Source organism: Alosa pseudoharengus, unplaced genomic scaffold (assembly GCF_046254945.1).
Source record: "Alosa pseudoharengus isolate Yale_2024_CS ecotype anadromous, Long Island Sound unplaced genomic scaffold, YU_APseudo_1.1 YU_APseudo_1.1_scf_19, whole genome shotgun sequence".
Taxonomy (NCBI): Eukaryota; Metazoa; Chordata; class Actinopteri; order Clupeiformes; family Clupeidae; genus Alosa; species Alosa pseudoharengus.
In genome coordinates this window covers 10,114,528-10,173,697 of record NW_027468657.1, presented here as the reverse complement: position 1 = coordinate 10,173,697, position 59,170 = coordinate 10,114,528, and the positions used below count along the sequence as shown (strand labels likewise).

Genomic DNA, 59,170 nt, shown 5'->3' with positions numbered 1-59,170 from the left:
TTCTCTGTTTTTGTATCTAAAAATGCAGTCATCAGAAACAGTCACCGCATGTAGTTGTCCCATGGAAAAGAAGTTGTGGAGCATTGTCTTTTTTCTCCCCATCTGTCAAAGTCTGTCTCTCACAGTTCACTAAACAGCCTACGGTCGGCAAAACAGAAACAGTTGTCATAAATGCCCATAAAGCTTATTAGAAGCTCTACTGACAATCACCAGAGGCCAAATCAACCAAACGAAGCACAGCCAATGTTCTGTCAGCCAAATATTCACATGACTGGGCTTCAGGTCATCTAGATTATTATTGTTACTACTATTGTTATTATTATTATTATTATTAGTAGTAGTAGTAGTAGTAGTAGTAGTAGTAGTAGTAGTAGTAGTAGTAGTATTACAATTATTATTGCCATTATTATCAAATTCATATTGTTCATATTCATTCAATTCATATTTTTTGCTGTTTTCATGTTATTTTTGTTGATCTGATACTCTTACATTGACTTTTGATGAAATATCTACTGGCACACCACCGTTATGTGATTGAGTGCAAACATCTTTAAGTTGACGGGCAACCCAGCCAAAGGCCAGGCTAGCCATGAGCAAAATGATCTCTCTGCAGCATAAATAACAGCCTGTGATGACACAACAGTCATATGTGAACGGATTTAAAATCAATCCACCTTTTCCACAAGAGCCTTCTGCTCACCATGCACATGGCACCCTAATTCGGTTCCATAAAGTCACTGTGATGTGTATGGAGGAGGAGGGCGGAGGGGGTGGGGGTGGGGGAGGCACCCGGGGCAAGTCCTCTGTCATACTTACTTTGGAAATATCACAGACAGCAGTGCTCTTACTCATGGCATTTTACAAGCACTCAATATATGTTGCCTTGGATATTTTACCCAGTCCATTGTCGAGGCCCACTAACCCCTTAACAAATGCTCCAGTTCTGGAGACGATTCGCTCATGCGGGCGGCCCGAGCCAAGCCATCAGTTTATTTCAGGCTTCAAGGATTATTAGAGGAGTGTTCTCTTGCTGAGGCATGGCTGTCTATAGACTGTTACAAATGGCGCTTTTCATTTGGGGGTCAGACGTCCTATCAATCTACGCATTTATAGTGCCATTCGGCAATACCGGGAGCCTTGGCAAGCTCGCAGTTGGCTGTTGAATAAGATAAGCTCAAACTTTTCAACCCACTTGTTTCAAACGTACATACACATGGCCTTCCTGTGTCACACACACAAACACACACACACACATACACCAACATGAACACACACCCTTGCTCTTGAACACATATATACACACACACACCCAGACATAAACAGATATACACACAGTCTTGAAGACACAAACAAATCACTTCCCCTTGACTAGCCCATGAAGCTTACCCAGCAGGGCATTCTATCTCTCCCTGTAATTTTCGCTTCTTGCGCAAATGGCAAATGTGCTTTTGGTATCTCGTTCCACCGTTTTAGCTGCTGAAACACAATACTTATCTGCTGAGTACATGCTTGGCACTGCATGTGCCTCTCCCATGTACAATGCTCAGTAGGTATGGAGCTTCCACAAACAGACATGCTGTAAAGGATGTAAGGGACTAGACTGAGACACTATGCAGTTGGCACAGCAGAGGTTTATTAAAAAATCATGGTTTGTGGACATACAGTAGTTCACTGTAAACGGCATACAATGGTACTAGAGGGATGTTTTTTCGATTACGTTTCCTAGGTGACTTGGTTGTGGCTGCCCACATCTTGAAAGCCAATCCCACAGGGAGGCTTGAACATTTAATTATACAGTGCCCCCCCCCGCCCCCAACATCCTTTTTATATAATGGATTATTTTCTCTGGTGGTGTTTACTTCTCCACAGGGTAATTATTCCAAACATCGTCAAAATTTCACTTAAAAATTTCACAACATGCAATTTTCTGTCTCCTAAAAAAGAATGCAGTCAAACCTCCCTCTCCCTTCTGTCTCCATGACAAATGCAGAGCTTTTGGACAGAGAGAGACAGATAGAGAGAGAGAAAGAGAGAGAGAGAGAGGAAGAGAGAGAGAGAGCAGAATAATGAAAGGTGAAGTGACAGACAGACAGTGAAACAGCCTCCACCAAAAAAAAGCTGCTTTTGTTTTTGTGTTGTGTGTTGTCACTTGTAGGCATATGCCACGGTGAGCACTAAAGACACTGTCAGTTCCTTTCCCACACTATTCCACAGCTCATCCCTTGGCATCTCCCAACGTGGGGGTTAGCAGGTTGTCAGGCATTTTTTTTCCACAACCACTCTCACTTAATTTATGAACTGGCAGGAGATGGTTAAATAAACTATGCAGTCAGGTTCTTCATGCGCGGTGGAATAAATCATTAACCATGTAATTGAATCATTAGCTGAAATGACTGTTATGGTCTTCCAAGAATTTTATTTTATTAATTTAATATCACGTAGGCTGGATGACTAAAGTGTGAATGATGACTGGGAGGTGTATATACGAGGCGCTAATTATTCAACAAATGTACCAAGCGGCATTCTCTACAAGGCATCACACTCTCAAAAAAAACTCTTCTTGTGTGTTCACAGAACCTTTTACATGAGTTTCCATACTGTAATGGGAGAACTTGAGGGTGCTCTTCTAGGGAAACTTCAGCTGTCAACTGACAACTGACATGAAAACCGAGAGATGTCCCTCTCGCCCCATCTCACCCCAGTCCTCCCCTCTCTAAATATGACGTTTAATCTATGTCCAAGGTACACATCTTGGATATGATCGCACAGGGGGCTTCAGACTGTCTAAATATGCACTAGGATGTGCTATTTGCATAGACTAACAGACTCAAACATGCTCTTGAAAAACTCTGACAGTTTTAAATATTTTACTCTTGCGCATGTTCCTAGCTGGTCGGGTGGATCTGCCTTTGATTGCAGGAGGCAGACTACAGTTAAATGTGACTTGTTATCAGGCCAATGTATACATGAGGAAGTATACATACGACACATTTTAGCCCTTACATAACTGAGGTCTTTGGAGTAAAAGTCAAAATAATGCAGTAGTGCATGCTTTTCTGACTGTCATTAAATGAGAGTCCTATCATTGTTGCAGATCTGGGCTGCTAGTAAAGACATGTAATGTTTTCTTTAGACAGAGCATGTTTTGCCCCTACTGTATATGCAGTGTGCGGCTTTTCCACGGCTGAGGGGGCGCATGAGCGGAGATATCAAAGACAGACAGGCACTCAGTGGAGTCCTCCCCCATGCTCAAGAGCTCTCCCCTGCCGCTGAATAAAAATGCTTTTGATCTAAGGCAACTTGAAGCTGCTGTAGTCTCAGATGAGAATGAATATTGCATAGAAACAACCTCGCAAGACATTCCAGTTTTTTAATTCCTCTCTCTTTCTCTCAGCAATGATTTAGCAATCATGCCCTTGATTTGTCATTCACTTCAATTTTGCTCATCAATGAGCTACATGTTTGCTGTATTCTCTTTAAAAAAATGTATTACATTGGGTTTGTCTTGCAAAATTATTGATGACAGTTGTTAGGTTGAATCATTCCTAAATGCATTACTTGTCTTCACCAACTGTTTTCTTTCTTGTTGAATCAAAGCAATGGGAAATCCATCAATTTAGGGGGATTTTCATTTATTTTTAACCCTAATTTCAAACCGAAAGACAAAATTCTCAGAGAGAGCTTTTCTAATCTCTAATTGAGCCTACCATATTATTGCATTCTACAGTAAGATCTTTGTTCGCAAAAAAAACATAGCCGGCCTATTCCCAAGCAGGCGTCATACGCAATTATGCACCTCTGCACAATTTTGCACTGAAGGCCCATGAATTATTTCCTGCAGAAAATGAATCTTGTACCTTACTCCAGGAAAATGACACCGTGCTCTGTATTCCCTAAACTGCTGTTAAAATATATTAGTCTTTAACTGCATGATAATTGCATGCGATTGAGTGTGAAATTAAGGCACCTGAATGGGACACATGCTGTGGTGAGCCCAGAACGCACTACTGATTTCTGAACAAAGCCTTCAACATTAAGCAAATACGGCTTCATTATAGTGTGCACTGCTCATAACACTATTATTGCTATAAAATGCATTTGTTGCTGGTTGTATGCCAAAGGAGCAAAAAACTAAAGCCCGTAAACAGCAATATTTCCATCCCGGAGTCTACACTACCTCAGTCTGGCAAGAAATGACTTTGGCCAAGCTAGTCATATCCCTCGGGTACGCGAGGGAATGAGTTGCATTAATATGGCCGCCAGGCAGAGACGGGGACTCCAGCTGTTTGTTAACTCAAGTGCTATCGCTCGCTCGCCCTCTCTTGAGCCAACACCGCCCCGGGATAAGCTCCATAATCACATGCTCCACGACGCCCTACCAGTGCTGCTGTGTGAGGTGTGGGGGGGGGGGGGGGGGGGCACTGTTAGTTAGCACTGCTCTCTGTCGAGTACTCCAAGCAACACTGATTAACTCACCAGATTACTGCACGCTCCCCTCCCCTCTCCCCTCTCTCAACACACTTCACCACAGTTCCCCATGGCTGCTTTTAGAAAGGTACCAATGGATAAAACACTCGACCACTGCCAATTAATTTAAGGCTCATTTGGGCAGTAGCAAGGTAGTGTCCGGGAATGGAGAGGTACAGCGGTGTATCAGACCATGTAAACCTACATTTACATTTAGAAACGAGTCCGAAGCTTTTAGCCAACCCGCACAAATGAGAATGGGCATTTTAGTTTCGACTGCGATTGGAGACCCCTGGAGAGAGAGGCCCGGGCGGCTGAGCATGATCAATGGTCTCCAAAACCTGCTCTTATCTGCTTGCATAGTTGGATCTGTGCAGCATGTGTTGTTCCTCAATTGGCTAACTAGAGACAAACAGCATGAAGGATGGCTATTAAAGTGTGGAGGGGAGAACGGGGTCAGTTGAGCATAGGGGTAAAATGAGCCACCCCTTTTTTTTCTAGAAAACCGTTAACAAATGTTATCATGTGACAGTATTTTAAGGAAGAGGGGATCATTCTTTACAATATGTGGAAAAGTACAGCACATGGCAAATGTGGTAAAAAATATATGTGTGAAAAATATGATTTTTTGCTCTCCATGTGGATTTCATTTATGTCTAGAGGTGATTTAGAGAAAATATGAATAGATGACTGGGAGCTGTATATATGAGGCGCTAATTATTCAACAAATGTACCAAGCGGCATTCTCTACAAGGCATCACACTCTCAAAATAACTTTTCTTGTGTGTTCACAGATCCTTTTACATGAGTTTCCTTAATGGGAGAACTTTGGGGTGGGGTAAGTTGAGCCAGCTAACTAGTATTGCATCTGTAAGATTTTTAAGTTTGCCTTTATTTTGTGACCTCGTTCTTTATGGTTCCTCAGTGTTACTAAGAGCTAAAGAGACTTGGCAGAAAATTAATCAGACTTAATTAAATGGGCGAATTCAAAGGTAAACAGGTGACAAAAAATGTTATAGTCCTAAACATGTCTTGGCAAATTTTTAATCTATTTGGCAAATTCACAGTTAAATGTTGGTGTTTGTTACTGTTTGTAGAAATGGGGTAAGTTGAGCCACAAGGCCAACTTTTTTAAGAAGATTTGTTGTTTTTAAGAAATCTAAGATTTGTTGATTACAGAAGTAGTAGAACACTTTAAATTTGTTTTCGGTGTGAATGATAAACTTTTCTGCAGCCATTTCCATCTGAAATACTGGTGTCAAACACCAGTGCAGTAAGGGAAAGGACACCTAGTGGTATTGGGAATGCTGCTTTTAGGAGTGACACATTACTGCTAATTGTGCAAAATGGATTCAGGCGATGTTTCTGTGCTAACCTAGACAGCAGCAGTCCATTAGAGTTGCACCACTGGATCAGTAGCGTATGGGTCAATGTAGTATCTAACACAAAGGCATATATCCCCTGGAGCTGCATGTCAAAGGAAAGCAGAGGTCCCCAAAGCCTCTAATCTCAAAAATTGTTTTAATTGCTGTCAATACGTGGCTTTAGGGTGGACCATTTAAAGTTTTAAAGCAGCTTTGAGTGTGATTTGGCTCTGCCGATGCTAGAGGTCGCATGCCCAGCAGCTTTGAGTGTGATTTGGCTCTGGCGATGCTAGAGGTCGCATGCCCAGCAGCTTTGAGTGTGATTTGGCTCTGGCGATGCTAGAGGTCACATTTTCCTTATCTAGACCCACTTTTCTTTTCTCACTGGTCCAAAGTGATGATGGGCGAACTTTGCAGACACCTTCGGATTAGTCCACTGACTTTTTTTTACTCCACTAACTGTTTTTACTGCTCATGTTAAAAGTGCAGTCTATGGCTCTAACTCAATAGCCTGGGTGAACCTAGATGAACCTGTGAACCTGTAGGTCCATCTGGAAAGGATCCTGTTATCGCCCGTTTCTGAATTTCTTGTTTTATGACTTTCAGGGGTGTAACCAACAGTGAAATTAAACTTGAATTGCTGGATTAAACTCTAGCAAATTGTTTCAAAAGTGCAGCACACATATCCTTCTTGTAAATTAAGGTTTTAAATGCAGTTGTTTACTCAATATAAACAGGTTCGTCTGGGTTTACCCGGTCTACTAACGTTTGTTTGAACACACTTATGTGCCCAATCAACATCCATTGACAACAATCGCAATCATCACTTTGCGCCAGAAAAGAAAAAAAACAGAAAGAAGGGATATAATTACACTCAATATCAACACATTTCCGCTGGTATGGGCTACCTTTCATTTTAATCCCTCACGCTGTACTTTGACTGGATGGTCCTCTCCTCCCTTCCTCTTCCACTTCTCCCCTCATTGCTAATGAGATGGTTATTTTATCAGGAGCTGAGCTTTCGAATGTGGTTAAGCCCATAGTGAAGTGATGAGGGAGACACACCCAGCAAGAGTTATTCCACAAATGAGGCTGACGGCGTATAGGTAGTGTGTGTGTGTGTGTGTGGGGTGGGGGGGTGGGGGGTGGGATCAAAGCAATTTGAGGAAAGCACACACATCAAACAGCCCAGCACAATGTGTTACCTAGCAACCTCAGACCAGGTGTCTCCAAGCAAATGGAATAATAGTAAAAAAAAAAAAAATGGAGTACGTTGTGATCCCTCTCTTCTGTACCCCCACCCCTCACCCCCAGTTCAGAGTTTATGACAATCGATGAAGCAGCGGAATGCATAAGGGGGAATGGAGAGATGCCTGTGTTGCAGCCGGGAGGCGCCATTACATTCCAGTTTGCAGAACTCTCAATAGTAAATTGGGCCCATCTTTCAGGCACCGTGGTGCTTCTCTTTCACAGGGTGAGCACTCACACTCTCTATCCCCACTGAGACACGAGTACACACACACACACACACACACACACACACACACACACACACACGCACGCATGCACACACACACACACACATACAGTATTCACACAACCCCTGTAAAGCATCGACCAGAGCATACGCACACACACACACACATACACATACACACCCTCCGGAACACACGCACATACACACTCTAGGCCACCAACTAGAACAACATACACTATACAGAAACACCCCCCCCCCCCCCCCGCCCATTTCTCTCTCTCACACACACACACACAAATACACATACAGGGAGGGATAACTATGTACAGCAGCGGTTCCCAAACTTTTCCCCCCGCGTACCACCGCCTACATTCCGACTCGGCTCGCGTACCCCCACCATCCGACACATAAACACATAAAAACGTAACGCATTCTATAATACCCCCCCGCGTTGACAATATTTGTCCGTTTCCCGGTTTTAGGTGTGTGCATTTGGTCAGTTAAAAAGTTACATCCACATACAATATCTTATAATAGGCCTACAACAACGCCTGACAAGGATGTATTCGTTTGGACAACATACAGTATATACAGCCTAGAAAGGCTAAACTTAGGCTACCTTTAGTTTGTTAAATGTAAAGCCTAGCTTAATGTTACCTTTCTTGCCCATCTGAAATAACTCTTAGCTTTGCTCCTTCCCTCCTTTCTGTTTTTGTTGTTTTCAAAAACCTGTTATATCTGCGAAACTTCCCCCCCACGGACCACGGACCATCCAACGCATTCAAAAGTAACGCATTCTATTAGCTATTCCAGGCGTCATGTTAATAAGCTGCCCTTTTTTTGATGAACACATACAGAGTTTATAAATGATATCCTTTAATTGCATGTTTCCATATCATTATGACCTGATTGAAATTGTGTATTTATTCATGAATTAATCACAAAAGATTTAAAATGTTAATTTTACACCTGTCCGCCATAGCCCTTTTCATCTCGCGTACCCCCTAGAAGCAGCTCGCGTACCACCGGGGGTACGCGTACCACAGTTTGGGAATCCCTGATGTACAGCATGTATAGGGACACCCCCTTACAATCACACACACACACTTACTATCTCCCTCTTTCACTCACACACACAAACACACGCACACACTGACACACACACACACACACACACACACACACACACACACACACACACACACACACACACACACACACACACACACACACACACACACGCACGCACACACACACACACACTCATACACTCACACACACACACACACACTCATACACTCACACACACACACACAGACACACACCACCACCACAAAGCAGACAGAGCTGCGCAGCAGTGGAAGTGTGATATTTGAGACGAGAACTCAACGTCTCCAGTGCCCCATTTGGAGCGAGTCGTGCTGTCAGGATGAGGCCTGGTGATTAGGCCTGATGAGGTTGCTGTCAGGATGAGGCCTGGTGATTAGGCCTGATGAGGTTGCTGTCAGGATGAGGCCTGGTGATTAGGCCTGATGAGGTTGTGGTCAGGATGAGGCCTGGTGATTAGGCCTGGTGAGGTTGCCGAGTGTGGCCATGCGGACGCTGAGGGCTGCCGCCACCGCCGGGGCAACAAGCATCACAGCCACAGCCAGCCCCTCACCACGCCACGGCCCGGGCACAACTGTCATATTAGTCACTATTAACGCAACACTACCCCCCACCCCTACACACACACACACACACACACACACACACACACACACACACACACACACACACACACACACACACACACACACTCACACTCTCACACACACACGCACACACCAAACCCCAGCCCAGCTAACACACTCATACACACACACATGGACAGATGCTGAGGAACCCAGGAGGCATGACAGAGGATGACTTGCAGCAGTTTTGCCTCTATTGGCTGGGTTTGGCTCAGAGTGTGTATGTGTGTGTGTGTACGTTTCTGTCTATATTTCAGCATTTGTGTACAGCAATATTTGTGTCTATCAGTCTCTGTTTATCTATACATGTGGGTCTGCTCAATATATCTGTATGTTGATGTGGCCCCAGTTGTGGCGCAACTGGCTGGGGCACCTGCACCGTACGCCGGCGACCCGGGTTCGATTCCCGCCCCGTGGTCCTTTCTGGACCCCGACTCTCTCCCACTCGCTTCCTGTCCTTCTTCACTGTCCTATCAAATTAAAGCCATAAAAAGCCCAAAAAATATACTTTAAAAAAAAAATATCTGTATGTTGATCTTATTATATATAGCATATATCACAATAGCATGCACATAATTCTATTTTATAAGCACTTACAGGTTTGTAGATGCTAGATGTTGTTTCTACTTTAGCTTTTTCTCTGGGATATCGTAAAAACACCAATTACTGGCCCTTTCATTCGAAAATTCTTTTTCTTTTCAATACTTCAAAATAACATTTGATAAATGAACCTTACATTTTTCAGTAGCCATAAGTGTGTAGATTTTAACAAAATCTGGTTTGGTTCTTACCGGGGCTTTTACTGCCTGAAATATCCGATTTTGTTTAGCACGCTCGGAGGTTAGTGCTGGCCTGGTGTGTTGCCTATTTCCGACCTTTCTTACAGCACATTCTCCTTGCAAATTAAATTTCCACTGGAGCTCCAAGCGGATTTGTACACGCAGCTTTACAACACTGTTTACAGCTCTTCGAGTCACGGTAAAATGTCATTTTTGGTACATAGCTAATTTAGATACACTTATGGTGTGGGTGCTTGCGTTTCTTTAGGAATCCGTCTTCATTTGTATAGAAATTAATATTAAGTGACACATACACGTAAGAGGTTGGAAATACGGGACGGTCGGTAATAGGTGACGTTCCGATATTAGTTTGGCCTAGAGCCCACATCAACAGGGCATAAGCACTTCCTAGCGAAGTCTGCTTGTTGCGCACAAAAGTTGCTTTGTTGGTGATCTTGTGTTTTCTGCTTTAGTTTGTTGTTGTTGTTGGAGTTGTAGTATTCCACTTCATGTGGAGATTAGGCCGCTAACTTATAGCCTTGTTTAGAGCCCCCATCAACGGGGCAAAAGCATTTGCTACTGAAGCCTATAGTACTTGGTGCATATGAAGGCTGCCTTGTTGGTCATTTTGTGTTGGCTGCTTTGGTTTGTTATTATGACCGCCGCGCAGCGAAGCGGCGGTCATATAGGTTTAGTCAGATTTATTTATTTATTTATTTATTTATTTATTTTTTTTCTTTTTCGCATGCCCAAATTTCTGTCAATGATTCCCGGGACACTGAAAGACCGGGGTACACGAAACTTGGTGGGCATGTAACCCCACATGGATAGCATGGAACCATCGTTTTTCGTTTTGATCTGTAGCCCCCCCGCTGGACTGGACCCCCCGAAAGGAGGGTAGGGCAGACACAGTTTTCTGTGAATATCTCGAAAACCGTAGGGTTTAGAAGGACCATTTTTTTTTTGTATGTTGATCTCAAGGGGCCATGTCAACCCATTCCATAACCACTCATTTCATGTATAGCGCCACCTAGTTAAACACAAAAAAGTAAAAATGAGGTGTTGTAATTGAAGGTATCTGTGACCTAACAAAGTCAAAACTGTACAAAATTGGAAGTGTAGGATCATTATGATACCCTCTGTATGCACGCCAAGTTTCGTGGAATTCAGTTCATGGGGGGCCACACAATAAATTCATTTATGTTACTATACACCAACTGGCCTGTAGGTGGCCGGAGACAGTTTTCTGTGAATATCTCGATAACCGTAGGGCCTAGGAGGTCCACCTTTTTTATGTATGTTGGTCTTAAGGGGGCATGTCAACCCATTCCATTACCACTTATTTTATGTATAGCGCCACCTAGTTAAAAATGAAAAAGCAAAAAATTAGGTGTTTTCATCACAATATCTCTGGCTGACAAGGTCAAAACTGCACGAAATTAAAAGTGTAGGATCATTATGACACCCTCTGAATGCATGCCAAGTTTTGTGTACTTTCGTTCATGGGGGGCCTTACAATAAAATAATTTATGTGTACATTTAGTGACGTACACCAACAAGGATTCCCGGGACACTGAAAGGCCGGGGTACACAAAACTTGGTGGCCATGTACCCCCACATGGATAGCATGGAACCGTCATTTTTCGTTTTGATCTGTAGCCCCCCCGCTGGACTGGACCCCCCGAAAGGAGGGTAGGGCAGACACAGTTCTCTGTGAATATCTTGAGAACTGTAGGGCCTAGGATGACCATTTTTTTCTGTATGTTTGCCTCCAGGGGTCATGTTAACCCATTTCATGTGCACACATGTGCACAGATACACACACACACACACACATACATTCACAGTAATCATACATATGACACATACTCACACAGTAGACATATGTACGCTTGCATGCACAGGCACATACGCAGGCACAAACACAAGCACGCACGCACACACACACACACACACACACTCACACACACACACACACACATAACATAAACATAACACAAACAATCAAGAATTTCTCAGAATTATAAACAGGCAAGATGGAGGTGGGGTTGTATAAAATGAATTTTACATGTGAAATCTATGAACTAATCATGTTTTGGTACTTGTTGTCTAGCAGATACCAGTGAGAATTGAGTGTGGATAATGCAATTTAGTGAGACAGTTAGAATCATATAGGCCTTTCAGCGTGATTTCTTTTTGTGGAAAAAATGTGCTGGACTGGGCGGCGGTCATATTTTGTACCACTCTGCGGTACATCTAGTTATTGTTGTTGTAGTATCCCATGTCATGTTGTATAATGCTAAGGCTCGGCTTTTGATTGGCCTACTGTGGGAAATCCTCTACCTATAGCACAAGGAACACTTCTCCTGTGTATATTTTAAAATATGTCATAGGGCATCACAGTATTGTATGCCATACTGTAGTTCAAATGAATGTCTGTGTACGTACAGCATGGGAGCTAAACGGTGTGATTTTGCCCTTATAGCCAGAGGATATGTCTGCTGTTCTCCTCATGTGCCCCCAGCCTTCTCCTCCTTTTCCCCCCTGCCCTCAGATTTAGGTGAATGTGCTTTTGCTGAGCGTCCATAAAATGCAAGGCCTTGTTTGAGACGAGCGCCGTTATTTTCGTCTAAAAGAGGACGAGGGATGGAAAAGCATCCGGAAGAAATGTTTCCTCGCTTCTGTGGGACACTTAAGTCGGGCTGTGGTAAGATTGATGTGACACTGTGTTCCTAGGCTGTCTGTCTTACACTGCAGAAACAGGTGTAAACTAAATGCCTGATGAATGTTTACGCTAATGCTTTTGACTGATCAAACCACCCAGCTCCTCCACCCTTTACCCCACCCATCCACACACAAAGGCAATGTTTCCTCAATAGCAACGCTGACAGAAATGTCGTGAGTCATGAAATAAAGCACGAGAGAGAGGGGAGCAAGGATGATACATAAAATATACTGTATGTTGCTTCTCAAGAAAGTCAAGTGAAAGAAAGGGTGAGAAAAAGAAAAAGAGTCCCACTCTTTCCTCTCACAGTAAACAGACATGAATTATTGCTATCCTCTGACAAAACAAAGGGAACATCGACTCCATAATTAAACATAAGACGTCCATCCACCAGAAAAGAACACAGGGCTGTGTTCTTTTCAGAACATAAAGACAACAAAGGGTAGGGTAGGGTGGGGGGTGGGGGGTGTAACTCTCTTCAAAACGTCTCATGTGCAGTAGAACATCCCCGCCAAGATTAGAAAAAGGGGGAATGAACGGCACAAGAGTTCAATGCTGCCATTATGTTTCTGTTCAGGTGCCCTTGGGAGGAAATAAAACTCCTGACTTTAATTAATTTCAACTAAGTTGTAGCATGCTCTAACACAAGTGGAGAGTGTGGGAGTGGAGAGAGAGAGAGAGAGAGAGAGAGAGAGAGAGGCGAGTGATAAATAAGAGAATATGCATCCAGGCAGGGGCCGGCCGGCGTAACTTAATTAGAGCATGTGGACATGGCTGGCCAGATTAAAAGAAGCGCTGCAGCGCAGCTTTGCCAGCGGGACACTGGAGTCTCATAAATGGTCATTACGACGCAGAGCTGCCAAGCGGACTTGGGGTGAGGCAAAGGAGGAAGAGGAGGAGGAGGAGGAGAGGAAGGAGGCTCATCCATCCGTCATGAGGGCTGATGTGAGGTGAAGCCGTGCAGTGAGGCCTGGGTACACGGCTGCTGCATGCAACTAGGCACGGCCGCGCACTTGTGAACGTGGACAGCGGCTTTTACATCCTGCTGGGAGTGACGAGAGACAACAGGCAATCAGGTGGCCTCCCCTGCCCTCTACACCCCACCCCCCGCAACACACACACACACACACACACACACACACACACACACACCAAAATCTCCCATAAGGGTCTTCATGATGACAGCTGTAATTTGAATACAGGAAGTGAAACCGGGGGTCTCAAAACAATCTGTCATCAGCTCATCTGATCAGGGCTTCTCTCCAATGGCCTGTTGTTACCAGAGATGGAGAGGGAGAGAGAGAGAGAGAGAGAGAGAGAGAGAGAGAGAGAGTGCATGAGAAAGATAGAATGTGTTAGAAAGGAAGGGAGGGGGGAAAACACATGAGAGCAAGAGTGAGTGAGAAACAAGTAGAGAGAGAAAACAAGAGAGAGAGAGAAAGAGAGTGAGAGGGAGAGAAAGAGAGGAAGAGGAGGGAGAGAGAAATCAACTTCAGCTGCCAGATGTCCCTGTGAAACCAATTATTTCCCTATCTGAGGCCACAGCCGAGTCACACAATATGTCACCTTTTATCCAAAGCGAGGACTGAAGGGCTGTGAGGTTGGGCTCGGCTCAGCCCATTCACTCCATCTAAGAATTCAGACATCCTGTGCAAAAACAGAGAAGAAAGTCCGGCCCGCATCTTTATTTGTTGCGGCTCAGAACAAACATAGGCACTGTATATGACACTGTGGCATTTCTTTTCAAGTGTGTCTTTAAAGACCTGGTGAAACTCATCCAACGCTCCAATGCTAGAAAAATCAAGCCTCTTTATTTGAGGAAAGCTCAAAAACAAACCCCCAAAAAAGAAGAAGGAAAAAAAAAAACCTTAGGGCAATTTTAGTGTATAAAGTATAACACTTCAGATAGTGTTTTGAAATCAATATGAAAGCAGCATTTGTGGAGGGGCAGGGGAAAGGTTGCCTTGGCACCGCTCATCCACCAATCATTTCCAAGATAGCGATTTCTTTCTCCCCTTTCCTTTTTCCATTTCCGTTTTTTTTCCTTCTCTTTTTTGTTTAAGTGGATGAGTAAAGAGGCCACTTGTGACTGGGTGCCTGGCGTGCCATGCCATGTCAGTAGTCACGCCTGCATTAGTCAAAATCAGGCGGAACGGGAGACTGAGAGCGACGCGGCCTGGCACGCTACCAGCTGTCTCGTTAGCTTCGCGGCACTCCGGAGAAACAAACACTCGCCCGGGCGCCACTGAAACGCAGCCAGGTTTCATGCCGAAGTGTCACACTGCCGGCCAGGCAGACAGCAGCACACACAGAAAGAGGGAAAGAGAAAGATGGAGAAAAAAAGAAAGACAGAAAGAGAGAGAGAGGCTTGGCAGGAGAGCGTATGGATGCGTATGGATCTGAGTCGAGTCCAAGCAAGAGGTCACACTAGATCTGAAAGCAACTTATTTTTTTTCACGGTGTACAAATTATCATTATTGACTTAGTTTAGTTTTGCTTATGTTTTTATGTTGGCCGACTGCATTAACACCAACTCAAATTTATCTTAATTGTTTTTGACAGATATAAGAATAAAGAATAACTGCTTGTTCCTGGGCTAGTGTCTGACATATCTAAAAAATCAATAGTGTTTCATAAAAACTATACAACAACTATTACACCATCTCGGCCACGCTTTCTCACTCCATTCCTCCACCTGATGCAATCCCCACAGGGTGCCATTACTGTCGGACGCGAGCGGAGTTCTCTCATTGACGGGGAAGACCACATCAGACTCACCACTGATATGCTGTTGGTGGTTTGTCAATCATACATGACCTTTGACGGAATCACACATTCCCAGGGCTTGGAATAGCCTTCACGCTGAAAGCATCTAGCGCTGAGGAGGTGAGAGGAAAAAAATATGTGATGTGAAAAAACATCCACCTACATCCAATCAGGTGCGTGTTCCCATGCCAACGTTCAGGGGCATATGGGTCTCTCCATTCTCTCTTTTATGAGTGGAGCAGATTTGGAGAGCTGTTTACAGGTCTGCAACAGGGAAGTGTTGGCACTGGGTTGCTACAAAACCCTGCAATATTACTCTCCATGTCTACAATGCAAAAGCAGGAAATGATCTCTGCAGCAGTTAATGAACATTTTACTTGAAAGTGAGCATGAGAATAATAACACTACATTCACAAGCTCTCGTTTAAGGACATGATCTTCTCACAAATGATCATTTTCCTTATTGTATTTTATTCATGTAGCACTTTGTTTTAATGGAGCTCAATTTAAGCATTTAAAATAATTTCTGAGACGTTAATATCTCTATTTTCTAGTGCATCTTCTTCCATACTGCCCAGTGCTTGGTTTTGTAAGGTCACTGTGTACACTACTTGCACATTGTAAAAGCATTCACAGAGGACAAACATAAACAGCCCAGTGTGTTGTGAGTGAATGTCATGTAACCAATCCAATTGACATGTCATGTTTGGAAAAGCATTAGCTTTAACAATAGTTTTGGCACCGCAGTGCCTCGGGCATCCTGTCACTCGATGCCGGCGGCAATCTGTCACATCCCAGGCAGCGCCAAAACCCCGAGAACTGATCTGGCCCCCTTATCTGATGCAGATGATCCATAAAAAATGCAACAAGGAGCAGCAATGCTGTAAGTGAGGTGCAGCTAGTTCTCCAATACAGCGTGCCTCTGCTGTCAACAATGTTCTAGACTGTTTTGTTTTTGTGCCTATACCGTGGTTGCTTTTGTTTGGCATGCTCAGCTAGCATGCGGGGGGTGCAATACGTGCCTGCAATGGGTGTGAGTCTTACATTACAAAAGTATTAAATGCATCATAATGAATTTCCTGTCCAACATGGAGTATAGACAGTCCCCCCATTCCTTTATGAAGCTAGGCACGCAATGCTACAGTCTGTTGAAAACCAGTTACATTTTTTGCCGGGATCTCCTGCAATGTATTGTCTATTTATTTGTGTACATTGTGTGGCATTTTGGCATATGTCACACAGGGCACTCTTTAACATCCCACAACACAGCGTATATCACAAAGAAGAAGCTGAAGAAACTACCTGACCCCAAGCGTTACAGCATTTCACTTTCACTCAAGAAAAACCTCCTCTTGAAGCAGAGCTAAATGACATTTGTTATTTTGGCGTTTTATGCCCCCAACGTTGTCTTCAAGGCAGCGTTGCCTGGAAGGCGCTATGGTTAGGCATTGGCTAAAGTTAGGGTTATGGTTAGGGTTAGGTTTAGGATAAGATGCCTTTAAGTTGACGGTGACAGCGCTGCCTGGAAGACAACGTTGGAGGCATAAAACACCATCGAGCATGACACTTCTGCTATCCTATTCATTCCTGTCTTTATCCCTCTGCATCTTAAACCTCAACTGCAAACATCTCCCATCATCTCTGAGGTGACGTTTTGCAAACCAAACACACCACCATAAAAATCGACTTAACACAAAATGGATGTTGTCTTCAAATAAAGGCACACAAGCTTCAACTCTCTTGTTGAACGTTGCAGACCACACTTTTCCTTTAATTGCCAGAGACAGCAAAAGACATGATCCATTATGTGCACTAACCTCTCCACGGGGCCTCCCTCATATTAGCCATCTCCTGCTCCCAGCATGCGTAAGAGAGTGGAGACCATATACACTTGTAGCCTAACTGGGAAGCTACACCTGGCGCGTAACTGAAGCCCTCCATTCGCGACGCATAAAACGTTTTTTTTAGAAGACTGGTCTATTTTTTATTTTATTTTTCCGAACCTACGCGCCCCCATGACGTCTGGTGTAGCTATTTGCATTGATTATAGTGGAAGCTAAGACCTGTTTCACACCGGGTGTGTGGCGTGAGCATGTCAGCTGTGTGGAGGTTTCTTTTTTATTTCAGCTCCCATGTTAACAGGTTAGACGTTGTACACCGCATGCTAGGAATAGGACTCACGGCTATTTTTCACGCCAAGCGTTTCCATTCAAAACAGTGAAGAATCAGTGAAGATGTTTTAATAGGCAGAGGGGCAGCCGCAGTGCAGCGTCAGACACGCTTCTGGTGTGCAGACATCGAAAAACGCCACACAGCCGCCACGTTCGCGCCCTTACAGGAGCCCGAACAGGAGCCCGAACTCTGCATTTCATCAGCTGGATCTGGTCTGTGGTTAAGTGGCACAGCATTGTGTGCGGAAGCGCTTTTCGTTCTGACCCCCCGCCTATGAGCTACTCGCTTTAATCACCTAATATAAGTTCCCAGCTGCTCGTACCTGATGGAGATAATTTAATTGAAGATCGCTATCTCTGATGGATCATCTTTTCATCTATTAACCGTCATTCTGTATGTGTGTGTGTGTGTGTGTGTGTGAGTGTGTGTGCTTGTGTGTGTGTGTGTATGTGTGTTTCCATATGTCTGTGTGTTTGTGTGTGTGTGTGTGTGTCTGTGCACATACGTGTGTGCATCTGTTTCATTTTTCTCCCCTCGTTATCAATCCAAATCACTCAGGCATAATGAATAAACGTCGGCCAGAAAGAAAAAAAAGCGTCTCCTGCAGCAGGCGATTGGCTGGCTGGCTTGCTGGCTGCTGTAGGTCCTTTCCCCGGCCTCTTTAAACAGGAGACACTGCTACCACCACCTACACCACCATCGCCTCCACCAACACCGCCACCGCCAGCACTGCCGTGTATGACAGGGGTACTTTCATTTCCTCCCGTGGAAGAAAAAAATAAAGACACGTGGGTCGACGCTTGATCATCCACAAGGAGGATGTCTTATCTCCCCACCAACCTTATCTCTGTCTCCCAGTGAATCCGCGCCGAGGCTGGCCGATTGTCATGTGACACGCTGCGTGCCGCCAGTCCTAGCCAGGTGATAATGCGTGACAATATTGCCAACCTAATGGAGAAGAAAAAAAACAGAAACAAAACCGGTGAGAGAGGGTATTTCTGTCTCTTTGTCTCTGTGTGTGTGTGTGTTTGTGTGTGTGTGTACATATATAGACACTACTGGAGATTTTTATCTGCAATGCAGAGTTATTACAGACATGACCTTGGCTGAGAGGGAAACTGGGATTATGCTATGCTGTTTAACAAAGGAGAATGATGCTATGCAGAGCATTGAAAGAGAGAGAGAGAGAGAGAGAGAGAGAGAGAGAGAGAGAGAGAGAGAGAGAGAGAGAGAGAGAGAGGAGCAGAGCAGTGCTTGTCCTGAAGAATGCACCTGCTGCATAATTGGTCTGGGCTAAAGAGAAATGGAGGGGAGAGAGAGCTGATGCAACAATGCTGTCGTGAGGCTTCGTCGGCAGGAATGTAAACAAGACCTGACGTTCGTTAGCTGTGGAGAGCAGCTACAGCTGAGCACAGTGCCCGCCGCTGCTTTCAGGATCCAAGGGACCCAACACAAGAGCTGCAGCTGAACTACCAAAATGCAAATCCACCAAACAGAAGTGTATGAGAGCAACATTCTCTCTCTCTCTCTCTCCCCCCCCCCACCCCCCACACACACACACACACACAGATAGACAGACAAACAAACAAAGTCTGAGCTCCTCCACATCAGATCAAAGTCAGGGCTAGCGGTCTGATAATACTGTATGTGGTCTGCCCACTAGCAATTAAGCCAATCAGAACCACTCCCACACGGCTAATAACTTTGGTCTTTGCCTCTCCTGTTCTTTCCGGTTTCGAGACGTTTTATTTTTCAGCATTAAGGTGAGTCACCGTGGTGCTGGTGAGCAATTTGAAAGAGACAACATTGCCATCTGTTGGGAACTCACTATTCAGCAACTGCAGTCTCTCTCTCTCCCTCTCTCATTCTCTCTCTTTCTATCTCTATCTCTACCTCTCTCTCTTTCTCTGCACTGCAATAATAAATCTATAGGCAGCCAGAATCTGTTTGACATTCACTGATATGATAACATCTACTGTAGTCATGATTCCAGCATTTCATTACAAGCGATCATATGCAATGAATGGAAATGTCTACTGAAAGCTTGGAGAAAGTGTGCATGGAATGCTTAAGTACCTGTCTTGGCATTTGAGGGGTTTCTGAGGACGAGCTATGATTTGAGGGGGAAAGAAAAGGAGGGAAATGAGGTTACATTATCTCTTAAGTCTTTGCCGTTAGGAAAGCAGAGTGTGATGTAAGAGAATGCAAAAAATGTCAATACATTCTGTTGGAGATAAAACAGAGTGTAAAAGTTTAAATTCATATGCCTCTGTTCCTTTCTTCCTCCCTTCTCAGAATGCTAGAGGTGACCTGCTGGTGCTGGAGAGTCACAGCGAACTGGTGAGTGTGTGGAATCCGAGTTGCTCCGAGTGATCATATATTCAGGCTCTCCGAGGACGCCGTGACTGGAGACGTGATGTGACAGGCAGGGCCCGTCCACTCCCTGAAGGGGACGCCTGCGCGAGGTACCAAGCAGCCCGCTCCCGATCCGTTTCACACTTCGGCGCGAGGGCGTTTACCCCAGCGTTTTAGCCGCTAATTATAAAACACGCAGCCTTCTCCCAGTGAGCCATGATAAAGGGGATATACTGGATGGGTAACATATGGTCCAATTAATGATTACACGATGCACAAGGTAGGCTTATTTATTTTGTTTGTGTTTATTCATGCTTGTGTAACTTTATTAGTTGAACAACGATTCTGTTTCTAACTAATTAGAAGTTTGAAACGCTGAGAAGCAAAGTAAAGTGGAGTTCTATACGCTTGATGGTGTTTTAAGCCCCCCACCGTCGACTTCAAGGAAACGCTGCGACCGTCGACTTCAAGGCCCCTAACCTTAACTCTTGCCTAACCCTAGTGCCTTCCATGCAGCGCTGCCTGGAAGACGACATTGGGGGCTTAAAATACCAAACACCGTTCTGTACTTTGGCTGTCTTTCAACTCGTTCACCTCCTGTTGTTCAGAAAATACTGATTATACAATATTTTTTCCTTATGATTGGTACAAAATCAAGGGCCAAATTGAAAGAAATGGTTGGTATTCATTCTTTTCTGTTTAGAACAAAAATAGCTCTTAGGAGGTTTCTGGATGTCTTCATAGGTTTTTGGAATGATTGGGCATCACTATTTTCCCTGCTAGAAACAAATGTGTTTCCGCTTATAAAATTGTCACGGGAATGTGAACTTCAACGGTATCAGTGGGTTCTCGGGTTACCTGAAGTGGGTTGTATTACTTTCTCAGCACGGTGCAGTTACGGCGGGGATTAAGATTTGATCCTCATCTGCGCCTGTTTGCTAAACCCGACGGATTAGTAAGCGATAAAAAAAATTATGTCATTTGAGAATCATGGGGTTATTTTCCAGCAGTTGTTACAATTAAATTCACAACTTTTTTTTTTTCTTCCTTCCAACTAAACTGTCGAAATTGGTGGAAGGTGTTTTCATAACTGTTGCCAATCGTGAAGAATCAGGGGAACACAGCCAGAGCGAAACAGATCTGTCATCCATGGCAAACAGAGGAGAAATGTGTTCAGTTCACTGAAAGTTCTGAGAACATCAGGAAGTTTTCACTCCAAAGTGCTACTTTATTTGGCACCATAATGCTCCGCCTTGAGGTAAATGATTCAATAAAAACCTGTTTCGGCAAAAAAAAGTGTGTTAAATTTAATCTTTCCAAAATGAATGCAGCCTACCACTTTTCTGCTCATCATTAATTTATCTAGTGCAAATGTTTTTTTTCTGTTACTGTACAGAAGTTTCTTGAGCCCAACTGGTTCGCAGCGCGCGGACAACACAGGCATTTTAGAATTCCACATCGCACTTTGCTTGCTCTCTCACTCTCTCCTTTGCACACACTCTGCCCTCCCTACATCCCTCTCACACTCTCTCTCCTTCCATTTCTCCCTGTTTCTCTCTGCTTCCATCTCTTACTCTCTCTTTCCATCCCTCCCCATTTCTCTCTCTCTCTCTCTCTCTTTCTCTCTCTCTCTCCTTCCATCCCCTCTCTCACCATTCCTTGCTGTCCCTTACTTTCTTTCTTTCCCTGGGCTGTTTGAACAATGTTCAGCCCAGCGTTTGACAGAGAGAAAGAGCCATCTGACAAAGTGTTTATGTTCCCTAAGAGTCGAGATGAATGGATGGGCCTGCCACTGTGCCAGACTGCCTTTGGAGGGGAGCTGGAGGAGCATCTGCCTTCATATTAGGGATGCTGGCACCAGCCCTGCAGAGAGCGCAGGGAGGGGAAAAAAAGAGAAAAGGTAGTAAAAGGGAGTGAATGCCAGCTCCAAACCCACGCCCTTGTGCTTTAAAAAAAAAAACATGTCACCCTTGAAAATAAAACCACCACCCCCCCACCCCCCCCACACACACACAAAATTAAACCCGTATTTAGAGAATGACACCCACAGGTTACACATGGAAACTGGCGTCATGGAATCCCGTGTGGATGTTGAGTATCTTTTTCTCTACCCCCCTCCCACCACCATCACCACCACCACCACCACCACCACCTTCCCCTGTGTCTTCCCTTACGCCTTTAATCCAGCTGATGAAATGGAGCCTTCCTCTGCAAATCCACTCCAATTAATTTCAGAGAAATCGCGAACACTTAGTTTAAAGCTGGAGATGAAGCTCCGGGTCTGAAAGGAATTAATGAATCTTGGCTCCCTGAGGTACTTTCATGGTGAAAATAACAACTCATATGTCCAGGCTCTTGGCTTTGCTGCTGACTGAAAATGGAGAGGTTTTCTGGGAGGCTGGGGACTTGGGTAGTGTCTCAAGGAAGTGACATCATCCAACCAGTGGTCTCACATTTTGAAATTTATGAGACAACCATGCCATGTATTTCATTCCAAATGAAATGCATTAAGTATCCAAGGGTGGTATATTAATACTTCACTGATAAGCAGTGTACGTGTTATGTGCTAGTGCTAGTATTATGTTACTGTTAGATGCACTTGGATTAAAATGCAGAGCTAGTTCTATGGCTAGTGTTGGAATTGAAGATATTGTTGAGTGGGCCCAAAAGCTTACACTGGCACCAACTGAATGTCTACATCCTTTTTAGCATATGAAAAACACTTTACAATAATTAAGCCTACATGTACTGGAAACATTCTCAGTAACATTACAGTACAACTACACCTCATTTTGAAATGTTGCATTTGTATGCAATACAATACTGCATTTTGACTGATAGATTTACTGTACATGCTTTTTGTATATTTCCTACTGCCTACTGATGAATAACAATATATGATGATTTGCCTGTACAGCAAATGAAAAAACTACTCTGGTTGGTTAGTACGCAGTCGCAGACCTTCTCAATTGGAATTGAGAGTGGGTCTGTACAAAGCTTACTAGCCTGGTTCAGCACACAGTACAAAACTGGAGCAACATTAAAGTGTAATTCTGGCGAAAATTGACCCCAAGGTGGAGACAGTATTTTCCGTTGATCAACCACTACAGAGCTAGGGGCAGTGAGCCAAACACTTCCCAAATATCCTTTTTTAACCAGTAATATTGTTAAAAACAGCACCAAACGTTGTCAGTAGCTAGTTCAGGGTCCCTACACATAAGACGAAGCACCAACAACCTAGTTAGTGAACCTGAAGTTTATTAAGGCTGTTAAGAACACTTACCAACTGTCCCCCTACCAGTTCCTCTCAAAGGAAAGTCCGTATAAGTCAATTATCGAATGCACAATTTCAACAATATTACTGGTTAAAAAAATGCTATTTGGGAAGCGTTTGACTCACCGCCCCTAGCAAATACCGGGTGCCAAGCTCTGTATTGGCTGATCAACGGAAAATACTATCTCCACGGCTTATTTGATGCGTTTTAATGCAGAAAAACACCCTGGGGTCGCCGGAATTACACTTTAACACAGGCTCACAAACATGGAGACGTATATGGCTCTCAGTAGCAGCCACTGCAGCCGAGCAGTGGAGTGCTTGTGAGGGCCAGGAAGCTTGTCATTTTGGTGGCAACACCACGATAAACAATGAATGGGGCTTCCGAGCACACTCTGCACAGCTTGTGCCGGTGCAGTTTTGGGGCATGAAATTACATTAGGTTTACACATGCACTCCTGCAGTGGAGGTGTTAAACAATGAAAATTACATAAAATATTCAGCGACGGATTTACTGTTAATCTTTTAAACAATAATGTTAGTCAGCTGAGGCTCACAGAAAGAGAGAGAGACAGCGAGAGAGAGAGAAAGAAAGAGAGAGAGAGGCTGGAAAATAACTGTTAACGTGTGCATTTAAAATGGATGATTAATGCAGGAATTTGTTGAATGCCTCAAGCGTGTATTTAAGCATCAGGTAGAACTTCACCATTGGTGACTATTTTAGGTCTCGGGATAATGGACACTGCTTATTTGTTGTGTTTTTCTTTGTCTCTTCAGTGATTGATGCTTGTTAGTTGCTAATGCACTTTGTAATAGGTCAAACATGAGGGAACGGATAATGAGAGAGGAAACGTGTTATGTCCGCTGCTCTTTGAATGCTCTCTGTAACTCTCTATAAGATCTTATCCTTAGTGCGAGTGAATTATTAACATTTTTCCCATAAATGAAAAATTACAGTACAAAATACCTTGTCCCCAGTCATGTGATGAAACAGATGACATGCAGCGTAGTTTTAAATCCCATGAGTTGCCATTTACCAAATCATATTATATGGATTCATATTTTAGTCATTGTGAGGAGGTGACTTCCCCCTCCTCACGCGCTACACTGGGAACTCTTTATCGAGTAGCGTTTGTGTGACACTTTCCGCGGCAGATTTGATTTTCTGCCTGCGCGGGGAGGAGAGACAGAGACTCGATTCACAAGCACACACACACACACACACGAACCTCACCGGAATGTTTATGGACATTGTTGTGATTATGGACGGTGATTGAATGACTGTGGGATTGGGGAAAGATAACGGGGAAGTGTTTGAACTTTGGGGGGAGGAGTCGGGAAATGTTTGTTGCTCTAACGCCATTAGGGAAGCAGTGCGCTTTTGGCGTTTTCAAACACAGAGCCCACGATAGCTAAACACATTCACTAATAATTTTCCCCCCCGTCATACTTTGCAACAAAACACCATCGCCAACATGTAGTGTAGGTACCCACTACCATGTTTTATTTACACACATGTTTCGCCAGTATTTCCCTCACCTAGTTTCAAACACAAACCTCAAAACACTCACCCATTTCTCAGCTCCAGCCTCTCCATAGCAAAAGCGCGCTTGCTGTGGGAGGAGTGTTTTTCTACCTGCCGTCGGAAGCACGGTCACAAGCATTCTACTCGGGTAGGGGGATCAGATCTATTTTGGTTTATTATGAATGTTTATTTTTCTTTTTGGGATTATGTGATGATATTATGTGGGTAAGGGAACATTGTTATTATGTTTACTTTGATTTCTTTATTGTTATGGCCATTCTAAATACTTTATTTAGGGGTTTGGTCATGGGGGTGGTTCTAAAACACTTGTGCCCGGAATGATGCCTGCCCGTACCTCTGCCCCAGCCAAGCTCACACAAGACCCTGTACAAAGAACTGCCGGTCCCATAGTTTGCTACCACTGCAAGCAGGAAGGTCACATAAAGCCCGATTGCCCCAATAGAAAACCCAAGTACTCAACCCATAGCTGTATCCCTAGGCCAGGGGAGGGAGGTACAGGTTTTATGGGTAGGCTTCAGACAATGCCTTTGATGGTTAATGGTAGCAGAGCTATTGCCCTACTGGACTCAGGAAGCACACAAACACTAGTTCAGCCCCATCTAGTTGAGAAACTACATTGACGGGAGAAAGCTCAGAGTGTTGTGTGTTAATGGTGACGAGCATGAGTATCCTGTAGCGGATGTATACAATGAAGTGCAGGGCCAAACCTACCAGATATCTGTTGGTGTGGTAGAAAGGCTTAGTCACCCCGTTGTCTTGGGCCAGGATATTGTTGTACTGCCCGAGTTGTTGCAAGATGTTCGGCCAGTCAATCTTGTGATGACAAGGGCTCAGCGTAAAACGCAGGCCCAAAACAAAGATGATGATGATGATGACTCCAATGCCAAGGACAAGAGCTAGCCTGTGCTAATGCTGAGTTCACTTCCCCAGCCCAAAAGAAGGGTAGAAAAACTAAAAGGCAGCGCAGACAGGCTAGGCTGGTTGGCAGTGTTGAACAGGACATGACTGTTGATGTACCTGATGATGTGGAGTGGGGTGAGGTCCCAGAAGACTTTGGAGAGTTGCAAAAGCAGGATGACACATTGAAAGGGGCCTTTCAGTGAGCCACACATGATCCAGCCAGTGCAGATGTTGTCACAAATTTGTCTGGGGAGTTTTATGTGGTGAGAGAGGGTCTGCTTTATCACCAGCCAGTGGAGGGCAGGCCAGAGCAGTTGGTTGTTCCTTCAAAACTCAGGGGGAGGGTGCTAGAGATGGGGCACGATATCCCTTGGTCAGGACATCTTAGTCTTACTAAGACATATGACAGGATAGCGTCAAGGTTCTTTTGGCCAGGGCTTTACTCTGACGTTCAGAAATTTTGTAAGAGTTGCCCCACCTGCCAGATCACCAGCAACCGCCAAACAAGCTCTTATCCCCTGCAGCCCCTACCAGTCATTGAGACCCCCTTTTCCCGCATAGCCATGACAGGCCACAAGTACATTTTAGTTGTGTGTGACTATGCCACCCGCTATCCGGAGGCCTTCCCTCTCCGTAAGATAGCTGCCAGACCAATAGCCCAGGCCCTGCTACAGCTTTTCTCTAGGGTAGGCATTCCCCAAGAAGTCCTCACAGACCAGGGTACGGCCTTCCTGTCAAAGACCATGAAGCAGGTCTACCGTTTGCTGGGCATCAAGGGCATAAGGACCACCCCATAACACCCTCAGACCGACGGCCTCGTGGAGCGTTATAACCAGACACTCAAGGGCATGTTGCGGAAGTTTGTGGTGGTCAACGGTAAGGACTAGGACCGTTGGCTGCCCTACTTGCTGTTCGCCTACAGAGAGGTGCCCCAGGCGTCCACCGGCTTCTCGCCTTTCGAGCTGCTTTACGGCAGGCAGGTGAGGGGGCCTCTGGATGTCCCGAGGGAGACCTGGGAGGGACCATCAACACCGCAAGCCCGCAGCGTCTTGGCCCACGTCCTTCAGATGAGGACAAAATGGAGGAGATGGCTGAGATGGTGCAGGCCAACATGGAGCAGGCCCAGAGTCAGCAAAAGGCTTGGTATGACCGGGCGGCCTGACAACGACAGCTCAAGCCAGGACAGAAAGTGCTGCTGCTCCTTCCCACCTCGGAGCAGAAGCTGCTTGCCAAGTGGCAGGGGCCGTATGAGGTGGTGCGGCAGATGGGCCCTGCGACCTACGAGATCAACTGCCCAGGGAAGAGAAAGCCCACACAGGTCTTTCATGTGAATCTCCTGAAGGAGTGGTACGACAGAGACGTCAGCCTGAAGCTCCGGGTGCAGACTGTGGCAGAGGAGGAGGACACACCGGAGCAGTTCTTTCCCACCAGCCAGCAGTCTGCCACCCTGGTTTTGTCTCACCTCTCCACCCACCAGCAGGAGGAGCTGGCGGGTGTCATTCCGGCTGGCCTTTTCCAAGAGAGGCCAGGGTACACCAGCATTGTGGAGCACGACATCCCGCTGAAGGACACTACACCTGTGCGTCAGCGGATGTACCGCGTTCCAGAGCGTCTCCAGCCACACCTCAGGGCCGAGGTGGATGAGATGCTGTCACTGGGGGTCATTGAGCGCTCCTCCAGTGAGTGGAGTAATCCAGTCATGCTGGTGCCGAAAAAGGATGGGACTATGCGCTTTTGCATTGACTTTCGGAGGGTCAACGCACAGTCCCAGTTCAACGCCTACCCCATGCCGCAATTGGAGGATCTGATCGAGCGGTTGGGGAAGGCAGCCTACATCACCACCTTGGACCTGTGCAAGGGTTACTGGCAGGTGCCCTTGACCAAGGAAGCCAGGCCCTGCACAGCGTTCCGCACACCACAAGGACTGTTCCAGTTTGTGGTCATGCCCTTTGGTCTGCAGGGGGCGCCGGCCACATTCCAACGTCTGATGGACAGCGTGTTGGTGGGTACAGACTCGTACGCCGCAGCTTATCTTGACGACATTGTGGTCTACAGCGCCACCTGGGAGGATCATCTGCGTCACCTCGGTGACGTGCTCGGACATATCAAGGAAGCGGGTTTGACCATCCACCCGCTGAAGTGCGCCTTAGCCCAGGAGGAGGTGCAGTACCTGTGCCATGTCATGTCACAAAGTCCGGGCGATACTGGACTGTCCCAGGCCACAGACCAAGAAGGACATCCGGTCATTCCTGGGCCTGGTCGGGTGGTATCGCTGGTTTGTGCCGAACTTTTCACGGAGGGCGGCACCCTTGTCAGACTTGACGAGAAAGGAGGGAGGAGAGATAGAGACTCGGTTCACAAGCACACACACACACACACACACACACACAAACCTCACCGGAATGTTTATGGACATTGTTGTGATTATGGACGGTGATTGAATGACTGTGGGATTGGGGAAAGACAACGGGGAAGTGTTTGAACTTTGGGGGGAGGAGTCGGGAAATGTTTGTTGCTCTAACGCCATTAGGGAAGCAGTGCGCTTTTGGCGTTTTCAAACACAGAGCCCGCGATAGCTAAACACATTCACTAATAATTTTCCCCCCGTCATACTTTGCAACAAAACACCATCGCCAACATGTAGTGTAGGTACCCACTACCATGTTTTATTTACACACATGTTTCGCCAGTATTTCCCTCACCTAGTTTCAAACACAAACCTCAAAACACTCACCCATTTCTCAGCTCCAGCCTCTCCATAGCAAAAGCGCGCTTGCTGTGGGAGGAGTGTTTTTCTACCTGCCGTCGGAAGCACGGTCACAAGCATTCTACTCGGGTAGGGGGATCAGATCTATTTTGGTTTATTATGAATGTTTATGTTTCTTTTTGGGATTATGTGATGATATTATGTGGGTGAGGGAACATTGTTATTATGTTTACTTTAATTTCTTTATTGTTATGGCCATTCTAAATACTTTATTTGGGGGGATGATTACTGTTTTGTTAAATGGTATGGGCCAGTTGTTTCTGATTGGTCCAAGCTTAGGGTAACAGGTAGGGTTATATGGGGGTACTTCAGTCTGTGTAGGGAGAGCGACAGGAGAGGAGCTATGTGCCGTGATGCTGTACTGCTGTAAGTGCCTGCTATTCTTTGCCAATGCCATTTTTGTGTTTTTGTTTGCTTTGCAAGACTATGCTCAGCCGTATGCACCGGGGCTAGTAGCTAGCATTAACAGCGTCTATTATTATTTTTGACACTTTTTGGACATTTATTAATTTTTTTCTTAGTTTGGTTAGTTTGTTGGCATTTGGCACTATTGGACAATTTTGGAACTGCACTATTTTTAAAATAAAAACAAGGAACTATTTTTGGACACTGCTGCCCCCTTGCCTTGTCACCCTCAACTGTCCAGTCTGGCATCACCCGCACACGGGGTACCACTCGCCCCCTTACAGTCATGCACTGGTATTTATAGATTTGTACAGTAAGTCCAAACCATTTTATAATTTACATTAAGAATATAAAAGATTTGAAGTAGGCCCTGTCAGCAATGATGTTCTACAAGGATGCATGCTTGGACCATAATTATTCTCCATGTACCTAACAGATGTGCACTTTCCCTCAGAGAGGAATCCAATCTGACATTCCAGCAGGGGGCCTTCTCTGTTTTACACACGCAATGTTGACTCCATCAAAATTAAAAGTCTACTGGTGCACCAAACTTCAATGGGCCACTCATTCAGTACACCACAGATCTATGAGAGACTCAAAGCATTCTTGAATAATATCAAGCCATGAAGAAATCTGGCATCAACCTATGCGTGGTGAACAGGGTGAATCGTTTTTTTTTCTCTCTTTTTTTCTCTGAAATACAAATCTACTGAAAATGCAAATAAGCCATGTCGGTGATGTGGAGGAGGCTGCAAATATATTTTTTTATTATTATTTGAACACCAACAAGCTCCTTTTTTACCCACAGCGAGAGAGCAGAGGCAAGCTATTTAGGATATAGCTTGACTAAATTGAGACAACTGGGTAGGATCAATACAAAATAGATAGTGGGGAGAAGACAGAGAGGCACAAAAATTACAGACATCGCAAAGCCGTCGTGTACGTGAGACAAACACAAGGCGGCTGTTCTTTCACAAGGTGGAAGACGGCCACAATGAATTTTGGCAGAGACACCATTATGAGATTTCCCTGAATCAAAGATGGAGGACATGAATACATGGATTCACATTTCATTCATTTTTGTAAGTATCAAGAATGTTTTGGTATACCACAATGACTTGTTAAAACCTTTCCTCATTTAGCATTGCCAAGTATCTGTAGCACACAAAAATGTCACATCCTACTTCATTATATCTGCTTTTTAATATGTTCTGTTACAGGGATAGGAGAGGGACCTTGGATAACAATCGCACAAGGGAGTATCACTTAACTGAGAATTCAGATATGAAAATGGTAATGCTTTCATATTAATGGTGACCTTTATGGACAAACCTAGCCTTAATAGGCATGTCTGCAGCACCGTGCAGGGTGGGTAATTGGTTTTGCAGAGAACATAAGCACTGAGAAGCCAGATACACTGTCTGAGAGTACGGTTGCTATGGGTGCTCTGCAGAGAATGAAGCTGGTAAAATCGTGGGTGATCAGGGGGTGTAGTGACCTTGAGCAATCATTGAGAGGTGAAAAAGGAGAGGCAACATTTGGGAGCAATCAACACAATGAACGAGTGACTGACTGGAATAGATTTCATTTGCTTCAATTCATCAGCTCAGTTGCTCTCAACATTTGTGTGTGTGTGTGGGGGGGGGGGGGGGGAAGAGAAGGAAAAAAATTAATCACAAACAACACCCAGGGTTTCTGCCGGGAGTTTGTCAAAGTTCAAGCATCTCATCCGGTGAATTGCTGCGGTTGTCAGGTTCGAACGGCTTGGACTATCAATACAGCAGTGGCCCAGGGGGTGTTGCACTGAAAGATTCTGGCTTCAACACAATCACTTACAGCCGAGCGTTAAAAGACAACGCTGCTTGTAGACTCCATACCTAAAATTTTACAAACCTTCAGTATATTTGGGTCAATCTCTGGTTACAAAATCAATTGGGAGAAATCTAATATGCTTAAGCTAAACAATATACCAGTTAAAGGGCCAGTTAATCATCCAATTCCATTACAAAGCAAAATCACTTACCTGGGTGTACAATTCATACATCTATGAAGAAAATTGTTCAATACAAATATGAGACTATGCTAAATAATGTGCAGAGAGATTTGAAAAATTGGGCTGCACTACCAGCATCATTCAGATCTAGGGTAGCGGTGGTTAAAATGAATATTCTGCCCCGTGTTAATTTTTTGAGTGCAATGATACCTCTAGCACCACCGGTAAAATAATGGAAGAGACTTGACTCACTTATCAGACAATACATATGGAACAATAAATAACCCAGACTAAAATGTTTAACGTTGCAACGCACCACAAGTAATGGAGGATTAGCTTTCCCCAATTTTAAAGTATACCATCTGGCCTTTCAGTTACGTGCTCTTAAGATATGGTTGGACCCCTTAGCTACTGTTCCATGGAAAGATATAGAACAACAACTTATTCATCCTGTACGAATAGAGGACTTGGCCTTTGCATGTGTTGGTCTGAAAAAATGTTTTTTAAGCTATGGTCCTATCATCACAAACACAATATCCAATCTTAGACATGCAGAGAGACTTTTGGGCTACACAAATAAATGGCATAAGCATACACCTTTATGGCACATAAACCCTTTACATGCAAAATGTGGAGTGAGAGGGGTGTGTATACATTGGACCATATTGTCAATGAAAAAGGTTTACTGAGCTTTGAAGAACTTAAAACCAAATTTGATACCCCCAAAACAACATTCTACATGTATTTATGCATACGATCAGCCCTGAAAAGTCAGGATATATCATGGGGAACTCCACTTGACACACACCCCATTTGGAAATTGTTTTTTTACTTTCCAGTAAGGAGAGTGGCATCTACTGTCTATAAGACAATGATGGAGGCAATTACAGGGAAACTTCCGATAATTCAAATATGGAAACAAGATTTGAATATTGGAAACGACATGATTGACTGGGAAGCGGTGTGGGATAAAATTTTTCATTGCTCTAAAAACCCAAACCACCAACATATCCACTTTAACATCTGTCATAGGACATATTGGACTCCCTTAGAAAAGGTTCATAACAAAAGCCATTCCAAGTCCCCACTGCACTTTCTGTAAACCAGAACAAACTGGGACCTTTCTACACATGGTATGGGAATGTGAAGTAGTACAGGAATTTTGGCACAAAATAGCAGAGACTATAGGTGACTTAATAGGCCGTCCAATTCCTGTTGACCCCATTGTCTGGTTATTGAATGATGATTCCAAACTTCAACTGTTTGAAAAACAGGAAAATCTGGCTTGTGGGGTCAACCGCGGCCAAGAAAATGATAGTGCAGAGATGGTTGCCACCACACTCACTTTCTATGCAGCAGTGGATGGCCTACTTGAACTTTCTACAGCAAGGATAAACAAGGCAAATCGGAGAACCATTAACCTATGGAAAGACGCGGCTGAGCAGATCTCTGATATGTTGAACTCTATTGACAAGGAACCAGATGATAGCTCTGTAGAGACTGATTAGACATGGTGTGATTTATGTTTTTCCTTTTCCTTAAATGTGTGGGTGTTTTTTTTTTTTTTTCTCTCAGCAGACCGCGGGGTGGGGGGAGGGGGGTTATGGGTATATGGGAGGGTGGTGGGCAGGGGGGTGGCGGGTGGGGAAACCTAGTTCTGTGTTCATATATCATTCAATGTGATTAAGGAACTTATTACAAAAAGACGTCAATATACTCCACTTGTACAGGAAGATCTTGTAAGCGTAAAACACAACAAACAAGTGTTGAATATTACAATTGATGTCAATAAAAATCACAAAAAAAAAAAAAAAGACAACGCGGCGCCAAAACACTCTCACAGTAGGCAGCCCGTCCTGGCGGTGACACAGAAGCTAAGTGTCATGTTCATCACTATATGCAAGGCACCGGTTTCGATCAGATGTTTGCTTGTTTTTGGGGGGGGGGGCTATATCCCTGAGCTGTGGACGTCTGTCAGGATATGGTGTTTCTGTTGCTGGAATGCATCAAAGTGTTCGCTCAAGCTGTAAATAACGCACAAATCCAACATCCCTGGATTTGTGCCACCATGGTGATTGCATGTCTCTGAGACAGCATTTGAAACTAGGACAGTTACATACACACAAGGCTTCAAGAGGGGGAAAAGAAACGGAGCAAAAGAAAATACTTGTCATTCTTCCATCTCCTCACACGTAGTTCTGAAACCTGGGAAAGATAAGACAGAAAGACAGGGCAAGAGGAGAGCCATGGAAACTAACCAACCAACCAACCAACCAACCGCTTTGGTTTGCTGATACCTTGAGGATTAGCTTCCAATGTCTGAGACAATGCTGCCTTAAGTACCACAAATATAGGCGGATATGAAGCTTAAAAAGGCTAAGAGGAAAGCAGCAAAGCATGACATGTCAATCTACCCCCGCCCCCCCGAGCCCCCCTCCACTGTAGAACACTAGATAAGACAAAAAAGCAAAGCTATTTTTGATTCAGTGAACACAAACAGGTGATAAGAAAAAATCTCCTCACCAACCTCACTTCTCTGCTAAGGGGTGGACGCCACAGTGCTTGTTTACCGGTTGACTTACCCGCTTTGATAAATGCTACAGACACCATCTTTTTTCTGTGACTTCAATGACTTGTCTGTGGCGAGGCAAACAGGCAAGACACAGAGCAGACACAAGCAGAGGGCAGCGATGGAGCGAGGAGCCTAGTAATCAACGTCCCATGAAATAGGGTGGCTTTGCTAACTAACTGTCTTCAGCATATTTACGGGCAGGTTTGCTAGCTGTTATTTTTTTGCAAGTCAGCTCGGCAAAATTGCCTACCAGAGCTCACTAGATAGCCCCAAAAAAAACCCCTATGGAGTACTGCCCCAGTGTCCAAGTATAGCAGATGAGGAAGGTGTGTGTGTGGGGGGGGGGATCAACACAGAACCTGTGAGAGCACTCTGGATCGGGTGCTTAAATAAAACCCAGAGTATATTTTATTCATGCTAAGACTCTGTGGGGGTTGGGCAAAAGAGATGAGCACTTCTTTCTACCCTTTCAGGCATGTGAAAACGCATTGCATTACTGGAATATGGATTGCTATTATAAAGACGTATTATGGTTATAGATGCAAAAACTATAACAAGAACTATAAACAACCTTTTAAAATGACATACAAGGGCTAACTACTTATAAGACTTCTCAAATGGAGGTGTGAGGGGGCAGTATCCAGGTGAACATGAATTTGTGTGTGTGTGTGTGTCTGTGTGTGTGTGTGTGTTTGTATGAGGTTATCCATGGCATCTAACAAATGCAAGTAATGACTAATTGCACGTCGTCATGATTACACAGCTTAAGATTAGTTGCACCAACCATTCCCTAATTATTCTGCTGACGCAGAACCAATCTACTGTGCAATGCAGCAGTAATTACAGTGTGCGTACTGTATAGTGTTGAGTATTTAAAAACAACCCTTACGGCATGCTCACGTTCAGGTGCGCCGAACAACAAACATGGCCGAGCAGAGCACTCAACACCTCACATGTGAACACATTCTGATTGAGGTCAAGGCTGTGTGGTGCGTACACTAAGGTCAAGCCCCTTTCGCTGCGCCACGCCACCCCACCTTGTTGAGTCGAGAGAGGGTGGAGATCTGCAGCTCCGTCAGTTCTAAATATGAAAATTGATGAGGAGAAGGGGCACGCCACTGCATCTCTATAATGGAGTGGAGATGGTTTGATTAACAGTGGCCAGCAATATCCCAGGGGGCCATTAAGTGTGCTGTACATCTGGACTTTATCTAAGGGTCCGCCAGCATTGATAGGGATAAATGATTACATAAGGGGGGGTGTGTGGGTAGTGCAGGGGGGGGGGGGGGTGAGGAGGGGGGGGGTGGCTGGAAGATGGGGAGGAGCAATTAGAGGTAGAGGTGGGTGGAATGGCTCTTTGCCACATCCTCCATCGCCTTTCAAGCCTTGCGCAAGGTCAGTGCCACCGGGAGTGTGTTTAGAACAATCCCCACAAATTGTTGGAGCCCAGTCTTGATAATCTCCCCGGTCCCCTCTAATGGATCTGAGATATGTTTACCAAGTGCTTGCACCCTCGCAAAGTCATTTTGCAATCTTTCCCCCCCCTCCCCCTAACACAATAATAGAACTGGAATTGGCTTTTTGATCAATGACATCAGTGGTTAACTTGATATATTTAATAAGCACAACAACCTTGAGCCATGGCTGCATCTGCATTCTATGGTGTTTGCCAAAGGTAGTAGGCCTAGTGGTGTGTGTGTGTGTGTGTCTGAGCACATGTATATATGTATGCATTGAGCACATGGGTGATTTGCAACAGTTCCTCCGACGTTCCTCCCACGTCTGCTGATTTCTGTGGTCTCAGCACTCGGCCTCATACTCTTGTCAGTGTGCACATATTTAGCTCCTCTCCCGTTCTTGTCGTGTCTAAGCCGCTTGCTGTCGCAGTTATAACTATCCCTCCAAAAATACTCATCTGCCATTACAGCCATCTTCTACTGTATATCATACAAGTGTTAGCAGCATCAACAGTAATTGCAACAGCATTATTTGTAACACTTTTGAGTCCAGTGCTAAAAAATGTGATGCATGCCACATCAGTGCAGATGCTAAAAGCTCATTTGGATTGTTACCGAATTTCATATTCAAAGAAAGTCTGTAGGAATGTCCTAACTGGTGTGTGTGTGTGTGTGTGTGTGTGTGTGTGTGTGTGTGTGTGTGTGTGTGTGTGTGTGTGGTACGCTGTCCACTTGGCCAGAATGTGTGAGAGAGAAAGAAAGAGGACACAAAGACCCCCCTACTCCCCATGCAGCCCCCCCCCACACACATACACACACACCCACACACCCACACCATGAAGCCCAGACCAAAGTTGCTGTGAGGGCTATTCTATTTCCCCCACAGTCTCCTCCACAGCAGTAATGGCTGAATAGATAGGAGGGGACAAGGCTGGGCCTTCAACAAGGATGTGGAGTGGCTGGCAGCAAATGACTGCTGTCTGTTTCCCAGGCCTGTAACAAACGCAGTGTCTGCTGCATCCTTCCAATGGACTCATTACCGGCGAGCGTGACACCCTCCCTCTTTCTGAACGGATTGGTCAGAGTCCTCTGCTGCATGTCAAGCAGGGAGTCAAGCAGAAGGACAGATGCTCTAGCGTTCTCTTCTTTAACAATGATTACATGATCAGGCAGTTACATAAACATAAACACACACACACACACACACACACACATATACATACATACATGCATACACATACAGTAATATAAACACACACATAAAGCACATACACACACGTATGTATGCATTTATAGTACAAACACACACACATACACACACACACACACACACACACACATACAGAAACACACAGTACAGTACACACACATACATGTACACACACACACAGGCTGATGTATAAACGTTTCATTAAGCTGAAAGAAAGCAATCAATACGGCACGTCTGCCCGTGGGAACGTACTGTCTGCACTGATTTGCCCAGATTTGCTTCACCTCAACAGTAACATATCCAACTCTGGTGATGACGTCCTGTGTGGCTATGGGTACAAACCATCAGAAGGTCTGGGGTAATTGTCAAAAGATGGAGGGAGACACATCCTAAAGCACAGGGCTCACTATGGTCAGACAGTCTTCTTCCTTAGCACAGCCAGCAACAGTGAGAGTGGGGTGGGGTGTGGATGGGGTTTGTGGTTGGGTGAGTGGGTGGGTGGAAAATTGAACAATATGTTCTATCTAAGTGCTTCTAGAGAATAACTCTTTGACTTGTTACTCTTTCTGGGCTCCGGCCGTGCCATTTTCTAATTGCATCCCTTTGGAGCGTTTTAAGACAAGGATTTCTCATGCCCGTGTCTTTGTCATCTTAATTCCTCATAATCGCAGCAAGCACCCATAATTCACTCAAGTTTTTCTATGGCCTCATTGTCTTTCCCACGTGAAATTTTTTTGTTGCTGGATTTCCCGAGTTCCTAGAGAAAAAGAAGAAGGCGGGGGGGGGGGGGGGGGGGGTGTTGCGGGGGGGGGGTGTTGCGGGGTATTTTGCGTGTTACAATGAGAAAGCCATTACAATAGTTGGCACAGTGAACCCTCAAAGGCCTTGGCACAAAAAGACTGAGCAAACCAGAGAGAGATAGAAGTGCAAACTCATTAGTGTGGCAGCTCCCAATCGAGTTGTGTTATAGAGCGAGCGTTTCGCCACTCACTGTTCATCTGATAAGTGTTATTTGTAGCACGTCAAAGCTGCAGTTTTATTCACAGGCAGGGACGGCTAAATGTCCTTTTTGTAGTCTTTGGTGCAGCCCCAGATGGACAGTCACTACATTCTGGCATACTGTACATCCTCCCTTTTCAAAATGTGAACTCATACTGAACTTGTATCGTGAGAGCATGACACGCTTGCATCCTTTCTATTTCAGTAAGTGCATAAAATTACACATTATTATGCATGACTTCATCGGATGTTTACAGACCATTCTGTGCTGTTGGCAAACTTGGCTATCTCTGCCTCTCCTCTCTCGCTGCAATCTACCTGTCCAAAAAAAGAGCAGCTCTGATTCAGGCGTTCTTCTGAAATAGAGTTCCATCACAGTTCCAGTATACATGTACAGACAGAATAATAAGCTATTTTGAAGCCAGTGTTGTACAGACATGTAGCATGCTTGAAAGAGCCTTGGCACTTCATCTCTAGGTGGCCTCTTTACACGCTGATCTGCTTAAAGAACTCGCCACCAGCAGTAATGCTGACAGTGTTTTGATAACATAAGAAATATAAAACTTGTAGAACTGTACACACAGAAATACTGGGTTACCAAAAAGAAAGCCATGCTCCTTTGGCTTCAACAGTGTTTTTTTTTTTTTTTTTTAAAAAGAAGACATTCTTTGTAGTACAAATTATGCCCCTTGTACACAAATTTTTCTTTGACTTATCGCAGTGGAACAGATTGTTCATTGAGTCTCACCCACTGTGCTTTTTAAGTCCAAGTTTACCACTCTATTCAAACTATGCCGAAGCTGTCTAATCGACTGGTGACAAATTACTTGTGTGGTGAGTTTTTTACCTACTTATCTTCATAGGTTGGATTCACAATTATTGGTCCTGTTTACAAATTCAGACTGTATGTTATGTTTTTTAAATCCACTCACACCTTCTCTCCATCTCTCTCTCTCTCTCTCTCTGTCCTCTCATTCTCTCTCCTTCTCTCTTGCATGTTAATCCTCCTTGCAAAAGCTGGCTCTGACTGTTTGTTGAGTCGACATGTTTAAAAAGAAAGAAAGAACAAAAAAATAAATAAAACGTGGTACTGTTGTGAGCAAGATGTCACCCTTAATACACTGTGTGCCACATACTCTGCAGTGCTCTTGGCAGGTTATCTCTGGCATCATCCCATCCTATCTGTGAGACATGACCGCAGATTGAAGCTCTGTTGCCATCTGGTGGTCCTCTTCGCTGCGCTGACGTTAAGTACGGAAGGTAATTTCACAAGCCGATGCAGAGAGGTGTTTTTGCACGGGTAATTTTTCTCCACAGGAAAGTGAGTTTGTGATTAGCATGGTAATGACATTCACAAAAGGCCCATCTTGCACTCTTGAGCATGCATACATTAAACATTCAGTGCCTCTCTCATCTCTCCTTCCACTCTCTCTCTCTCTCTCTCTCTCTCTCTCTCTCTCTCTCTCTCTCTCTCCCTCCTTCTCTCTTCCTCTCGCTCCCTCTCTCTTTCTCTTTTTCTCGCTCTCCCTCTCCTTCTTATTCATGACTGACAGCACGTGTCTCATGATATACACTACCTCATGGGCTCCAAGCACAACAAACAGGCGAGTGGGGCCGCGCTGCCGTGATGAATGCCGTCTGCGCTCAAATACCCACGATGCACATCTTGTGGTGCCGCACCGCACCGTGTGGCGGCGGCATCACCGCGAGCCCGAAGCTCCTCGTCCCCCCAGCCATGACACACACCACATGCTCAGGGCTCCGAGCCCACCGCGTGAGAGATGCCGGCTCCGGCTCGGGGCAGGAGGATGGGAGTCATTCATCGTCCCCTTAATGTACACCCTTCGCCGAGGCACACTCATCAGATGTATGATATACATGCATACATGATATACGCTGACAACCGCTCGAAGCTATGGAGGTAATTGAAGAAAGACCATTAATTTTGCCAGGGGTGCATCGCCGGGTATCTTTGAGTGACAATTTATAGTGTCACACTGGGGCCGCCCTGCCTGGAAATTTTTCAATACTCGGTAAATGGTAAACAAAATTATCATAATTGAATGCCATATTGTATTGTCGCATCATACTTATGGGTTTAACTGCACCTTGTGTGTGTGTGTGTGTGTGTGTGTGTGTGTGTGTGTGTGTGTGAGTATGTGTGTGTGTGTGTGTGTGTGAGTGTGAGATTGGAGCCAGTACTGCCATCCAATCCAGTTGTCTATAGAAAAACACAGCAGAGATTGCGTAACACAATTATGTACAAACATTAATACCAGTCAATTGTTTTGGCAACTAGCCAATAGTAATGAATTTACATAACCAGGGAATTTCCTGAAAAAAAATGAAGAGAAAGCAAAATCAATTTGGCCCCAGTACCTATAAGTAGTATAGGTTGTGTATGGCTTATCAGATAGGCAGTGACTCTGCTGAGGAAGGATTGGTATTATGCATCATTTTACCACGGGCATTACCAGTATCTATCATCATAGTGAAGACAAATGTTTTCGAAGGGAAACTGAAGGGAAATTGGTTTCTCAGCATTGTTGTACTTGTGAAGGGCCCTTCCAGTAATGCAGTGTGTATTGCGGTTTCAAACCAAACTGACTGTCAAATGTTATAGAGGAAATGCATCAGGCAGCCTGCCATAGATGGTGCACCACACACCGCAGGAGTGGTCTTTGTTGCCACCATGTGGTAGAAGTGGTAAATAGCGGGCATGCTCATTATTACACAGAAGTGTCTGGTGAAGGTGTCCAGCTGGAAAGAGATAGAAAAATAGACATACGGGATGTGCACAAGCTTGCAAATACAGAAGGAGAACATTTGGGCATGCAATCTGTGTTTACACAAAAATGTGGACACACACACACACGAGTAAGGCAGGTGAGTGGCGAGAGGCCATGCATGCATGATGCACAATGCTGAAAATTACATCCACAATCTCGACTTCGCCATGGGCTGTAAATTTCAAATGGAATCAAGTCTCCTGTGTCAAGGTTTTATAACTCAGATTAATGGGAATAAAATAATGCGCCCTATGCCTGATTGATTCCCGTGAGTGGATTTGACGTAAAAATGTCATGCGGATGCAGTGATTGTAAAAGATCCAATGATAATAATAGACGGGTTGGGCCACACCAAAGATGATGACTGCTGGTCATTTCATCAGGGCAAAAGCTCAATGCAGAGAGACAAAGGGAGCAAAAAATAAAGAAAAAGTAAGACAGTAAGACAGGAGAAAGAGAGACAGAAAAGAGGGAGTGTCATGCACTACGGCGCAAGTGGCTACAGCATCCATACCACAATAGGTCCCAAGTGCTCACAGGGGCCCAGGTTCGAGTCCAACCCTGGGCATTTTATGATCTCACCACATTTCTCTCTCCCACTGGCTTCCTGTCACTCAATGTCTTGAGTGCCCCCCCCCCCCCCTCACCCCCCCCCCCCCCCACACACACACACACACACAGAACACACATACAATACAATGTATACAAAAAAAGGCAGAAAGACAGACAGAAATGTTGTGAGGACAAGGGACTGAAAGTTCCAGAACATTCTAAAACAGAGTGGTAGCAGACTGTTCTAGCACTGTGCTCGACTCCCCCGTCTCAAAGCCTAGCCTGTTAACAAGCATTCAGAACATGAAATCCGACCAACATCAATAGATCATCTCACCATGGTAACCAACAGTGCACAGAACATAATGGTGTGTTTTTTTCTGTCTCCCCATCAGGGCCAGGTACTGACCATGTAGCCCACACTGATAGATAATGTTCAAATTATGTCTGTGCAATGAATCCCCAATGAATCACCGCCAGGTCACAGGACTTGAATCATCACAGGGCAACTAAAGAAAATTAGATGGCACTTCATAACTATCGATGCTCGTTATTGATTTAGGCACATGATAAGAGTTGTTAGTTTATTTTATTATTTTCTAGGCTTTTGTAAGTAACCTAGAAAGCACTGGCTTTTTTCAAACATTATATAAACATAAATCCACTGAATATTTTATAAATGGCCTACACCGTGGAATACATGTGCAAGTACAAAACAGGAATTCACTGAACATGGTATACCACCAGCAATAATCAACAAAAACAGCAGCATTTTCAGATGAAAGACCAAAAAACATGCAACGCATGAGGCAATATTCCCTGAAAAAAGGTCACTACCTCATGTGAGGTGCAGAGCATCAGAGACGAGCAATAGTATGTGGAACAATGACACAGGAGAGGGAGTCAAATGTGAAAGATGAACCTCTATGTAAGCTCACAGGGGTTTGTAATGGATCATGGCAGAGACACAGCTTCATTCGACGCAAGTTTGATCTTTTTCCTGAGTAAGCCACAAGTAATTCCCAGAAAGGTCATGTGATCTCTAGGGTTACATGTGGCTGTCCAATCACAACACAGAATTGCACTCCGGTTGCAACAGCTACACACTTACACAATGGTAGTGGTACATGACACATGGAGCAAGAACCATGTTTCCTCATTAAAACTGGCCTATTGCTTTGCCAGCTCCCTACATGGTTGGAATCATTTAAGATCTGGGAATATAGGATCACTTAGGACTGCTTCAGCATGACATATATGCGAGAGGGCACAATATTTTATGGTGTGGAGGGCGTGAGTGGTATGAAAGAACGAATCAATGAATGTTAAGTGCCCTCCTGTCTACTTGTCACTTGCCTGTGACAAAATCCTATATGGTCAATACAAAGATCATCATACCTTTGCTCAGAGAAAAAAAAAAAAAACTCCCGACAAGAGAAGAGGCGAGAGCCTGGATGAGCCGCTGCGAAAGGGTCTGCCTAATGCGATTCTCCGCGGCCTGAGAGTCTTTCACAGACTCACCGCACCGATACAATTATGCTCTGGAGCTGCGCCGGCAGAGGTGTTGATGGCTCAATCCCCAGAAGGAGACGGAGGGAGACAGAAACCTCCTCCTGAGCTCCTCCTGGCAGGTCTCAGAGGAGCCGGAGAACAAAAAGCTCTGATGGGCTTTCAATAGAGGTGACCGGAAAGTGATGGCGGCCGGTCCCCAATGGGTTCACAGGGAAATGGCAGCACAAGGCTGATATTATTACTAAGATAAACTAGCCTGCTTCAATGGCTCGTTTTCATATTTCCAACTGTTATGCTTTACGTCTTCATAATATGGTTTTGCAGTATGAATGTTAAGAGAAGTCTGGGCACCATTGCAGGTTTAAGAAGGAGTTTTACTAATCCTTCCCTCGTGATAAAGATAAATTGTGGCACAAGTGTTATGTCTTGTAGGCTTTGTATGGGCACCAAATTACAGCAGTATCACACTAAGTGTTTCATTTGCATCGGTATACCTAATTACTTCAGAGTCCATAAACTGCACACCACGACAGATTAATGACTTTGTTGGAGACATTTAAAACATCACCTTCCAAAAATCTTTTGGTAGTGATTCAACAGGCTATACATTAGTTCCAATCAAACAGAAGCACGGGGGAGGTTCCAGTAACTACTGTACATTTGGATGAGTGATTCAACATTTAATGTACAAAACTTTAGGATACAATGAGGAAGTAGCCTGAATCCTTTGGGCAAGTCAGACTAAAAACAAACTGTTGACAAATTGAAGATATCATGATTTATAGTCACATATATGTAATCAGGCCTCTGGCTCAGCTTGAGGAGTAGAATCTCACTGCTTGCCTGTCTGTTGATTACATATGGAGCCTTGGCTGTCAGTGCAGATATAAGACTGTGCATGACTGGAGACTGAAACGGACAACTATAAATTCACATTGATTTCAATTGCACTGATTTCAACAGCGGTTGCCCAAGGGCTGGTGGCCTGAGAAGTGTGTGCTAAATTGAGGTTAATATATCTCGTACGTGAGAAATAAAATTCATCTTTTCACAGTTGACAGACATTTTTTTAACCTGTCATTATGTCTACAGAGCTCAAAATAGGATATATTGCACTGCCAGGCTAACCTTCAAGGAATGTATCTCTGTCACAGAAAACCCCGGAGACCTCCATTTTAATTGATGTACATATTTCCATATAGAGCTCTGAGAACATATACTTATAACCTTACCAGAAATAAAATGCCTCCCTCATACCATGATGTTTATCTGAAGATTAAATTGGAATCCTAGAGAACAAGAATGTTGAGAATCCCATTTCCATAGCAACAGCATGTGATGGTAGATTCATTCCACCATTGTGGCCCACTGATTGAATAGTGAGGTTAAAGGGTTCTTGAGCCAAAGTGGTCTGATCAGGTAAAGTGCCAATGGAATTACTTTTTGTAAACCTAGATAAATAACACTCCAAATGATTGCTGTGGTAATAATTCCTTAAAATTATACTTGTAGGCTACAAAATTACATGAAACGTAGATACAGGTTTAAATGGATTAAATAAAATCCACTTCTACAATAGTCACTTGAACGGAACTCTACAGAGTTTTTTTTTTCCACAGCAGAATTGGAGGACATCATCAACCTTTCTACTTGGACATGTTTCTTTGGAAAAAACAAATGACATTTGCTTCTGCCTTGGTCCAGGAAATTGAACATTAGACTATTTCCTTGCATCATTTCATTGATTATCCCAACATCTAGCTAGATGTTGTGTACAGTCTTCCACTATGTGGAAAATCAGATATAGCGGGTAAATACTCATTGTCACAACACAACTACATTGTACTGCTGTTTTGGTCGACTTACCAGACCCATCATGTTTATTTTCGTATTTTCAGTGAGGTGGTGCACTGGCTCATGTGATGGCAGGATCCAGATTAACAGGTTAACAGCTGCTCCTCCTCCATCTATCTGGTATCTCCCAAATTAACCAGCGGTCTATAAGGAGCCAATTTAGACAAGACAACTTTATGCATGGGAATTGGGAAATAATGGATTCTTAATATATCTATTGTGTGCAGTAATATATTTAATATTTATCAATTCACTCTTCTTTCACCACATACAATACATAGTTCATACTAAATAATTTAATAGTACCAAACATAGTGATGTAGCATTTACTAGCATTTGGAACTAACTTCCAAATCACATCAAATATGCTCCAACTATTACCTGTTAACATATGTGAAGACTGTTAATGATGCGTTTTATCACAGTTAATATATGTATTTGAATTTCTCTTCTCTTTGAATTTCTCTCTTGCGTTATCTAATAGAAAACATTCGGAATGCTTGTTAAATGTTTTAAATCTTGCTAGAGGTGACAACTCTAAAAATTTCTGGAAAGGATTATCTACCTCTATTAAACATGGCACCTTGTTGGCAGGTGTCTTGCAGATTACACAGTACTTGAAAAGACACATAGGATGGGAATGATTTAATTAGATATTATCTGTAATGCTATTTTCTGCACATCCTTTCCTTTTATAATTTCAGCCTCCAGCTACTAGTTGTCAGCACTTGGCAACACCTCAGTCCATCGCTACCCCAGCTATGAGAAATGGAGTGTCTCAAAACTGTCTGGCTCTGTGAATATCTTGTTTATGCCCAACAGGGCAACTCTTAATCAAACTTTGACACGCTCATAAATCCATAAACTGATATTATTGCCATAGTATGCCATAGCAGCTGTGGGAGCAACCCAAGTTCAGGTCATATAATAGACATGGTGTGCCCAGAGGACACAGGCTTGCACCCTGTTTACCCTGCATTCATTTTGACATGTCCTTGAGCTGGACATTAGAAGCCAGCTGCTTCCAACAGTCTGGTTGGAGCTTCACAAAGCTGCCTGCTCCAGTCCAGTGTGTGGAAGGTGAGATATGACATTGACTACAGAGCATTTATGGGAGTAGCGAAGGTGATGCAGCAGCAGACGTATGCTCTCACTGTAGAGGAACAATATGAGTAACCCATATGTATACATTATGTCTCAACAGTTGTTCGCTTTTAATTCAATTTATCATACACATGATTGTGTGTGGGGGAGTGGTAACACTAACTTAATAGAGCATCACTCATTTTAAACCTTTGTGTTATACACTAAGAAATTCTGACGAGTGCATATGCATTTGATTTGTTTTGGATGAATGCAACATAAAATATGAAATTGTGTAATTGTTATCGGATTCAAGCAATTATGCTTTATGTCTTCAAAGACAGTTTTTATAACTTTCAAAATATATTTGTGCAGTGATTTTTTTAAAAATGAAGGTAGGATGTTAAGGTCTATGTGGGGGAAAGTTTCTTCCTCATGCAGACGTCATTTTTCATCTTTATGATACTCTTTGGTCCAGGCCACAGGAGGTCGTTGAAGGATATGGCTTCTCTTTTATGCTTGACCAGTCCTTAAAGGGGCACCAGGCAAGCCTGATGCTTTTTCTCTACGAAACTCCCCCTCGCTCGGTCTGAAGCTCTCGTTTTCGCTGCCTCTTCGCCGGCTCTGCCATTATACACACGTTTGCAACAATCTCTAGCGTTTCCTTAGCCTGCCTCTGTGCTGTAAACTGATCCTGCTTCGGTCGGCGGGTAGGATACACCAAACTTGCAAGTGGGATATTCTTCCTACAGGCAGTAGGGGCAGGCGAGAGAGCCTTCATTCGCCCCGTAATGAGTCATTTAACCATATACCGAGTTACGAAGATGATTAATTAACAAGAAAACGTTGCCTGGTGTCCCTTTAAAGGGGACAGACAGCACAAGCCATTGAGATATAGAACCAGGGAGAGGGAGGAAGTTCCGGCCTCATTCATTTCAATGGCTGAAGCTATGCTTGCTAAATCAGCCAAAAGTATACTCAGTTGGCAGCTGCCATCTTAAAAAATTGTGTCCACATGCGGTCCACCCTCGTTTTCACAAACAAGCCAATTGCTTATAATGCCAGGAAGGCTCTTTGCCAGCTCATATATTTCCGGTGGAGCGGCAGCTGTGTTGTAGCGGCTATTGTTTTAGTGCACCTGTTTACATGAAGCTGGCTGGGTTTTGCACCTAGTGATTGAGCATGTTAAGATGCTGAAGGATTTATGAATGTGTCAGAGTTGAATTAAGAGTTGCCCTGTTGAGCATAAACAAGATATTCACAGAATACAACAGAAGGTGCCATTGCAACACAGCTGATGGTCCAAACGGAAATATATGAACTGGCTAAAAAGCCTTTCTGTCATATTGGCAATTAGGCAATAATTAGATGCCACATACTGTAACCCATGGCCAAAAATGATGTTGTCCAGTCCATGAAGATTAGCTGATCCTGGAAGTTGACAGATGAACCAATAAGGTGGGTTTACATGGACATGCTTTTCTTTTATCATTCCGATTTCACTATTCGATTGAAAAATTTGTGCCGTCTGTTTACATGGAGTACATCCTATTCTCCAAGATAGCAAGAGGCTGGCGGACCACTGTCGGTCCATTGGGGGCATAGCTGGCGGTCCGCTGGCATTTTACTTATTGGTTCTCTAGTGGTCCGCTGGCGGGTTGCTGACAAATTGCCCAATATTTTGCCACTATTGGTCTAAAATCTTTTTAATTTGTTCAGTTATACACCATATATCATTTTATTAACTTTTCTTAATATTCATGACAAGTTAAATTTAAAGAGATGGTGGTCGAACGGCGGACCACAAGTGGCACGCCATCAGCGGCATACCACCAGCGGTCCGCTATCTGCCAATCTGATTTTGCTATCTGGGCTGATCAGGTGCTCTCAAGCGCTTCAGAATTTTTGATTGGAATAGCCGTTGTCGTCTAGCCTAGAAATCTAGACGCACCCTAGCGGCTGCCCAGGCTAGTCTAGCAACTCTCCGTTGGCTTGCGAGCTGGAAAAATTAAGCTTCAATAAGGCCAATCACATTATGTATAGAGTCGGTAGACAGGCTTAACATAATGATTGATGGCAGTAGTTGCAACGATCAGATTCCAAAAATAATTCCGTGGAAATGTATGGATTCCAGTTGCTGCTACTGGAAGCAACTGGAATCCATGCATTTCCACGGAATTATTTTTGGAATCTGATCCCTTATCATACCTGTTCATTCGTATTCTTCGCTGGACTTATCGTGACTAAATTCAAGATGGCGGTGAACGGTAAACTTCCTGAAGGTACTGTCTGTATAAATCATCTTGTAAATAAACTACCAGTGCTTTTTCAAAGTTCTCAATGTCTCGTTTTAAATGTCAGGGCCCTCGGAAGTCTACCAATGAAGTGTGGAGCTACTTTGAGCCTCGTAAATGGTGTAAAACAGATTTAATTGCATGGCTAGCCCGATGCCCGAGGGACCACCATTGAAAACCTGTTGGTAGCATCGGCTAACTAGCGCCAGATTTCGGAGTGCAGGGGACAAGCCGAGATGAGCTATGAGATAAAAGTTTGCACTCGGTATCATGTTTCAACACACTTTACTGTAGGTCAATATCACACCGAACTTCTCCTTTAACTGGCTGACCTGAACCCTTCTGCCAGTGGTCCCCTACAGTATAACCAGTGCACTGTAGGCTACTGTAGGCGTTACAAAAAAATAACTGCAAATCTTTTGGACATGAACACTTCACTACACTGTACTTTACTGCAGAAATGCATTTTGGTCATGGAAATGTTCTTGTACTCCACTGTATGACAAACGTAGTTTTTTTGTCCCAAAACTTCAGTGCATCCTATTTCCTTCAGTGGTTGTGCAGTCAGTCATTTTCTATTTTCTAATATGGACAGCTAACATGGCTAATATATATCACATTTGAAGGGACGATTTCCCTAATTCTATTTCTTCAAGAATTTCTAGAAACTTTGCTAGACGTCGTGGCAAGTGAGAGTTTAGCATTCTCAGCACAACTTTGGCTGACCTGTTAATTTAATGGAAACTGTGGGTGTTGATTTGGACCTCAAATGCACAATCGGATGAAGTTTGCTCAGTGCACATCTTAAGTATTAACAAATGCAGCCTTTAGTTCTTCCTCGACTGTTCACCAAATTGTTGTTATTGTTTATTTCTCACCCTTTTAGAGCAACTAAATTGTTCATGTGAAACATGTTATTTAAAACAAGCTGCTAGGAATAAATCGGAATATCAGAGGTATAGGCCTACCATTGTGCCATTTTATGGAGTAGCCTATTCAAATCATAAGGATAACCAATCCTCACGCATTTGATTGGTGTAAGAGCGCGTGGAGCATTAAATGAATGAATCTCACTCTTAATGTGTGAGAGTTGGCAACTCTCATGTGAGGGTGCAGCTCTGTAAATATACAGGTATATTATGGTTATTATGGTTATGGGATTCTAAAGCGACACATAAAACAATACAAATTATGCCAACGAATAGCCTACCCAGCAATGCCTTGACGTTTTAGGAATTACGCACAGCCCAATTCCATGTTTTTTCGGCTGTTATTCCATGTCCCTCTTAATATTAATCTATCAGTTAAATTCCCCTACCGACATCGTAGGCTAATTGACAACAGGTGCAACAGGTCAAATTAAAATGTTGGTCAGCTGACCTGTCACTTCAGTCGTACTCATCCCCACGTGTCTTCCGTTTTCAGTTATTCCTCCACATTTTCCACCGCCAGTGTTTCGTCGTCTTCTATAAAAACGCGGTGGAACGTATAATTGTTGGGCACAGTAAGGCTTATAAGACTTGAAACGTAACATTACGTTGTTGTAATAATGTTTCCTTCTACTTCACTCCTTTCTGAATTTGAATGCCCTCTTTATCAACGCGGTCGTTGTAATCGACCCTTTTGCAAGTACCAACATGAGGACCGTCCAGGTAATGGGAATGTTTCTCCCATAATAACGCGAGGTAAGCCACTCAATATGTCAACAGGTTGAGTGTTGATCCGCCCTTCAGTCACACCGAAGATTTAGATTTGGTTTTCACTGCAGTTTGCACCTCTTGGGCGATTTTGTGACCATAATGTTTTCTGTTATGTGTCTAGGAGTTGAAAGGCACCATGGGTCTTCTTGTGAAACATTAAGCACCCAAGAAGATAACGGAGCTTGCTTACTAGAACTTGAAAAAATTAAAAAACAAATTGAATCAGTCAAATGTGAGGTTGAGCAACAACAGAGAAAGCTGTCTCATTACAAGACTAGAAAAAATGACCAATACAGGATGTGCACATCTGTGTCCAAAAGTAAAAATAAAATTGCAGCAAACAACCCAAGTGCCAACAAATATGTATTGGAGAAATCTAGGCCCCTTACTGATTTGGAATATGATCCTTGTTCAAATTTTTCCTCTGGCTTATTGTCAAGCACTTTATCAGATTGTAGTGTCAAACCGTGTAAAGACAAAGAGATTGCACTGGAGCAATGCAAGAAAAGGGATAATCAAAGTAATGACCAAGAGACAAAAATATCTCATCATTCTGATGACTCAGATGATGGAACACTTGTGATTGATGTGCCATGTTTGGAGGAGGATCCACGAGGTCTCAAGGGAGTTGCACAAACCATGTCCACTGAAGCCAAACCCACAGAATCTCCCCCAAAGGAAATCCGTGAGGCTAAACAATGTATAGCTCTCTCTAGTGACTGTGCGCTGTCCACGCATAAAAACCTGCAGACAAATGAACAATGTGAGAAAGAACTACTTAAATCACCTGTGAAAAGTTCAGAAGAAGCAAAGACCAGAAACGGAAAAGTGTTGCATTGCTTTGAAAGAGGCAGAGAGATTGCGGCATCAAGTTTACCAGATGCTGGTCTGTCTGCAACTAGAGAGGGAACAGAAATCAACCATGGTACTTCACGTTCTCATCAAAAAGAAAGAGAAAAAAGGCCTAATATTGAGAATGTTCTAGATGACCTTTCTGCTTGTCTTGACGATCTGAGGAATCAGAGTGAAACAATTGGCTGTACAAGTGACCTGGAACTAGTTCCGAAAATGAATGGAAATGCCTTGGATGTCAGTAATCAAAACGAAGACCTGGAATTCTGTAGTCTCCAGCAAGAGCTACAGGTCCAGATTGACAGTCTAGAAAAGGCACTGGAGGGACCCAACAAAAATCACCAATTTTCTCTTCTCCCCACTGCACCCCAAAGTCATATTCAACACACTGTGGTACCTAAAGAAAACCTGCAACTTTTTGACCACCAAACCACTTCCTTATTTCCTCCAAAACACACCAGGAGCAGTGGTCAGGATGTTGAATGTTTGACAGGCTCGTACTGGACCTCAGTGCAAAATGTTAAAAACGAAACAGGTACTTCTAAACTTCCTGCACCTTCATTCATGACTGCACAGCACTTGGATGGAGGGCAGAGTAATGTACAGTCTATGAGATATCTAGATGCAGCGGTGACCACATCAAACCCCAACCGGTTTCAGATGATAAAGAAGCCAATGGGTGAACCAAGTGTTGGGTATGTTGTCCATCAAGCCCCTGCTGTACTTCGTCCACCAGCATCAGCCACAGTGCCCAGAAGAATGGAAAAAGAGGAGACTGACATTTTCTCAAGTTCTGAGGAGGAAGAGCTCAATTACTCTGACCTGGATTTGTCTGAAAGTGACCCGATGGAAGAGTGCTACAAGATTTTCATGGAGGGAAATAAAGATGGTGATTCCGGCATCCAGGATGCTTCCCCTGTAAGTTGAATGAGATTTGTAATGGCTTTCTATGACGGGAGGACTGAAAACAGATGCAGTAATTCACTACTTGTTGTTTCAGGTGCAAGCAGGTAAACTTACAGAGGCTGACCTGAAACTGAAAATGGACAGTGGACAGAAGAAAAGAATGGCCCATACACCAAAATTTGAGGAAAGTGAAAGTCTTGCTGAACTGTATTGTTCTCTAGCTTTAAATGCTATTTGTAGTAGTAGTAGTAATAGTTGCACCTTCACAGAATATTGTATTCTATATTCATTTGTATGTTACATTAATTTGTTTATGCGATTGTTCATTATGTGTGTTCTTGGTGTTTTTTAATCACTCAGGCAGCCCCTACTAAACCCAAACCACAGGTGATCATCCCCCTGCGAGGTGAAGCATCTCTGATGACCTCAGCACCTGTGAGAAGGCCACAGCCACAGCAGCAGTTTATCCATCGGCAGCCGTCTGTGCTGACCACAGCAATCAGGGGCATCCAGGGACCAGGCCCCTCCATTGGGCATATCGGCAAATACGCCCAATTCACTTCACACCCCAGCCTTCCACAAAATGGTATTCATTCATAGATGTTCTAAGGAACTGGTTTGGTGTGAAAAGATGGCATTGGTTTCAGGTTTCCTGGACATGGAGTGAGTCCTAGACTAAGAGCACTTCTGTCTCCTCTGAAATCAAGTCTTTAGTCTAGGACTAGCCTTACTGCATGTCCAGTAAAACCAACCCATACTGTATGTGGCTGTATGCAAAGCTAATGGTCTTTCAAATCTTCTCAGCGTGTGTTAACATCATACCAGTCGGAACCACCGTCCAGCTGCCTCCCAACATGCACTTCATCCTCCCTCAGGGGCACTACATGCCCATGACCGTGTCTATGCCCATGACTGTGTCTCCCCCCGTAGTGATGCCACGGGCTGTGCACCTTACGCCCGCTAAAGTAAGCCTGCCCGCCGCTGTCTATGCATTTTGACTATACATGTATACAGTGATGGTCAAGTGTTGGCACCCATGCTAAAGTTGATTAAAAAGAGGAATATAAATCATCTTTTGGAGATTGATCTTAATGCCTTAAGTGAAAAAATGAGGAAATATCCAACCGTTAAGGAAACCATTTCATTGTGAATGAATAATGTATCATAATAAATAAATAAATGTTCTTCTTTAAAATACAGGGCTCATAAGTATTGGCACCCATATGTTAAATTCCAGTAGAGGCAGGCCGATTTTTTTTGTTTTGTTTTGTTTTTAAAGGCCAGTTATTTCATGGATCCAGGATACTATGCATCCTGATAAAGTTCCCTTGGCCTTTGGAATTAAAATAGCCCCACATCATCACATACCCTTCACCATACAGAGATTGGCATTGAGCTCAATGAGCATCATGGCCTTTAAAAAAAATAATAATCTATTATAATCATTTTCCAAAAGATTTTTTTTTTTTTATTCCTCTTATAGTCAACTTTAGCATGGGTGGCAACACTTTTGACTATCACTGTATCTCTGATGTTCGCCTACAAAAAGGACCCAAAACTGCCATCTTTGCCCATAGGAGATCCGCTTTTGGGTCCTTTTTGTAGGCGAACTTCAGAGGCCTATGAAAACTTAATAGATAGTTGACCATTTTGTTTTGTTGGAATGCGTGTCTTTTGTATTTCCCTCTGTAGCCAGTGCCAGTCAAACGCAAAGCAAAAGAGAGGAGTGAAGTGGGTGTTAAGGTCCCACACAACGTGAGGCAGCGCTATGTCAACCTTTTTGTTGAAGAGTTCCTGAAAACCTCTGCCACTGTGCCTGAAGCTTTTGAAAAGGTATGAACTAAGCTGAGTGCATATTTTCCTTATTAATAATATGTGCACACTACACACGCAACACTAGCGGTGGCTTCTCTTGCCCTGCATATCCACATACAGTATTTGTATGTAATATAGACCCTTTCAAAAATAAAAACAAAAACAATGCTTGAACGTTCTATTTGGTTCCCAGTCTACTTCCTCTGCATTAAGATAACATATGGAATGTTAAAACAGAAGCCTTGTGGGGCCAACTAGATGCTGATAATGGAACTCTCTTGAAAGGGTCTATACACACATTCATCAAGACAAGCACAGTGAACTGTAGATTAAATGTGAAATACCTGCTAAACTGTACTCGACTTATCCATTTTTACAGGCTTTAGTTGAGGAGAAGTCTGTGTATGAACGCAGCATCAACAGACTGAAGTATCTGAGTGTAGCTGTGAATGCCCTGAAGAAACTGAAGAGCCAAAACAGTGTGCCCTCCAAAGGTTATTCTCTGCATAAACTAGATCTGCCGTTGCACAATCCAGAACCGCTGTCTTATCTCTACCTTTAACACAAAAACTGCAATTACATTTATTAATCTGTTAAAATTTCTACTCATAAGGTTCATTTGACTCAAATAACACAGAACTGCTCTGTTGTACTCTGTAAATGGTCTAAAGTTGAAGTTGTTTTTGTTGTCTTGCTTGGCAGGTGGAACAGAGAATACAGCAAAAGAATCCAAGGGCAACATAGCACTCAAAGTCTGTGCGCTTCATGGAGCAGGTGTTGAATCAGATGCCATATCCAGACAGTTTCAGGGGCTGGGTTGCATTGTCCTGACTGCTAAATGACTGCTCTGGCTTACCGTACTAGCATCTTCTCCTTTGTTAAGGATCTGTGATCTTACTACCAGTCCATACCACTCCTTATCAGTAGAATGTGCCTGTTTTGTGTATTTTGTTATGCTATGTTATTGTTTAATCCTCTCACAGTGAGTACAAAACATTTATTTTTCCCAATGAGAGAGTTTCATAACCCATTTGATGTACAGCACTTGTGCATCTATGCAATACTATTGGAGTTCTGGATAAAAAAAAAAGTGAATTGGTTCTGATTGAGTGACGTGGGTGTCTTGTTCCCCTCTCCCAAAGGAGATTGTGCTCTTCATGAGAGTCTGAAGGAGCACATCCTGTCTGATGACATGCTAAGGAAAAACAGCTATCCTTTTCAACACCCTGGCCACCCTGGCTATGCTATGCAGTGTGGTGAGAGGAAGAAGACCATGGCTGACGGTAGGTCAGATGTTGGAATTTGCCTACTGCAACATCCACTTAGACCTTTTAAAGAATAAAAAGATACTAAAATGGTCCAAGATGCTTATTCTATGAAAGTGAATTATACATTTGCAAAGACCCATTCATAGTTAAAAAATTATAGCATTTGTGTGTGTAAAGGAAAAATATTTTCTGTTGTCTTAACAGCATTGAAAAGAATCTGCTGCCGTTGTGGATCAACCTTTTCTGTCAGCCAAACAGGACAACACACTCGGACAGAGGAGTGCACCTACCACTATGGAAGAGTTGCTGAAAACAGGGGTGAGTTAGTGTGTGTGTGTGTGTGAGTTAGATTCTCTTTTACTAAGAGCTTTGGTGTTTTGATATTTGTCAATGCTAAACTCTTTTTTGAGTGGAGGCCTCTGTCTGATGATGGTTTCTCTTGTTCATGCCAGTGCCTGTCTGATGATGGTTTCTCTTGTTCATGCCAGTGCCTGTCTGATGATGGTTTCTCTTGTTCATGCCAGTGCCTGTCTGATGATGGTTTCTCTTGTTCATGCCAGTGCCTGTCTGATGGTCTCTCTTGTTAATGCCAGTGCCTGTCTGATGGTCTCTCTTGTTCATGCCAGTGCCTGTCTGATGGTCGCTCTTGTTCATGCCAGTGCCTGTCTGATGGTTTCTCTTGTTCATGCCAGTGCCTGTCTGATGGTCTCTCTTGTTCATGCCAGTGCCTGTCTGATGGTCTCTCTTGTTCATGCCAGTGCCTGTCTAATAATGGTCTCTCTTGTTCATGCCAGTGCCGGGCGGCGTGGAGTCCCGCTACAGCTGCTGTGAGGCCACGGCGGGGACTTCTGGGTGCCAAGTGTTCAAGGTTCAACAGCAACTTCTCACACTATTAACACTGACATAACATGTACTTTAGAAACATACACGTGACTCATATAACTATATGTAGAGCATGTGACGTGTATGTTAACTATATGAAGCGAACAATATGTTTATGTGCACGGGATCTGCTTGTGATTGACAGCTTCATGTCCACGACGCCTGCAGCCTGTCCGGCTTCGTGAGCACCGTGCCGGCAGGCTCGTCTGAACGGTGCTGTCCAGGAGTCTATGCGATAGACTGCGAGATGGTGAGGAGCTCAGTCAGTGGTCACCTTTGTCTGCTTACTGATGGTCAGGGACATGTATGACTATGCATCTTACTGGTTATGAGGGTGCATAGTGTGAGTGATTATTTCAAGCTCACGTTTTTTATTTTTCTGTCGACTTGTGCTTTCCCCTGAGCTACAGTATTTTTATGTGAAAATGTCCAACAACGCACATTGCCTGTGATAATGAATGTTTCTTATTCTATTGTTGTTTTATGTAATACATATTTCCCTTTTTATGGTTTTAACATGAAAATGAAGAAAGATATATCTAAAGGTTTTTTAGGAAACCTACAATATGCTGTTTTGTAACTCTGTTACCATGAAAAGCAGTTTTTCCCCACTATCAATGGCATTAAGGTCAAAAATGAAAATAATACCCAAAGGAAAGCACCTTGGTAGGACACTTGATTTAGTATTTCATTTGAAAATGTAAATGTATGTATAGGAAATATTCTCATGTTAAAATGTGTAACTCCGTTACCGATATGGTAACAGAGTTTCAGCAAAGTCACAGAATTCTTAAACAGCCACACACACTTGATTTTCTGTTACTCCGTTACCGAGCACTTTCTGGCTTTACAATCATATAAAGATTTAATTTCACCAGACGATTTTGTGTTACCATTTAAGTACATGCACATATAAACTGACATATTGTTATTACATTTTGGTTCATTAATTGCTGATTGGCACCAAAAAATCTAGTGGGAGTGTATCTCCGTTACAGTGTGATCTTCCCCACAGGTTATTTTTGGAAGTTGAAGTGTATTTTAGATACCCCTTTTATATTTTAATAATTATTTTTGTATTTGTATTATTATTTGCTTGTTTGCATGCCCTTCTCAGTGTTACACAACACAGGGTCTGGAGCTGGCCAGAGTGACTGTGGTCAATTCCAGCCTGCAGGTCATCTACGACACCTTTGTCCAACCTGAGAGTGAGGTCATTGATTACAACACCAGGTACACCCATACTACCAGACAAATCAAGTGAACAGACGAGTGAAACTCTGCCGGACACGCTGTACACGTCAACACAAACAACACAAGGTGCTCTAAGCGATGTCATATGTTTTTTAGGCTAAAATATTTTTGTCACATACAGCAAACATCACCTCACCATCCGCTAGCTGCCTGTGTCCTGAATACACTGTAACAAAAAGGCGATCTCTGTGGACAACCCAGGCTCCAAAAATGGCCACAAAACAACTTGGGCAAACCTAGCCCATAAAAACACATACTGTAACAAACTGTTCCACCAAATCACCAACGAGATGCGCCTTTAAGAGAGTTTCAATTGAACGGGAGGGAGGAGGAGGAAGTAGCGAGCTAGCTTTCTGTTTTGTTTATAACGTCAACAGAAGTGACTTTACCCAGTATCGCTTAGAGCGCCTTTAACATGCTCTTCCCTCCTCTACCTCCACTTTCTTCTCCTACTTTGACTAGCACGTATAACGTCGGCACTCTTATCCTCTAGTAATAGTACTAACGGATGCAGTAGTAATTCCGAGCTAAGGTCTAAGCTTCAATATTCTCTTTCTATAAGTCGCTTTGGATAAAAGTGTCTGCTAAATTAATACATGTAAATGCATAGATGGGCTAAATGTAAATGTGTAAATGTAAATGTATAAACAAATAAAGAATGAATTAATTGAATATTGATTGTGACTTTAAGACTTTTGAGATGGCTGTGTGTTACACACCTGTGTGTCCTGTTTAGGTTCTCTGGTGTTACTGAGAAGGATGTGAGAGCCACCAGTGTCCATCTGAAGGACGTTCAGAACACGCTTCTGAACTTCATCACTTCAGACACCATCCTGATTGGCCATGAGCTGGAGAATGACCTCTGTGCCCTTAAAGTGAGTGTTTAATAGCCAGTCTTTTTTTTTTTTTTTTTTTTTTTTGGTCATCGTCCCTTTTACAACTACTTGTTGGGCCACAGGAACTTGAGTGTTAACAATGCCACATACATACTGTAGGTTCAATTCTAAGTGTGCAAGCATGATCAAGCAGCTGAAAGTGAAGGCATGGTAGCATTTTATCAACAGATGAGTATAATGTAGTAATGAAGAATACATTATTATATACCTAGATGACCTGTGTGTCAAGTCAAATGTAATACTTTAAATAGCCCTGCATTTAATGGCTCTGCATTTAATGACACTATAACAACTGTTGCTACCCATGGTAGCTCCTTCATGGCATGGTTGTGGACATCTCTGTCTGTCTGTCTGTCTGTCTCTAACAACTGTTGCTACCCATTGCAGCTCCTTCATGGCATGGTTGTGGACACTTCTGTGGTGTTTCCTCACCGGCTGGGGCCTCCACATAAGCTGGAGTTGCACCACCTAACTGCTGACTACCTCAGAAGGATCATCCAGGAAAGTGGTACGTTCTGCTGACTCTGTGCAGGCAGAAACACAGAGGAGTGAAACTGAACTCTCCCTGTGGATGACTGAAGCCATTTGCCGTATTTGTATTCACTTACACATCTTGTAATTACTTCACAACCTGACTTGAGCACTGGTATATACAGGTTGTTTATGATGAGGTATGTGAAACTACACAGGAAATGCATGGTGCAATAATATGGTTGTGGTCATCATATATTCAGTAGTACAATGCTGCTTTTAGTTATATTTAAAGCTGCTTGTTCTGTTAGTGTAAGTCTGTTGTTATTAAACCAATGCTGGAGTGTGTGGCTGCACAATAGTTTTATAAGGTAAGGTTTAGAAAATGTGTGAAATGGCAGACTCCATCAAACAGTGGACTTCACTATAACTCACTCAGTGTAAAACGAGCAGGTCTGATAGAGGTATTATGCCCCATGTAATAACTAACATCAGGTGACCAGAGGTGTGTTCAAATTCCTTGAACAGATGCAAACATTCACTGTAAACATTTTTTTTTTTTAAATTAGATAAATTCGAACGATTTTATGTGAACATTTCATCTCAGCATTAACTCTCCATCCAACTCATGATGTTTGTGGAGAAGTGTTTCCTCAAACTATTTGAAGTGTTCACAAACATTAGCGGAAAACCCAAGGCAAACAGAAAGCTGTTTGCACACATTTATTTATGCTTGTGAATCTGAACGCCCCTCAGGACTTGTCACCTTCGTCACAGTCGTCATTGGTGTGTCTGACCGTCCTCCTTCTCCCCTGTCATACAGTGGACGGCCATGACACAGGCGAGAACGCAACTGCGTGCATGGAGCTGATGCTCTGGAGGGTCAAGGAAGATGCCAAAGTGAAGAGGTGGTGAAAATGTTGCCTGCGGGCAAAGCATCAAAATGTCCACCAGAGGGGGAGATGGTTCCACACTAGCCCTATATAATGGCTGCTTCAGCGCTACGGCCACATCAATTTGTATACCTCATCATGAACATATCCATTCTCTCGATGTGTGGACTTCTCCCATGAGAGACATATTTCAGTTACACAAAAAGAGTTTTTGAAAGATGGTTTATTTGTGAAAATCAGAAAAAGAGTTCTTGGTGGGGGGAATAAAGGTTATGGTATTGTCTTTGAAAAGGCTTTGAACATGGAACACCAGGTCGTGAAAAATGTTGGCCTTGCTTAGTTCCTTTTGTTAACATAATGTTCGTCCATTTTCTTCCGGTTTTATTTTTTGTTTGTGTTTTATTTTGTAATATTTATTTTAGCCTTATATGCCAAATTATGTAAATATGAGTGGACATAAGAAATATCTCACCTGGGAAAAGCACAAATTGATGTGTACTTTAATAGTAAATGGGGGCACAAATAAATTGAGCTGTCTGGCATTTGTTTGAAATGTCACATCTACACTTAATAGGCTGTTAATAAGGAAGATGGGAACACCAGCTGTAGCTAATTAATTCATCTAACTCTGGCAGTGTGTAACGTTTATTAAAATCCCTGCTTGTTTTGATTGAGAATCTTAAGTCACAGCCATGTTATCAGAGAGATGTTCCAGTGTCAAATGTCAAATTAACTGAACAGTGAACTGTATTGTGCATCAATACAGATTGTGTCTGAACTGTAAGTGTTTCCATAAGTTAGCTATGGAGTTTTTACCTTGGTATACATGGACCATATTTCACATACTGTACCTGTAGGGGGGGAACTAGTTCACAGTTTTTCTTGATTGCTTTGACTTGCTTAAGGAAACTGGGATCCACTTGGTCTTAATGAACACTTTCTGTGTTCAACATTTTCATTGGGTTCACACATTTCTCACACCCTTTTGCAAAACAGTTAACACAGATATCATTCAAAAACCCCAAACTCTATTGGTTTTCCCATGCTAAACAAAAGGAAGGTGGTATAGATTCCTTGCATAAGCCTGAATCTCTCATACACCTGTGTGAAACTCCTTTGCACAATTCTTCAATCAGCAATCATTCATTATCCATAACAGATGCCATGTCTGTTCTGTGTTGCTATTTG

At 43.6% G+C, this 59,170-nt stretch overlaps 1 protein-coding gene across 1 annotated transcript; it reads left to right on the top strand.

The window, feature by feature from the left end:
* The first annotated feature begins 26,822 nt into the window (after positions 1 to 26,822).
* Positions 26,823 to 58,004, top strand: LOC143132848 (uncharacterized). The gene is made up of 15 exons (XM_076292671.1): positions 26,823 to 27,816; positions 48,867 to 49,838; positions 50,334 to 50,515; positions 50,864 to 51,089; positions 51,308 to 51,468; positions 52,196 to 52,336; positions 52,698 to 52,812; positions 53,461 to 53,601; positions 53,791 to 53,904; positions 54,381 to 54,454; positions 54,614 to 54,718; positions 55,586 to 55,701; positions 56,459 to 56,597; positions 57,006 to 57,126; positions 57,913 to 58,004. The coding sequence occupies exons 1-15, from the start codon at positions 26,823 to 26,825 to the stop codon at positions 58,002 to 58,004; spliced, it is 3,693 nt and encodes a 1,230-aa protein (XP_076148786.1).
* Positions 58,005 to 59,170: the final 1,166 nt, after the last annotated feature.

What these genes read in the sequence shown, in the direction of transcription:
- LOC143132848 (XM_076292671.1), top strand. Translation starts at nt 26,823, where the DNA reads ATGGGCCCTGCGACCTACGAGATCAACTGCCCAGGGAAGAGAAAGCCC. An exon ending in ATGACCTCTGTGCCCTTAAA is followed by an intron (nt 56,598 to 57,005) that starts GTGAGTGTTTAA and finishes TACCCATTGCAG; the next exon opens with CTCCTTCATGGCATGGTTGT. An exon ending in AAGGATCATCCAGGAAAGTG is followed by an intron (nt 57,127 to 57,912) that starts GTACGTTCTGCT and finishes CCTGTCATACAG; the next exon opens with TGGACGGCCATGACACAGGC.